General features: G+C 41.3%; 1 non-coding gene and 1 pseudogene across 1 annotated transcript; both read left to right on the top strand.

Moving 5' to 3' along the window:
• Window positions 1–20,536: 20,536 nt before the first annotated feature.
• On the top strand, window positions 20,537–20,654 carry LOC124723405 (annotated as a pseudogene).
• Window positions 20,655–29,116: 8,462 nt separating this feature from the next.
• Window positions 29,117–29,190, top strand: Trnat-ugu. The gene has a single exon. It is a non-coding gene; the product is annotated as a tRNA-Thr (tRNA).
• Window positions 29,191–66,988: the final 37,798 nt, after the last annotated feature.

Genomic DNA, 66,988 nt, shown 5'->3' with positions numbered 1-66,988 from the left:
AAACTGTAGAGCACTTACATTTGGTTTAACACTTGACAGAGCATAACATCATTCATTTAAAGCGTAAAAGCAGTTTACTTATCTGGAGGTTAGGGACAGGGAGCGAGCAATGTATTTTAAGCAATATTACAAAAATATTGTGAAATTGTGCCCATTAAGAAGTGGATTTTTGATTCTTAGTACTTTGAAGAAACTGTACAGCACTTGCATTTGATTTCACACAAAACACATTTCATCTATGAGTAAAACATTTTGTGTTGGGGACTTCAGGAGTTCATTAGGAGGTAGCAATTAAATAGAGATTAAAGATATTAAATTTAAAAAAAAGTTTATTTCAAATTGTGGCATAGTGTTAGAAGTTTCCTCTTCTTAGAACTTTGGAGAGACTGCACAGAAGTTTCATCATTTTTCTTTTTACAAAAATTGTTTAGAACCTACTTTGTCCCCATATTGGCATACGGAAGTGAGACATGGGTAATGCACAAAAGCGACAAAAGTAGACTACAGGCTAGTGAAATGAAGTTCCAGAGGAGCAGGTTGGGTGTAACAAGACGAGACAGATTGCGAAATGTGTATGTGAGGGAAAGACTAAAGGAGGAACCAGTACAGGACAGGATAGAAAAATCAAGACTGCAGTGGTATGGACACATGAAGAGAATGGATGAGGGAAGAATTCCAAAGAGGATGTTTGATCTGCAGCTGGAGGGGAAGAGGCCCAGAGGAAGACCAAGAGATAGATGGGTGAAGGGAGTGAAGGAATGTGTGATGAGAAGAGGAGAGAACTGGACGAAGGTGGAAGAGGGGGAATGGTGGAAAGACAGAACACGATGGAGAGGCTTGTGTTCCCGACAGACCCAGCCAGTGGCTGGAAACTGCCCAAGATGATGATGACTATATTTACAGAGGTCCATATAATTTTCTTACACATTTCTGATACAGTGTGCTGAGGACAAGAACTTTCACACAACAGATCAGCAGCCATAATTATTTTCCAAATTAGTTCAGCTGCTACTACTTTTTGATTCAGCAGCTTGAGGAATGATGATGTTGCCAACAACTTTTGTAGAGTCAGGTAACTGTACACGGCTACTGTCATAGGAAATTCATGTAGGAATTTCAAACTTCCTCTGTCCAATTGTCTAATTAAATTAAACTGTTTCTCAGTTGTCATTGACCTATCCAGTATCAAAAAATCTGTGCAGTCACTGCACTGAAGTTTCCTAATCAATGAGTGGCAACAGAAACCACCAATGTAAGTTAAAACTGGGAGTTCAGATTCAACATTTTTTAATCATCTTCACTGATATTGACATTAAAGGTATATTCACAATCATTCACACTGCTCTCAGTACTTTCATCAGAACTATGCATCTCTACAATTCTCAGCTTCTCTTGTGGGTGAACATTGAGTTCTAAAACAGTCATGAGTCTTAACTTCTTTTCAGTTTCTAACAACTGACTGAGTGAGATGTGATACTGACATCCTGATAACTGTCTATATAGACCAAACCTTGCTTCCAGAGAATCAGTCTGGAACTTACCTGGCAGAATATACGACATGTTTAGTTCCTTGCAACAGCATTCAGTTACTTGCATTAAGCCATATATTGTGAGCCGAAGTGCTGTGTGTGTTTCCACAGACAATTTACCATTCCCTGACTCTAATCTTCTCCATTTATTTAACCAAGTAAGAAATTTGTCAAGAAAACTGTAACGTATGTCTCCTGCTTTATTGGTCAGAGGTTTCTGCATTTCTTCCTTATGGTGAAGTCCCTTCAGAGGTGCTTTAACACTGACAATCCCCCACCAAGTCCTAATAAGATTTATAAATTTAGCAGTACCTTCCCAGTTTTCGACATTATGAACTGGCCCCAACTCAACCATGCTACTTTCTACATAATCACTGAATATTTGAGTCACGAGATTAACATTTTGCCTTTCTAAAGATGAAGGCCACAGGTCTTTCACATACAACCCATAACCATATTTTAAGTTTTTGGCTTTCTAAGTCATGTACTTCTCTAACTGCAGCAAAAGATTCATGCCTAACATTATCAGAATTATCAAAATCTTGATAACAAAATGTTTGCCTGTGGTTCTTCAGATTTATTCAGTTGTTCCTTATGCACTTAAAAGTATGGACAGCGTCATGCAGAAAAAACATAGGTCTTTTACCATCTGTAGGAGACAGGTATACAAAACTGGCTTGTGGTGGATTTGCAAAGTATGTAACTCATTTTCTGTTAATGGCATTATTATCTGTAACAAGTGAAACAACCTGAAAGCCAGCTCTACCTAATACTAAAGTTCTTACTACATTAAACAAGGTCTCTGCATTCAGTTTTTTCACAGGCAATACATGTACAACAGTTTTGAAAGGAGAAAGAATACTCTGAATCATGAATACATGTGCACTGGTTGCTATTTCAGTAGTATCCAAAGTCATTCCAGTAATATCCCCCCCCCCCCTTATAATCTACATATGGTTTTATGTGGATCTCATCAGCATAAGGTAACAAACAGTTCATGTGGCTCCAAACATAAAATTTCATCTTTCAAATGACTTAAATTATTTGGATTACTTGGGCTCACGTTTATATTGCAACTAAGCTTCCTTAGTGTGTTTGGCTGTGGTAGAATGACAAAACCAGATGATCGCAAAAACTTGTAAACATGTGGAGAAATTGTAAACAACACTGGAAAAATAATCAAAACCTCTGGATCAAATTTATGGTGTGCCTTGGATTGAAGACATAATGCACATTGTGACCTCAAGAATGAAACAACCTTCCTCTTACCTTCTTCCACTGGTAATGGTTCAAGAAGGGAGTGAATAACTGACATGTGTAAATCACTTTCCCTGCCACTAATATAGTCTGTACACAGCTTAATCACATTTTCTACTTCAGTTACACTGCAAACTTTCTGTGGAAGTGTGCTGGCAACAATCTCAACACCATTTACATACAATTTAACACTGAGATTTCTACAAACTGTTAAACACACAATATCATGTGGAGTTTTCTCAAAGTTAAGGTGGAGGAACAATATACAGTCTTCTTTCACAACTTTACTCTGCTGTCGATTTAACGTAACATTCTCACTTTTTCTCAAAAATTCACTATAATCTTAAAACTGTCATTTTCCCTTTGTGCAGAAACTGTTTCTATACTTTCAGATACAGCTTTACTTAAGGCATCTGCTTCTAGCCATTGCCTTCTTTAACTTGGGGGCTCTTGTTGAACTTCTTGTCTTGAGCTTAAATAACTGGGACAGTTTGGCAGGAAACATGGCACAGAATTTTCTTTCAGTCTTGGTTTTTCTAGAGGCAACGTAGAAGTTCGCCCTGTTTTCCAGTCAACTGCTGTGCTTTGAAGAATCAGGTCACTTTGACTGAAGTGTTCTTGACAAACCTGGAAAGGAAATGAAAAGAAAATTGTTCCATAATAATTTCAAAATTAATTAATTGTACTTAAGATATAAAGATTTCACATTAGTAAAAGTATGCTGCACATCTTTGACACAATGTCAGATAAGTACTTAACACTACCTTAAAATGTTTTGTTGTTGTTGTTGTTGTTGTGGTCTTCAGTCCTGAGACTGGTTTGATGCAGCTCTCCATGCTACTCTATCCTGTGCAAGCTTCTTCATCTCCCAGTACCTACTGCAACCTACATCCTTCTGAATCTGCTTAGCCTATTGATCTCATGGTCTCCCTCTACGATTTTTACCCTCCACGCTGCCCACCAATGCAAAATTTGTGATCCCTTGATGCCTCAAAACATGTCCTACCAACCGATCCCTTCTTCTAGTCAAGTTGTGCCACAAACTTCTCTTCTCCCCAATCCTATTCAATACCTCCTCATTAGTTACGTGATCTACCCACCTTATCTTCAGCATTCTTCTGTAGCACCACATTTCGAAAGCTTCTATTCTCTTCTTGTCCAAACTGGTTATCGTCCATGTTTCACTTCCATACATGGCTACACTCCATACAAATACTTTCAGAAACGACTTCCTGAGACTTAAATCTATACTCGATGCTAACAAATTTCTCTTCTTCAGAAACGATTTCCTTGCCATTGCCAGTCTACATTTTATATCCTCTCTACTTCGACCATCATCAGTTATTTTACTCCCTAAATAGCAAAACTCCTTTACTACTTTAAGTGTCTCATTTCCTAATCTAATCCCCTCAGCATCACCCGATTTAATTTGACGACATTCCATTATCCTCGTTTTGCTTTTGTTGATGTTCATCTTATATCCTCCTTTCAAGACACTGTCCATTCCGTTCAACTGCTCTTCCAAGTCCTTTGCTGTCTCTGACAGAATTACAATGTCATCGGCGAACCTCAAAGTTTTTACTTCTTCTCCATGAATTTTAATACCTACTCCGAATTTTTCTTTTGTTTCCTTTACTGCTTGCTCAATATACAGATTGAATATCATCGGGGAGAGGCTGCAACCCTGTCTCACTCCTTTCCCAACCACTGCTTCCCTTTCATGCCCCTCGACTCTTATAACTGCCATCTGGTTTCTGTACAAATTGTAAATAGCCTTTCGCTCCCTATATTTTACCCCTGCCACCTTCAGAATTCGAAGGAGAGTATTCCAGTTAACGTTGTCAAAAGCTTTCTCTAAGTCTACAAATGCTAGAAACGTAGGTTTGCCTTTTCTTAATCTTTCTTCTAAGATAAGTCGTAAGGTTAGTATTGCCTCACGTGTTCAAACATTTCTACGGAATCCAAACTGATCTTCCCCGAGGTCCGCTTCTACCAGTTTTTCCATTCGTCTGTAAAGAATTCGCGTTAGTATTTTGCAGCTGTGACTTATTAAACTGATAGTTCGGTAATTTTCACATCTGTCAACACCTGCTTTCTTTGGGATTGGAGTTATTATATTCTTCTTGAAGTCTGTGGGTATTTCGCCTGTCTCATACATCTTGCTCACCAGATGGTAGAGTTTTGTCATGACTGGCTCTCCCAAGGCCATCAGTAGTTCTAATGGAATGTTGTCTACTCCCGGGGCCTTGTTTCGACTCAGGTCTTTCAGTGCTCTGTCAAACTCTTCACGCAGTATCTTATCTCCCATTTCATCTTCATCTACATCCTCCTCCATTTCCATAATATTGTTCTCAAGTACATCGCCCTTGTATAAACCCTCTATATACCCCTTCCACCTTTCTGCCTTCCCTTCTTTGCTTAGAACTGGGTTGCCATCTGAGCTCTTGATATTCATACAAGTGGTTATCTTCTCTCCAAAGGTCTCTTTAATTTTCCTGTAGGCAGTATCTATCTTACCCCTAGTGAGACAAGCCTCTACATCCTTACATTTGTCCTCTAGCCATCCCTGCTTAGCCATTTTGCACTTCCTGTCGATCTCATTTTTGAGACGTTTGTATTCCTTTTTGCCTGCTTCATTTACTGCATTTTTATATTTTCTCCTTTCATCAATTAAATTCAATATTTCTTCTGTTACCCAAGGATTTCTATTAGCCCTCGTCTTTTTACCTACTTGATCCTCTGCTGCCTTCACTACTTCATCCCTCAGAGCTACCCAGTCTTCTTCCACTGTATTTCTTTCCCCAATTCCTGTCAATTGTTCCCTTATGCTCTCCCTGAAACGCTCTACAACCTCTGGTTCTTTCAGTTTATCCAGGTCCCATCTCTTTAAATTCCCGCCTTTTTGCAGTTTCTTCAGTTTCAATCTGCAGTTCATAACCAATAGATTGTGGTCTGAATCCACATCTGCCCCTGGAAATGTCTTACAATGTAAAACCTGGTTCCTAAATCTCTGTTTTACCATTATGTAATCTATCTGATACCTATTAGTATCTCCAGGATTCTTCCAGGTATACAACCTTCTTTCGTGATTCTTGAACCAAGTGTTAGCTATGATTAAGTTATGCTCTGTGCAAAATTCTACAAGGCGGCTTCCTCTTTCATTTCTTCCCCCGAATCCATATTCACCTACTATGTTTCCTTCTCTCCCTTTTCCTACTGACGAATTCCAGTCACCCATGACTTTTAAATTTTCGTCTCCCTTCACTACCTGAATAATTTCTTTTATCTCGTCATACATTTCATCAATTTCTTCATCATCTGCAGAGCTAATTGGCATATAAACTTGTACTACTGTAGTAAGCATGGGCTTTGTGTCTATCTTGGCCACAATAATGCGTTCACTATGCTGTTTGTAGTAGCTAACCCGCACTCCTATTTTTTTATTCATTATTGAACCTACTCCTGCGTTACCTCTATTTGATTTTGTATTTATAACCCTGTAATCACCTGACCAAAAGTCTTGTTCCTCCTGCCACCGAACTTCACTAATTCCCACTATATCTAACTTTAACCTATCCATTTCCCTTTTTAAATTTTCTAACCTACCTGCCCGATTAAGGGATCTGACATTCCACGCTCTGATCCGTAGAATGCCAGTTTTCTTTCTCCTGATAACGACGTCCTCTTGAGTAGTCCCCGCCCAGAGATCCGAATGGGGGACTATTTTACCTCTGGAATATTTTACCCAAGAGGACGCCATCATCATTTAATCATACAGTAAAGCTGCATGTCCTCGGGAAAAATTACGGCTGTAGTTTCCCCTTGCTTTCAGCCATTCGCAGTACCAGCACAGCAAGGCCATTTTGGTTAATGTTACAAGGCCAGATCAGTCAATCATCCAGACTGTTGCCCCTGCAACTACTGAAAAGGCTGCTGCCCCTCTTCAGGAACCACATGTTTGTCTGGCCTCTCAACAGATACCCCTCCGTTGTGGTTGCACCTACGGTACGGCCATCTGTATCGCTGAGGCACGCAAGCCTCCCCACCAACGGCAAGGTCCATGGTTCATGGGGGGGGGTTTGTTGTTAGTAATGCAAAAATGCTACTCATCAAACGAAAGAACTTTAGGGCCAGGGCATTTGGTAGCCTGACTTGCATTCGTAACTGCTAGCCTAAATCAAATATATTGCTTACATTGTTATCTGTAGTTTTACGTTAAATTACTCACTTTACAGTTAATACATACTGAAACATTCTAAATCGGAACAATAAAAATCGTTGAAACAATACTTTGAATGAAAGTAAACAGTGGAGTCTTTGTAGTTAAAATTTATTTTTACGAAATTAGCTTCGTTTTTTTGGTTGATAATGCAACTTGTTACTACTTACCACTGAATGTTCAGAGGGAGTGAAGTTCTGCAGTCGAATATCATGTGTCCACTTCTTCCTCGGTTCAGAATCCTTTGGAAATCTGAACACAGGTATCTTTTTCCCAGTCCGGTAGTTGCCAGTGCAGCCCGGTACACAGTAGTTATTCACCATAGTGTAACAGACAAGTACTTTGCGGTGGTGAGAGAGATGTATCAAAATAACAACAGTTTCAGCAACTCACAGCTCGACACTCGAAAGCAAAGCACTCACAGCAATATACTATCGCCATATTGGGCCGCTTGTCGTGACGTCACGGTGACGTAGGAACCCCTGTTGGTTGGCTTTGTTTTCTCGAAGATGTCGCTACAATACACAGCTACAGAACGGATCGTGTGTTTGACCTAGTGCAAGATTGTTGAAGTGTTTTAAACTCTGACAAACAGTGTATGCAATACGCTCGACTGTACTCCGTGTCAGTCACATCGATTTGGTACCACCAGACTGATAACTTACGGAACAGCTGCTGTGTAGTGTTTATCAACGTTCTGCAGTTTGTCCTCTGGCGTAATAAGAATACCCAAAAATTGACTGGTGGACAAATAAATCTCGCAGACGCTCTCGACAAAAAAAAAAAAAGCTTATAAAATATGTTCTCTCTGCATTCAGTTTTAATTGCCTGCCTGTCTACGGATAGTTATATTGCATCTAAGTGTGCTGGACTAGATGTTGTGCACATGTCAACAGAACGACGTTTCCAGAGCTTAAAGCCAACGAAATAATAACATTTAATGACCAATTATTTTCAAGAGTTGTAAACATAAATTTCTATACTGAAATTCCACAAGAATGTGCAGCAGAAGAGCTGGGAGCGAACAACCAGGAGGATGCGGGTGTTATAACAACAGTTTTATGGAAGAAATAAGAGGTTAGATTAAAGGCACGAAATGCTCTCATCTAGAAGAAGTGCTGGAAGGAATAGAGCTAGCTGTTAAAGCCTTAAAGACATAGTTCAAAGAAACAAAATTAGATATATATTCGAATTCGAGAACATATCTTCTCTGTACCTGTCAAATTACTGGATTGAGGAAATAATTAGAAGATTCCAACGTAGATTTAAACAATAAGTTAAAAATCAAGCTGGATGTTATTAAAACTACATGAAACAGACAGAAAGAGGGGACTGTATTCTGTGTGTAGATGTATAACTAGAAATTAATAAAGTGTTTGTAGGAGAATATTTGCTTGCCTAATTCGCTAACCTAAGAAAAATACTAAGAATTTCTCTATTTACAATGATCTACGTGCATGTGTACCAGATGCGTGTAGTGGGTTAGTTCCATGTCCTTAGAAAGTAGCCAAAAGTAGGTAACCGAAGGCAAGGCAATTCCCTAAGGCCTGCCTCAACGTAAGGAAATTCACAAATCTTACACCAGATGCCACTAATTAGTGTTTCCCTCCAGCACGGTTAAGAAAATTAAGCTGCCAATTTTACTTACTATCGGAAAAGCTATATATGTGATGATACTGTTACAAAGTTCCATTCTTCATCTGCTGAGCTTGTGCTCCATCCGTAATGAACTCGTCATCAACGAGGTGTTAAACCCTTATTTTCCTTCCTTAATACCACCAACAGCGTGCTTATTTTTAACTGACAAAGGTTAGTGCTTTCTTGAAATTGATGACATCGTGATGTAGAATGGCCTCGAAAGACTTATATGCAGCGACTACATCTTGATTTTGGGGTATTGGCTGCCCCAAACGGAGGAGGTGCTCAACTATTTGCGTTATTTGAGGATAAGCTGATGCTACAGTGTTCGTGTAAGGCAGGCTAACAGCCCTGTAGAAGTTATCATTATATCATCCAAGTGCAAACTTCGTGTATTTCTCAGATTCATTTTCCTATATATACAGAAGGAGAGGTAAAATATGGCAGCTTGAAGTACTAGTCAGATTTTTATCAAACTTTCTCGAGATGTTCATCACACTTTTATTGTATTCCCTTAGGAATTCACATGCACATAGCTGCATTTGGCGCTTTGCTGTACACCATAGAGTTTGAGTTTGACACAATACCTGGAGAGGACATCATTTTGACCTTGAAAGTTCACACATTTTTCCTCTATTCTGTCACAAAATATAGAGTTGTAATTTTTATGCTGATTTACGTAACTCCCAGGGTTAAGGATATAAATATACACACCAGCAGCACAGCAGTGTAGTGTTCTTGAGAGAGCACCACAGCAACTGTGTCGTGTAAAGCTGAAAATTTATTCAGCAAGCCATCATGGGACTTCTTCGTCCACAGAAAACTGTGAGCTACTGTAGTGATTCCGTTGTGAAACAAAGGCGAGGGTCATCCTTATGGGTGTTTGGGGACGGATGACGGGCGCGGGCACTCCTCCCATATTTGTTTTGTTCTGGGAATTGGCGTCGGAATGCACGCACAATTCGGTAAGAGCTGTATAAGGAAGTGACAGAGCAAGGATTAAGGAAATTATTTGTTTACAGCTCTGTACAGTCTCGCTTCCATTTTGACTATAGAACAGTGCCGAAATCGCCGCTGCATCTAGGAATCGGCATAATTTCTCGAGAACAGTACGACAATCCGAAAAAGCCTTATATATATATATATATATATATATATATATATGTATATATATATATATATATATATATATATATATATATATAAAATCACAGTATTTACCGTTGAGCTCAGCCGTGTTAAGACTGTAGTTAAGTCAGTCGCTGATTATGACTTACAGAAATGTGTTTCAATAGTGTTATGAATGAGAAGCCTACACCCATATTCCCTTTGCCTCCCCTTGCGGACGCCTATGGTCCCAGATGACGCTGACTGTGCAAACGTGCAAGCCTCAGATTAACACCAGGATTTTGTACCATTAATGTAACTAGTGCTGTATTGTTACTGTCTGTTCATAAATGTATATATTTTTCAATATTTGATGTAACGAAGAATATGTTTAATGTGTGATTTGCGCGTGAACAAATGTTGGTCCAATTACTGATTTATGCATTGGGATCGATAGCTAGAAACATTTAGTTAGCGAAGGAAAAGCTGGAGGACAGTCCCTCTATATACAGGTGGTGGTTAACGCGCCAAAATAAAAGGCATGGGGCACGCCAACAGAAAAAGCACCCATAAATCAGCGCTAGTCTTTAGAGCTTAGATTGTCAACACCTTGGAGTGAAAGCGAGACCAGATTATCTGCAGTTTTGCTGGAAATAAGCCTCGAACGGAAATATAAACATCTTACTGCTGCATGACATATTTTGACGATGGTTTTTGGAATCTGAAAGTGGAAGGAAGGTTTATTTTAGAGAAATTTGTTTGCTGATCCACGCTTGCGCAATACTGGTCAGTGCCCTCACCGTCACAGCTGAAACGCCTCGTCGCCACAAGACAATGTTCTGTTTCATTGGATTTGTAAAAGAGCATGAATTAGTGTCTCCTTTTCTGTGATCTAATACATTTGTGGAACTTAATCTTGGCTCGTTCCAAGACAGTTATTAACCTTAGCCAAGTAACCTGCGTAGGATCCTGTTCCTAATCCCAAAAATTATCTGAGTGACAATTTCATTGAATATATTTATAAAATAAAATTTTAAACTGAATGTTTCAGTGACGTCTTTCGAAAATTATCTGAGCGTGCGTTCTCCCCGTGGCGTGCGTGTCTGAGAATGTGGCATCAGCATCAGGCCACCCCTTCCGGTATTCTTCGGAAAAAAAAAACCAGCTACAGACGTCTGTAGGCAGCCCATATGAGGGGTGAGAAAGAAGTCATGTGGTTGTTACTGACCACGTCTTGGGTAGCAGAGCGCAGCTGAGTTGCTCTCTTAGTTTCCAGCCTCCAGAAAGAGCAGACGGCTTCCAGCCGTCTACATCTGCCTTTGCAGTTCAAGAACGGCCACCAGCAGAACTCGACGTGAATCACCTTCTCTCTCTCCTCCCATCCCTTGTTTCCCGCCGCGCCAAGAGTGCTAATCGTCCCTGTTGCAGCGTCAGGCGAGCCCATTCGTAACTCAAATAAGTGAATTCGTATAACAAGATTCAGCTTATTTCTTTCCTTCATTTCGAAACAGCTCCCTTTTGACTGAAGAAAGGCTGTAAATGTTAAAGAAAGGCTGTACTTCTTGGACCTCAAAATCTAAACATAAAATTTGCTTTTCGAAGAAAATAAGTTGTATCCTATTTCATTTTTACCTTACTTACACTACAAATAAGGCGAAATAATGCTGCATATGTTGTATGTATATTACTTACGACAAAAATAAATCGAACTAATGCTCAGTAAATTGTTTGTATTAATGTTTTCATAAAAGACATGAAAAGGAAAGACAAAGGATAATTTGGGATTGCAAAGATGTCTCCAGAAAGGGGCTGTAAGGCGTACATGAGAACTTCGTATATGAAATTAGATACTTTTGTTAAGAAACTTCCTGGCAGATTAAAACTGTGTGCCGGACCGAGACTCGAACTCGGGACCTTTGCCTTTCGTGGGCAAGTGCTCTACCAACTGAGCTCCCCAAGTACGACTCACGCCCTGTCCTCACAGCTTTACTTCTGCCAGTACCTCGTCTCCTACCTTCCAAACTTTACAGAAGCTCTCCTGCGAAACAAGCAGGACTAGCACTCCTGAAAGAAAGCATATTGCGGAGACATGGCTTAGCCACAGCCAGGGGGACGTTTCCAGAATGAGATACTTTTGTTATTTTACAACTGATGGCTTACACAAGTTGGGATGATATTCATCGTTAAAACAGAAGAAGCGATAATTTTTTAAGCGTCTTGCATACGTTGCAAGGGGCGCATTTTTACAATTACTTGGTTGTTTTGAAGTTTCTATAGAAATACAGACTTGCTTTAAATTCATGAAAGGTTCTCTCTCATCGCACAGTTCGGCAGCAAACCACACCTGAAGCATCATTTCGCTAGATATTGACAAAGATAGCTGGCAACGTACATGGAATGTATTTTGATGCGGTCTACTCAGGATGTGATTTCTTTTTCTCTCTAGATGAGGTAAGAGCAGTATTGAAGCTTTTTTATGTAATTCTTTACTTGACGATAAAAATACGCATCGCTAGGTTGCACTTGCGGACCGCATTGGAGGGGAAATGCTTTAGTATTGCACGATGGCAGTCCGTCTTCATACTGAAAAATATCGTCGTATAATCGTAGATTCTTTTGTTCCCCTCACGAGTGAATTAACAGAAGGAATTAGTTTTCCTGCACGCAGGGCTCTATCCTGTTAGTCAAAAAATTCCTTCGCATGTCTCTTATCGAAATTTTAATAAATGCTGTATATTGAACACTATTTCGGTTTGTTTGCAATGTTAGTAACGTAAAGCTGAAAACTAAAAAAATGAAAAATTGTTTCCGCTTAGAAAATCGACCCCACGATCCTCGGATTCCTATTCTGTACTTTACTGCTGACCACCTGTTATCGGGAAACGATGTTAGCGTACCTACAAATCGCACGTGGCTCTCCTGACCCGCGCCAAATATGCTGTCTCTTCTAAACTCTTGGATATCTGGAGCTCCCACTTCTGTCACTTTCATTTCTGTCTAAGCTCTGCCGATTCCAGAAATGTGGACGAAATCGGTGATGACGAGCGCCCGCAACTCTCTTGTGAGAGAGAAAAGACTGGAGTGTTATGTACCTATACAGATGATACATACACAGGGAATTATCCACAACGTCGATATGGATATTAATGTTGGGTATACAGGGTGATTCACGAAGATATGCAAATATTTTAAATGTTATTCTATAAGTAAAACTAAAGAAAACAGTTCATATAAATATAGGTCTGCAAAGTTTTAGTTACGGCTAGTAAAAGATTTTGCCTGAAACTTAGCAACTTCGCTAATATGAAGCCATCGCAAAACTGTATGAGATTAAAGCGAAACACAATTTCCATTTATTTTGTGGTTATTTATCTGGTGAATTTAATAAAACATGTCCCAGACATGTATCCGCAGTAGTTTTCCAGGACATCCAGAGAAGCAAAGACGTAATTTCGTAAAATTTTTAATTTATTAACTACTTGGACTAATCTGTCTTTTAAATTCCAGACAATTGCACAAAGTTTTCAACGGAAGTTGTAGAGAATTTAATTTTGGAAAAGTTATGGTGATAACGTTAACTGAAACTGTATGAATGTGTCAGATAATCTGCTTTGATTAATACCATAGCACACGTGAATTCATGTCGAACCGGAAAAAACAAAGCTCAGTGTTAAGGAAGTTGTATAGTGTACATATAATTTCGCAATACAATCACAATAAATGTTCAAAGATGTCTTCACCGAGTTCAATGCATTTAGCTGCAGGTGTATAACAGATTTTGTTGCTAGTTTCAGTTTCACAGGGTTGTTCTTAATTTCGCCTATTGCATTCAAGTAATTCCTCATGTGTATTGACTTTGTCCTCATGACCTATGTCTTTCATTCATCCCCATACACAAAAATCCAATGGTATTCCATCGGGCGATCTGGGTGGCCACAGAGGTGTAACACCCCGACCAATCCATTTCTGGGTAAAACTGTTCGTTTAAAGGTGTAGTGTGGTGAAATGTGGAGGCGCGCCGTCACGTTGAAAATACATTTGCAGTCGCGTGGCAAGTGGAACATCTTTGAGCAAGGGGGACAGTTCTTCTTGAAGAAACTGTAAGTACGTCTCGCCAGTTATACGTCCTGGGAAAATAATTATACCACACCACACATCGCTGCTAGAAACTGCGTTGTACTGTTGCTTGTGGGTTTACTTCAGACCATACGTGCTCGTTATGTAAACTGTTTATACAATCTCGAATAAACTGTGCTTCCTAAGTAAATAAAATGTATTTGTGTAACTGCCGATTAGTATTTAACCAGTTACACAACTCCAAGCGGAGGGCAGGATCTCCCGGATGTAAGCGATACACTTTCTGTTTATGGTAAGGATACAGATTTTTGTACTCCAGTGTAGGCCATACCTTACATTGTGAAATGCCTAATTGTTGATAGATACGTCGTGTACTGAAACCCGAGCTACGATTTACGGTGAACAGCATCCATACTATTCTCATCATCGTATTCACGTATCGAGCGCTCGTACTCATTATGAAAGCTAGGTACAGACCCTGTCTCCCGTAACATTCGAAATACTCCGCTAATGGTTCGTGCATTCGGAATCCTCCGAGTTGGATAACGTACGCGATATTCGTTAACTGCAGCAGTAGCATTACCATCAAATTTGCCTTAAATAAACACCATATCGGCATATTCTTCTGTCATAAATTTGAATGACATCCCTATTTCATAAATAATCTACAAACTACAACAGTTACTGTGTGGTTTCACTTAAATACACTGATGTTATTACGTTCGTTCACTGAACAATACAGAAAACTAACTCGTCTCAAGGTTAGGAAACGACCGAAAGAACTCACTGACGGTTGCCAACAATGAGATAAAGGTTTCTACAGTCTTAATGGAAAGTAAACAAATTTGCTTGTATAATAATCTTTGCTTCTCAGGATGTTCTGTAAAACTACTGCAGATACACGTCTGGGACATGTTTTATTAGATTCACCAGACCAATAACAACAAAATAAATGGAAATCGTGCTTTACTTTAACATCGTACAGTTTTGCGATGGCTTCATATTAGCGAAGTTGCTAAATTTCAAGCAAAATCTTTTATTAACCGTAACTCTGTAACTAAATGTTTGCGGACCTAAGTTTATATGAACTTTTTTCTTTAGTTTTACTTGTAGAATAACATATTGAAATATTTGCATATCTTCGTTGATCACTCTGAAAAAAGATACTCCAAAAAAAGCGTGTAGTCAGTGGTGAAGCCATCTACCAATCCACCTAGCTGAGGTGATATTTAGGTTTCAGTGACTTCCAGAACGTGTCTCCTCACACAGCATGAGACATGGGGTTCAACCTTAGAGACCGCCAGTAGGACAGTGTTGTAACTGCCTTCGGTTCTATCACATACAGCTTCTGCAGCAGAGGTTTCTTCAAACCACTTTCAGACTATTTCTCTACCTCTCACTCTCTACAAGGAAGTGGGAAAAATGAACACTTAATTCTTTCTGTACGAGTTGTAATTGTTCTTATTTTATTTCGATGATCATTTTTCTACGTAAGCTGGCGACAGTAAAATATTTTCACATCCAGAGGAGAACGCTGGTGATTGAAATTTCGTGAAAAGATTCCGCCGCAATGAAAAATGCCTTTATTTTAATGATTTCCACGCCAACCCGTTTATCATATCCGCGACTTACTCACCCCTATTTCACGATAATGCAAAAAGTGCTGCTCTTCTTTGCACTTTTTCCATGTCAGTAGTTTAGCAAATGACGAAAAAGCGTACTGTAGACAGTCCATGTAGTAGACCTGTTGCATTTTCCAAGTGTTCTTCCAATAAAGTGCTGTATTTGGTTTGCCATATCCATAACATTATCGGTTTAACTGAAATGGTTCGAAATTGTAATTCATAGATATTTAGGTGAACTGACTGTCTGTAAATTTGTGTGATTTATCGTGTACAGAAATTAAATAGATTTCTTCTCGTACTCATGTGAATGATCTCTCGTATGTCCTTATTCAGAGGCAACTCCCACTTTTCGCACCAGAGAGGTAGCGTCTCTAAGTCATTTAGCAATAGGTTTTGACCTCCTGATGATTTTACTGGGCGATAAATGACAAAATCAAATACAAATATTGAAAGACGGCAGTTCATATTGTATAGGTTTACAATTGCTTGGAATTTCCCATGACCATTCTAACACCGCACAGCAACTTCAGCACGAACTTTGTAACTGGCTTGTTGTGTCTGCAAGTTTGACGCTTAGGCGAATATGATCAACATACAGCGTACTGTAATTTGATTTTTCATAAATTATTATTGATTACCACTATATAATCGGGAAAACGGCCAGTGCGAGTATAATCACCATGCTAGTAAAATTTACTTGAAACGGGGGCTATTAACCTGTAAACAATTCAAATATAGCGTTCGCTATAGTGGAATTTTGCATCATATCACGTTTCGTATTATACATTATGTCCACAATTAAAGTTCCAGTTTCAAAACGCTGTACAAAGTGAACCACTGCTCAGAATGACCTCAAATTTGAACAGATGTTATTGATGCAGGGGAAAACATCATGGAAAAAAATTACCCACATTTTACCAATAGATGGCGCTGTAAGCGTCTTAACGTAAGCGCCATCGACTACAAATGACAGATGAATCGCAATATGTCTATGTTCTGCGTTACACAATTCGTACTGTTCAATATGCATGACTGCACAAGTTCGGCAATCAACAGTTCATCCAGCACTGCGAGGTCGTGCCACGTCGGATGGTAAAAGTCGGTTTTTGAGTGTCCTGAGGCCAAAAACGGCATAAAAAGCAAAATGACATCAGTTTTTGATTGTTCTGGGGTTAGAAACAGTACAAAAAGCAAAATGACGTCGATTTCTAAATGTCGTGAGACTAGGACAAGACATGTTCAATATGCTGTCCACCGTTTCATGCCACCAGTTGAAATCGAGGAACAGCATGTTCTACAACAGATCGGAGAGCCTCGGGGGCTACGATCGGAATGCAATGCGCAATGGTTACCTTCATTTTAGCTAGTTCGTAACTGGAGCACTAAACACATCTCTCAGGTAACCCCCAAGCCAGAAATACCACGGATTAAGATCAGATGACCTGGACGGCCAGGCTGTAGGGAAATGACGTCTCATAATTCCAGAAATTCCGAAATGCCTCTGTAGCAGCCGCTTCAGTGGTTGTTCAATCTACTGAAGAGCGACATCTTGTATAAAAACTATTCTAATCATATATCCACGCTGGTAAAATGTTGGAGTGACGTTGGTGCCAAAAGACTCTTAGCGTTTATCAGTGACGGTGCAGGTAACAGGACCTGTAGAATTTATGTCTTCGAAAAAAATACAGGCCTACGATAAACAATGCCGTCCACTCGTACCGCACAGCCACCTTTACGGAATGAAGTGATACTGGTAGATGCGCGTGCTGATTTTCCACTGCCTGTATTCTGCAGTTCTGCGTATTGACATGTCCTTGGAGATGGAACTGGGTTTCGTCTGCCTACAGATTGTTCCATGACCATTAATTGTCCACTTCCATGCGAGCAAGAAATACCAGGGCGAACGTTTGTCTTGCTAGCAGGTTAGCAGGAAGCAACTCCTGAACATAGGTGATTTTGTGTGGACAGCAATGCAGAGTGTTTTGTAAGATTTTGTGCACCGTGCTCGCAGGCATGTTCAACGTTCGGGCAATTCCCTGTGCACTATATGTTTGCGCACTACCTTTCGACCCCTCTAGCAATGCTGTGGCTACTTCTTGGACAGACATTAGATAAACTGCTCTCCCCTCTCTGCAACACTGCACTTTAGAAGAACCTGTCTTTTCGAATTTTGTTATCATTTTCTCGAGACCCTTAGCAGACCTCGGACCAAAGCATTTTTTCTTAACCTTGAGTGCCGGCCATGGTGGCCGAGCGGTTCTAGGCTCTACAGTCTGGAACCGCGCGACCGCTACGGTCACAGGTTCGCATCCTGCCTCGGGCATGGATGTGTGTGATGTCCTTAGGTTAGTTAGGTTTAAGTAGTGCTAAGTTCTATGAGACTGATGACCTCAGATGTTAAGTCCCATAGTGCTCAGAGCCATAACCTTGAGTGTCCGGAGCTTCTGCAAGGTTACTGGGGCACAGTCACCACTCTTGTAAAACATCTTTACCAGCAGTGGGATATCCTTCATCGAGATAGTCATGTTGAGCGTCTCGGATGCAAACTACGGAACAGAGGCGTGCAGCACATCTGTTGATGTGCATAATCTGCCTCTTACAGTGCCATGTAATACATCCGATTGCTCAAACTTTCGATAAGCTTTTCTTGTTCCGTGAGGTTTCCGCCTGTGTCAATCCTACGCTGTTCAACATTAACGTCATTATGAGTAATGGTTCTCTGTCTACAGCGTTTTGAAGCTGGAACTTTAATTATGGCACCCTGTGCGATAAAAATTTTGAGGATGGATGAAAGCGTGTCATAAACTTTGAGGATATTACACTGATGATTTTGCAAACTAATCAGTTTTCTTCAAAACATTTCAAAAGCTGTTTCGATGTTTTAATCTCGACTTGATGCGAATTCATGCTCTTTTTATGAAGCAGGACACCTTTATCCGTAAGTACGTAGTTGATCCAAATAGGCATTTTATTAAAATAATCAGTGGTAAACATATGATAACATATTGTGACCTAATACAGTACTAATACATCCGATTATTTTGAAAGGACAATTGCTAGAACCGTGTTTTGCTAGAAAGGTACGTTTAATTATTCACTCCCACAAGTTGATGCAACATCGGTCAACAAGCACAAATCTTGATGATTCGTGTTCTGTCTGTATCACGTTTTTGTTGCGTTTCCATCTACTGCTCACAATTATTTGACCATCAAAAAGAAAAATGCATATTAATTGTAATAGTAATAACGGATCACGAGACAAAAGGGAAATTCCTATGGTAATAATAATTCGTGTGGCTCAATGGCCTGATGTAAGCCTTTCAAATGGACGCCACATATGCGACTTGCTTGTCCCCAATCAACTCCAATTACCCACCCGAGGAAGAGGGACCTACAGTCTAAGTGAAATCTGAAACACGCGTTATTTCTGGCATCTCCCCACATCGTAGAGAGGTGAAGGATAGGGTGACACAAAAACTTAAGAAATCATGAGTCGACTGAGTTCGATCTCGTGATCTCTTAATTTTCAGGCTAGGCCCGACAAATTGTCGTGGTCATTAAAGTTATTTTTCTGGATTCTAAGGAAAGAAACATAGAACTGTGTGGCATATAATGAATTTCGCGAAGCCATCTGTTCACAAACGGATGATGATTTTTAAAATATCTTATGTTTCAATAATGTCACTCAAACTAAACTGCATGTGTAGGAGTTTTCATACGCTTTGACATCGGGCTCTCTGATGGTCTAATGTAAACCAACATCAGCCCAATTAGTAGTGTAAGACATCGTTATTTTAGTGGGTTTCGGAACAACAGTCAAGCCCAATGTACTTCACTTAGCTTTGCTAGAAGTATTAAACGTTTTTTAGTGGGTGTTAAAATAGGTGGCTCTGGTGAGACTCAATCAGTTGACTTTCAGGTCACGTGCAAGGACAAGTCTAGCAAACGCCTCGAAGCCACAAATATTATATTCATGATCACATATTTGCCCACGATCGACTTACATTGAAGTTAGTCGAGAGTTCTTACCCACTGCTTCTTCTATTGTTTAAACCACATTTCGACTGCGAAAGCTGTCACTCCAAAACCCGTTCCAAGTAAGAGCTCGCTGCTGCCAGTCCTGATCAGAACCATAGCTAGTCCAGAATTTCCTTTCGATGCAGTAACGACGGCCATCAGCCACCAGCGTCTGACGTCAGCCACCATTCGCCGGATCATCGCAACGCGTTGCGCCTAGCGCGTGTGATGAGCAACCCTCGTTGCAGCATTCGGATTAACACTCATAAAATCATTTACTGTTGTGGTATTACTTAAAGCGCTAAATATCTTCAACAAACCGAGTGAACCCAGTGTAGTAACAACAGAGGCGCGTGTAATCTATCACTGCCGAAATATTTTTTCCAAAAAAAAAAAAAAAAGAAGGAGGATGATGTATACGTTGTTGGTGCGTGTTGTCACTCAGATTCCTGTAAGTTTAGTTACTAACTGTCATTTTTCTGTGAGGTTGTAGTATTATTCTTATGGTGACATACTGTAAGGTGCACAGTTGATGGTTATGAAGCGTGTTGTTTAGACGCTAGTAATTTGTGAGCCAGTTGCCCATCTGTGACACACTGTTGATAAGGGATAGGGTTAGTCAGTGAGAGCAGATCATTAAATTTGTGCTGTTTGAGGGAGGTTCGTTTTTATCTGAATTTTTCGTCATATCCAATGGACAAGTCTCAGAAGTCAAGGTAAAATGGAAGGTGTGAAGATTAGGATTTAATGTCGCAGCGACTAGGAGGTCATTAGAAATGGGGGAGGCAAAGATGGGGAAGTAAACTGACCATGTCTTTTCGTTGAAAGAATCCCACATTTGCCTTAAACAGTGAAGGGAAATCATCGTAAATCTACATCAGGAGGACCAGATGGTGATTTGAATCTCCAGAGTTCCACAAGTAAGGTTCTCAGCGTACAGCATGCTCTCTTTCAAACCAATGGGAAGACATAAAACTGAAGGTAAAAAATAGCAACACCAGAAAATAATTAATGTAGAGTAACGATACTTGTGGAATACATTTGTCTAGGTATCATATTTAAGTAGGGGCAACGGCCTTGCCGCAGTGGATACACCGGTTCCCGTGAGATCACCGAAGTTACGCGCTGTCGGGCGTGGTCGGCACTTGGATGGGTGACCATCCAGGCAGCCATGCGCTATTGCCATTTTTCGGGGTGCACTCAGCCTCGTGATGCCAATTGAGGATCTATTCGACCGAACAGTAGCGGCTTAGGTCAAGAATACCATCATAACGACCGGGAGAGCGGTGTGCTGACCCCACGCCCCTCCTATCCGCGCCGGCCGGTGTGGCCGTGCGGTTAAAGGCGCTTCAGTCTGGAACCGCGTGACCGCTCCGGTCGCAGGTTCGAATCCTGCCTCGGGCATGGATGTGTGTGATGTCCTTAGGTTAGTTAGGTTTAAGTAGTTCTAAGTTCAAGGGGACTGATGACCACAAATGTTAAGTCCCATAGGGCTCAGAGCCATTTGAACCTCCTATCCGCATCCTCCCCTGAGGATGACACGACGGTCAGATAGTCCGTGGCCTGAAGACGGAGTGCTTTTTTCTTAAACATGTTTAAGTGATTAACATTGTAAGATCGCAGATTAGTGTAAACTCGAAGTAAGTCATTGCAAAAGTGAAATACAGGTACAATAATGACCGGTGTAACTGCCAAAATGTTGAATGCAAGTATACAAATGTGCATGCATTGTGTTGTACAAGTGCCGGATGTCAGTTTGTGGGATGGAATTTCATGCTTGTTGCACTTGGTAGGTCAATACAGGGACGATTAATGCTGTTTGTGGGTGACGCTGGAGTTGTTGTCTAATGATGTCCAGTATGCGATTAATTAATGGAGCAGGCCAAGGAAAAATGTCGAAACTCTGTAGAGCATGCTGGGTTACAACAGCGATATGTGGACAGGCGGTACCCTATTGGAAAACATCCCTTGGGATGTTGTTCAAAATGTTCTAATGTGTGTGAAATCTTATGGGACTTAACTGCTAAGGTCATCAGTCCTAAGCTTACACACCACTTAACCTAAATTATCCTAAGGACAAACACCCACACCCATGCCCGAGGGAGGACTCGAACCTCCGCCGGGACCAGCCGCACAGAACATGACTGCATCGCCTTAGACTGCTCGGCTAATCCCGCGCGACGATGCTGTTCTTGAATGGCAGCACAACCGGTCGAATCGCCAGACTGACGTAGCAATGTGCAGTCAGGGTGCGTCATACGAAATCGCACGCCAGACTATAGCTCCAGCTGTAGACCCAGTGTCTCTGTCACGCAGAGGCTGGTTGTAGACGCACAGCTGGCCTTCTAGTAACCAATATACGACCATCATTGCCATCGAGGCAAAACCAGATTTAATCAGGAAAGGCAAGAGGCCTTCGTCGGCCCTCCAATGAGCTCTCGCTTTACACCACTGAAGTAGCAAATGGTGGTGGCTTGGAATCCATGGAATACATGCTTCACGACATCTGGCACGGAGCAGTTCTTGAAGTAACCGATTCGAGTAGTTCGATGAGTCTCTTGGCACCAACTTTGCTCAAAGTGCTGCTGCAGCTGCAGTACGATGCCCCAGAGCCACACCCCTAACATGATGGTCTTCCCTCTCGGTAGTGCCATGTGGCAGTCCGGAGCCCTTGCGGCCGCATATTCTCGTGAGCATCGCTGCCAGCTGTCATGCACAGTGACTACATTCCTGCCAAACCTTTCTGCAGTATCTCAGAAGAAACATCCAGCTTCTAGTAACCCTCTTACACGACCTCGTTAAAAGTCAATGAAATGCTTGTAATGGCGTCTTTGTCGTCCCAAAGGCATTTTTGACTAACATGAGCTCACCAAATCCAGTCTCAAAGGTAACTAACCCTCACAACTGTTGCGGCGTATTTTATAAGACAAACCTGATTTGCATCCTCACAGTGGCACTACTAGTGCCACTCTTATGGGAATGGCGTGAAATTTGAATAGACTCCACCAATCACACGTAGAAACACGCTTACCAGCATTCGTTTATGTCTCACAACTCCTTCCTTTCCCGTTAGTGTATGCATGTCTATTCAGTTTTATCAGATGTCTCATCGGGTCACCGAGCGAGATGGCGCAGTGGTTCAATGGTTCAAATGGCTCTGAGCACTATGTGACTTAACAGCTGAGGTCATCAGTCCCCTAGAACTTAGAACTACTTAAACCTAACTAACGTAAGGACAGCACACACATCCATGCCCGAGGCAGGATTCGAACCTGCGACCGTAGCGGTCGTGCGGTTCCAGACTGAAGCGCCTAGAACCGCCCGGGCGCAGTGGTTAGCACATTGTACTCGCATTCGGGAGGACGGCGGTTCAATCCCGCGTCCGGCCATCCTGATTTCGGTTTTCCGCGATTTCCCTAAAGCTCCAGGCAAATGCCGGGATGTTTCCTTTGAAAGGGCACGGCCGACTTCCTTCCCCATCCTTTCCTAATCCGATGAGACCGATGACCTCGCTGTCTGGTCTCTTCTCCCAATCCACCCAATCCAACTCTCACCGAGCTTACTTATGGAACGTCTTTACTGATGATAAGACATGGTTCATTTATATTAACCGCATTTAAAGAAACTTTTGGTTTAGTCCCAACAAAAACATCAAACCAAACCGCGTGTCCACAACAGTTATGACATGGATCGCGTGGCGCAAAGAAAGTGTTGTGTACTACGAACTGTACCAGAGATATGTCCAGTGCAATTCGTATTAGTTGACAACAACTGAGATGTTTTGCTGTTGCAGTACACCTATTCACTCTTCACAGCGCTCTGTACCACCGCATTTCAAAAGCTCCCATTTTGTTCTTGCCTGAACTGAGTGTTCCAATTCTGTACGATGCAACACTCCTGACAAATTCCAACAGAAAAGAGCACCTAACACTTAAGTTTATATTAAATATTAACAAAGCACTTTTTTCACAACTGATTTCCGTGTTATAGTCAGTCTACGTTTTATATAATCTTTATCCTTCTACCGTTAATTACTCGTATTTTGCTGCCCATTAGCGAAACGTATTCGCTGCTTTTAGTTTATCTCTTCCTAATCTAATTTCCAAGGCATCGTTTGGTTTACTTAGACTAAATTCTCCATTACCCTTGTTCTACCTTTGCTGATATTCATTTTATAACCTCTATTCATGACACTATCCATTCCGTTCAACTGCTTTTGCAAATCTTTTGCTGTTACAGAGAGAATTACAATATCACCAGCAAACGTCTCTTTTCTGGATTTTAATTTTCATTCAAACTACTCCTTCGTATTCTTTACTGCTTACTCGATGTACAGATTGAGTAACATAGGGGGTAAGGCTACAAAATTCTCTCACTTCTTTCTCGACAACTTCTAGCCTTCATGTATTTCGACTACACATTGGTTTCTACACCCATCAAAAAGGTTTTGCATCACTCGGTTCCAAGAGGTCCGGAACCTGTACAGAAAATTGGAATAGAGATCAACGTAAACATGATTTTCGCCCTTTTAGTGCTTATGAAAACCATACACTGCATGTTGTGCTACCACACTGCAAGATCTTCAGAGGTGGTGGTCCGGATTGCTGTACACACCGGTACCTCTAATACCTAGTAGCACGTCCTCTTGCATTGATGCATGCCTGTATTAGTATCCTAAAGGAAGTCATTCACAAGGTGTGCACGACGGTGGGGGGGGGGGGGGGGACGAATGGACGAATTATGCGTTTATGAAGACGAATTCCTTGCCAATATGCTTTCTATATAGTTCCACTGTCGGTAGGGGGATGGCACTTACATATCGTACAGCCGTTACGGCGCCTTCCATGACCACCAGCGGTGTACGTCGTCCCCACGTAATCCCATCCCTAAATAGCAGGTAACCTCGACCATGCTGCACTCGCTGGACAGTGTGTCAACGGCGTTCAGCCTGACCGGGTTGCCTCCAAACACGTATGCGACGATTGACTGATTGAAGGCATATGCGACACTCGTCGGTGAAGAAAACGTGATGCCAAGCCTGAGCAGTCCATTCGGCATGTTGTTGGGCTCATCTGTACCGCTCTGCATGGTGTCGTGGTTGCAAAGATGGACCTAGCCATGAACGTCGGGAGTGAAGTTGCGCATCATGCAGCCTATTGTTCACTGTTTGAGACGTAACACGACGGCCTTTGGCTGCACGAAAAGCATTATTCAACATCGTGGCATTGTTGTCAGGGTTCCTCTGAGCCATAATCCGCAGGTAGCGGTCATCCACTGCAGTAGCAGCCCTTGGGTTACCTGAGCGAGGCACGTCGTGCATGTCCTCCATGTCGGAACAACATCGTTTTGGTTAACTCCGAGCTGCCTGGACACTTCCTTTGTTGAGAGCCCTTCTTGGCAAAAAGTAACAACGCGGGCGCGATCGCACCGCGGTATTGATCATCTAGGCATGGTTGAACTGCAGGCAACACGAGCCGTGTACGTCCTTCCTGGTGGAATGACTGGAACTGATCGGTTGTCGGACCCCCTCCGTCTAACAAGCGCTGCTCATGCATGAATGTTTACATCTTTGGGCGGGTTTAGTGACATCTCTGAACAGTCAAAGGGACTGTGTCTGTGATACAATATCCACAGTCACCGTCTATCTTCAGGAGTTCTGGGAACTAGGGTGATGCAAAACTTTTTTTATGTGTGTATATAGGGGACTGATGACCTCAGATGTTAAGTCCCATAGTGGTCAGAGCCATTTGTGTGTATATAAGGTGTTAATAAACTGTGGTCCACTGTATTTTATCCCTGTTATCGGTGTGTCTCTTAGTTAACGGTGTTGACTGTTTTTTCAATACACGCAGGCCAGGGTGACCGAGCGGTTCTAGGCGCTACAGACTGGAACCGCTCGACCGCTACGGTCGCAGGTTCGAATCCTGCCTCGGGCATGGATATGTGTGATGTCCTTAGGTTAGTTAGGTTTAAGTACTTCTAGGGGACTGATGACCTCAGAAGTTAAGTCCCATATTACTCAGAGCCATTTCTCAATACAGACAAACAGTACTGTATATACGTAAGTTAGCCTTTCTTCAGTCCATCTTATAGTACAGGTACAATACTACCGCCTGTGTCCCTAAAATTTTCTGGAATTCAAAGTGATCTTACCTGAGCTGGGCTTCTACCCGTTTTTACATTCTTCTGTAAGTGATTCGTGTCAGTACTTTTCATCCATCTCTTACCAGACCCATAGTTCGGTAATATTATTATCTGTCAGCAAGCGTCAGCTTATAAATCGGAAGTATTCCGTTCTTCTTGACATATGGTTGTATATCGTCTGTATGATATATCTAGCATGCCAGGTGGAATAGTTTTGTGGTGTATTTTCTCTCAAGAATACTTGCAGAATACTTGCAGAAAATGTCGTCTACTCCAAATGCCTTGTTTCGACTTATTTGGTTCAGTGCTATATCAGATTCTTCTCACAACATAATTTCTTCCATCTCATCATAATTTACTTCCTCTTCCCTTAGTATAATATTATTATCTTCAGGTTCATTTCCCTAGTGTATCACATCTGCATATTCCTTACACCCTTCAGTTTTCCCTACTTTGCCTAGTACACATTAGTTTGCTGTCTGAGCTCTTGATATTTATACAACTGCTTCCATTTTCTTCAAAGGTCGCCTTAATTTTACTATAACTGGCTTATTCCCCACAGTCTAATATGCTTCTTCATCCTTGATCCACTCTGTTCAGCCTATTTATATTTTCTGTCAGTCCCATTATTGTCGAATATATTATTATTTTAAGCTGTATTTGATGTATTTTTGTATTTTCTCCTTTCACAAATGAAATTCAATGTCTAATGTGCTATCCAAGGAATTTGTTTATCTATCACGAAAGCTGCTATCACTGTTAAGCCACTCTACAACAGTTCCAATAAAAAACGATTTACTTCCTACAGGAATTTACATTCATATAAGAGAACACTAGATACATAAACAATATATCTACGATCTAAGATGGGACACCTGCGTAGTGCGTGGGATTCAGAGCTGTCGAAGCATATATTAGAGAAACTCCATCCCAGTCAAAGGTTAAGCGTGGGCTATAATGAAACATTGAATGGCTACTGATGAACTATGTCTGGTGAATGAGGTTTTCAGTTAGTAACACGCCTAACACAGAGATCAAAAAATAATTACAAATGCTACTCAACAGTACTGCTGTGCAATTAATTCCATTTGATCTTCATTTGTAGTGTTCAGTTTATATTTGGCGAGTCTGAAAATTATTTATAACTATGCTTTATATCAAAATCCTCGTTGCAGAAATGCGAGTAATACTCATTAGCCTATTTGTTTGGCCAACTCGGCGGCCTTCGGCACCACATCTCTGAAACGCCAAGTAAGGGACACTCCAGAAAGAGTTCAGCTGTGGAAATACTATTTATCCCGTCGCCAGCTTGATACGTGGCAACATTCCAGAATATCTTTGACCAAGGAGTAAGGAAGTCTTCAGAAAACGTCTTGCCCAATACGTTTTCTCACTTCCTTGACTCAATACCATGTAGATCTAAAGGTGATATTCTGGCAGATTTGCACACTTGTTAATGCCTCCTTTTTCTGCTTCTGCTGAAATGATTTTTAGTTTCTTGTGAATACACTTTTGTAGTGCCTTAATAGTGCCTCTGAATAATTTGTTAACTGCATTTTGTTATGTGCCTACTCCTGTTGCTCCGTTTTCGTTGTTTCATGATAGTTCTGTAACACTGTCTCACTATGATTGCGGCCTGCAGGTAGACATAGGCCGTTTAGGGAAAAAAAGTGCGTATTATCTTGCTATTTCGTCACAAAATGGGCACGCTTTTGTTCGGGTTACTTTGTTTTATTCAAAAAGACTTTCTTCGTAAGGATGTCATGATAGGTTGTAATTCATTTGAATTAATACAGTGCCTACTTTACAACGTTTCCATGTTTATTTGTTGAAACAAAATGAAAATGAGATCTAAAATTATCCTTAGCAATACATTCTCCCGTACTGTTTAAATCCGTCTGACAGTACTTCGATAGTACTTCGACAGTACTTCGATAGTACTCTAGTGAGTAATTAATTTGGCGGTCAGGATTTCATAGAGCCAAGTTTAAAATCATTCTGACTTAGATTTACCATGATTTCCTTAAAATGCTTAAGGAAAATGCTGGCGTTATTCGCATGAAATGACGTGGCCAATTCATTTCTCCACCCTTCCTGCCTCACCTCCAATGACGTCATTGTCGATCAGACATTAAATAATCAGACCATCCGTTTCTCTTTGACTTTTGAAACGTGTCCATGGAAAATGACGAATAAAAATTCAAACCAAAAGAATTCTTCTTGAAGCAGCACAACTGTCACGAGCTGCATCCACTGCTAATCCCCTCTACCCCATGCTTAGTCAGTATCCTAAGCGAACAAATTGTTACAAATGTTAAAAGACTTTTTCTATTTGCTGGCCGGTTTTCTAACACTTGAAAAATATTCTTCTTAAACACCAAATTTGCAAGATTCAGCATGTCACCGCAAGTAAATTGCTAGAACTGCGAGAAAGAAGACAGGTAATAAATACACTCATACCTACGTGACAACGCGGCGAACGAAAAGGTCACGAACGTATCCACCAACCTATTTCTTTTCTTTTTTTGCAGGCGATCGCAGCTTGGGCTTCTCTCTGTTTTTGAAAGATATTTAATGTGGAAAGTCAAACCACAATAATAAATAGTTTTATGATAGTGAATTCGAATGCTGCAACGTGCCCTGTAGATCATAGGCGTTACGTGCGAAGCGTTGCGATGATTCGGACGCATGCTGGCTGGTGTTAGGAGGCTTGTGGCTGCTGACTGTCGTCTGTTGCATCTAGAGGAAACTCTTGACCAGCAATGGTTTTGATCAGCACAGGCAGCCGCGAGTTCTTACGTGGAACGGGTTTTGGAATATTGTTTTCTAGTAAGGGTTTCAACCTAATAGTTTTAGCTGTCGTAATGCGGTTTAAGCACTAGAGGAAGTAGTGGGCAAGAACTCTCGACTAATTTCGGTATATGAAGTTACAATGAAATCCAGAGCACTAGCTGCTTACAGGTGTCGATAAATATCAACGGGGACAGATGAAAACGTGTGCCCCGACTTGGAATCGAGCCCAGGATCTCATGCTTATATGGCAGACGCTCTATCCGTCAGCCTTCGAGGACACAGAGGAGAGTGAGACTGCAGGAACTTATCTCTGGCACGCTCCCCGTGAGACCCACATTTCCAACTTACTGTCCACACATTTTTAGTGCCCCTGCCCACTTAACTCATTACTCGCGGCAGTCAACCTACCGACTGTAATTGTAATTTCATTCTTCGAGAGCTGCAAGATCACCAATGGTATCTGTTCTTTCGGACATGTCCGGAAGAACAGATACCATCATATAAATAAGGCTTACTGGCCAATGATCGTCTTCAGTGCGGATGCACTCACATTGCTCAAACTCTACGGGAATCGGTAGATTGACTGTCGCGAGTAATGATTCAAGTGGGCTGGGGCATTACTAATGTAGTGTGTGGACAATAAGTTGGAAATGTGGGTCTCACGGAGAGCGTGCACGAGATAAGTTCCTGTAGTCGCACTGTCCTCTGTGTCCTCGATGGCTCAGTCGGGTAGAACGTCTGCCATGTAAGCAGAAGATCCCGGGTTCGAGTCCTGGTTGGGGCACACGTTTTCAATTGGCCCCCTTGATACTTATCAACGCCTGTAAGCAGCTAATCGTCTGAATTTCATTCTTCGAGAGCTACGAGATCACCAATTTCAATGTAAGTCGGTCGTGGACAAGTCTATGCTCGTGAACATATTTATTGTGGGTTCGGACGGTCTGGTGGACTGGTTCTTGCTCATTACCTGAAGCTCTGTTGATCGATTCTCACCAGAGCTACAAAGTTTAACACCCACCAAAAGAGGTTCATCAGTTCTGGTAAAGCCAAGTGAAGTACACAATGACTGACTGTTCTTTCGAAACCCATTGAAATAACGATGTATCCCGCTAGTATTATTATGGGTGGAGGTTACACTAAACAACCGAACTAGGTTAATAATTGGCTCCTTTTACCGACCTCCCGACTCAGCAGCATTAGTGGCAGAACAACTGAGAGAAAATTTGGAATACATTTCACATAAATTTTCTCAGCATGTTATAGTCTTAGGTGGAGATTTCAATTTACCAGATATAGACTGGGATACTCAGATGTTTAGGACGGGTGGTAGGGACAGAGAATCGAGTGACATTATACTGAGTGCACTATCCGAAAATTACCTCGAGCAATTAAACAGAGAACCGACTCGTGGAGATAACATATTGGACCTACTGATAACAAACAGACCCGAACTTTTCGAATCTGTATGTACAGAACAGGGAATCAGTGATCATAAGGCCGTTGCAGCATCCCTGAATATGGAAGTTAATAGGAATATAAAAAAAAGGGAGGAAGGTTTATCTGTTTAGCAAGAGTAATAGAAGGCAGATTTCAGACTACCTAACAGATCAAAACGAAAATTTCTGTTCCGACACTGACAATGTTGAGTGTTTATGGAAAAAGTTCAAGGCAATCGTAAAATGCGTTTTAGACAGGTACGTGCCGAGTAAAACTGTGAGGGACGGGAAAAACCCACCGTGGTACAACAACAATGTTAGGAAACTACTGCGAAAGCAAAGAGAGCTCCACTCCAAGTTTAAACGCAGCCAAAACCTCTCAGACAAACAGAAGCTAAACGATGTCAAAGTTAGCGTAAGGAGGGCTATGCGTGAAGCGTTCATTGAATTCGAAAGTAAAATTCTATGTACCGACTTGACAGAAAATCCTAGGAAGTTCTGGTCTTACGTTAAATCGGTAAGTGGCTCGAAACAGCATATCCAGACACTACGGGATGATGATGGCATTGAAACAGAGGATGACACGCGTAAATCTGAAATACTAAACACCTTTTTCCAAAGCTGTTTCACAGAGGAAGACCGCACTGCAGTTCCTTCTCTGAATCCTCGCACAAACGAAAAAATGGCTGACATCGAAATAAGTGTCCAAGGAATAGAAAAGCAACTGGAATCACTCAATAGAGGAAAGTCCACTGGACCTGACGGGATACCAATTCGATTCTACACAGAGTACGCGAAAGAACTTGCCCCCCTTCTAACAGCCGTGTACCGCAAGTCTCTAGAGGAACGGAGGGTTCCAAATGATTGGAAAAGAGCACAGATAGTCCCAGTCTTCAAGAAGGGTCGTCGAGCAGATGCGCAAAACTATAGACCTATATCTCTTACGTCGATCTCTTGTAGAATTTTAGAACATGTTTTTTGCTCGCGTATCACGTCATTTCTGGAAACCCAGAATCTACTATGTAGGAATCAACATGGATTCCGGAAACAGCGATCGTGTGAGACCCAACTCGCCTTATTTGTTCATGAGACCCAGAAAATATTAGATACAGGCTCCCAGGTAGATGCTATTTTTCTTGACTTCCGGAAGGCGTTCGATACAGTTCCGCACTGTCGCCTGATAAACAAAGTAAGAGCCTACGGAATATCAGACCAGCTGTGTGGCTGGATTGAAGAGTTTTTAGCAAACAGAACACAGCATGTTGTTATCAATGGAGAGACGTCTACAGACGTTAAAGTAACCTCTGGCGTGCCACAGGGGAGTGTTATGGGACCATTGCTTTTCACAATATATATAAATGACTTAGTAGATAGTGTCGGAAGTTCCATGCGGCTTTTCGCGGATGATGCTGTAGTATACAGAGAAGTTGCTGCATTAGAAAATTGTAGCGAAATACAGGAAGATCTGCAGCGGATAGGCACTTGGTGCAGGGAGTGGCAACTGACCCTTAACATAGACAAATGTAATGTATTGCGAATACATAGAAAGAAGGATCCTTTATTGTATGATTATATGATAGCGGAACAAACACTGGTAGCAGTTACTTCTGTAAAATATCTGGGAGTATGCGTACGGGACGATTTGAAGTGGAATGATCATATAAAACTAATTGTTGGTAAGGCGGGTACCAGGTTGAGATTCATTGGGAGAGTGCTTAGAAAATGTAGTCCATCAACAAAGGAGGTGGCTTACAAAACACTCGTTCGACCTATACTTGAGTATTGCTCATCAGTGTGGGATCCGTACCAGGTCGGGTTGACGGAGGAGATAGAGAAGATCCAAAGAAGAGCGGCGCGTTTCGTCACTGGGTTATTTGGTAACCGTGATAGCGTTACGGAGATGTTTAATAAACTCAAGTGGCAGACTCTGCAAGAGAGGCGCTCTGCATCGCGGTGTAGCTTGCTCGCCAGGTTTCGAGAGGGTGCGTTTCTGGATGAGGTATCGAATATATTGCTTCCCCCTACTTATACTTCCCGTGGAGATCACGAATGTAAAATTAGAGAGATTAGAGCGCGCACGGAGGCTTTCAGACAGTCGTTCTTCCCGCGAACCATACGCGACTGGAACAGGAAAGGGAGGTAATGACAGTGGCACGTAAAGTGCCCTCCGCCACACACCGTTGGGTGGCTTGCGGAGTATCAATGTAGATGTAGATGTAGATGTAGTAACTGTGTTGATGCCAGTTTACATTAGACCATGACACATGTGGATGCCACAGAAAATGAAACCTCCTGCACCCGAAATTAATTTTTTGTGAGATTATTCAAATGTAAGATATTTTAAAAGTCATTTTCCGTTTCCGAACAGATGGCTTCGCGAAATACATTTGGTGCTACACGGTTTGTATTTTTCTTTCGCTTGGTTACTTTCAAGGTTACAGAACGATACCGTGAATGACTAGAACAATACACTGGGTTTGGTGGTCTAGGCATACAGCGTGTGCCTGGAAACTGAGAGATGTCAGGGTCGAATCGCTGTTGGATCTCTGATTTTTTTTAGTAATCGCTTTAACCTATCCTTCACCTCTCAACGATGTGAGAAAGTCGCGAGAAACGACATGTGGTTCGGATTCCATGTTGAACTGTCAGTCCCCTTTCCCTGGTTGGATAGTTGGGGTGGGTTCGGATACGCAATTAGCTGATGTGGTGTCCAGTCGTAAGAGGTGATCCATACGAAATTAATACTATTATAGCATAGGAATTTCCTCGTAGGCATTGTGATTCATCAGTAAAATTACATATGCGTTTTTTTGTGAAGGCCAAATCATATTGAACGGCATATGGAAATGCAACGAAAACGTTATAAAATGGATGGGGACCATTTGAATTTGTGTTTGTTGACTACTGTTACGTCAGCTGGTCAGAGTTAATAAGTAAGCTTATGTTTCTAGCAGAACTCAGTGTTTTCAGTTGTCGTTTCAAATAATCGTGTGTCAGTACTGTGTTAGGTCCAAATATGATATTGCTTATCGTTAAATACTATAATGGAATGCCAAATTTGTATCGACAGGTGCTGCTACGAAGGTTCAAAATCGATTATCAACATTTTTAGTTTGGGGGAATTAATCACAATTAGCTGGCTGTAGTTTGCCACTCTGACTTCAGAAATTAGAAAATTCGTCTCTCAATTATTTGCGATTTCTAGACGCATTGCTGATAAAACTAATAACGACTGTTAACTGCGACTCATAGATTCAGTTTTCTTTGGGTTACCTTAAACTGTTATTTCCAGATTAATCCACGATGTCCGATAGGTCACTGTGGTAGTAATGCATCTGTAAAAAATGCTAATTAGTCTCATCACAGCTAGGTTGTATCTTTTTGACATTTAAATTAAAAATTTAAATTAAAATTTTACTTACTACTACTGCTGTAAGTGTTGAAACCTGATTCAGAGTAAGAACGAAATAGTTGTCGCAGTCCTGCCGCCTGAGGGTGGAAACTGTTATGTTGCCTGGCCGAAATTTGGTCGGAATTTGTGGCCTATATTGATTTGTAACACAGGGTGTAAAGCAGGATCACTCTTGTCCGTAACACCACCGAATAGTGGCCGTTATGTTGGTAAAGCAGTTCAAAGGCTTTGGTTTAGTTATACGTTTGCTTATTAAGAACAACAGCAAAAATTTGCCTGGATCGTACTATGACTATGAGGACTACCTTTAGACATAACTTTATTCGCATATAGACATAAAATCATGTTAATAGCGATAAAGAAACATGCTTACGGTTTTTGTCTGATCCTTCTCCAAAGTAATCATTATTGGCAGTTTTGGGATGCACCGAACGTCCATATGCTCATTCAGGTGCGATGAAGGTGACAGAAACTACAAGCAATAGTTACTGTCAATTGTTCGCTACCCGTCGCCTAATTCACGGAATTACATCTGGTGTTTACAACGGTTTATTCCAGTTTGTGGAAGATGTCAAGTAATGTGCGATGTACAAAAGCATGTGTCGGTCGTGGAGAGTTTATAACACTGTGGAGAGAATATAATAGTAGCTCAGTTAGTAAGTCCGTTTACGAGGTTTACATTATGTCATATAGAAAGCTCTCTTCAAGTAAAACGTCGGTATTACTGCCTGTGATACTGGTAAATGACATGTCTTCCCACCACATTTTATAGTTGAATAAAACGACCTTTCTGTAAAATTGATTTTGTTTCAGATTCTTTTTTTTTGTTAACTTCCAAGTTAGATCCAGTTGGCATATTATTTTAGTTTACTGTAAGATACAATAGGGACACATATGAGTCAACAGGATGCTTGTAGCAATGCGTCTCGTTGTATGTTACGCAATATAACAGGCAGTTGAGGTTCGCGGTTCAGCATAACGAAAAGGCGAGGACTTGTTAAATCTGTCACCCAGTAAACGTTGGCGGAAGTGGAATGGTTCTGCTGTCGGCGGCAAATGGCGTTTCTCTACATTTCCCCAATACTGTTCTGCGGAACCAACGCTGTCATCTCTCCAGGGATTCCCATTTGAGTTCACGGAGCATCTCCGTAATACTCATATGCTGATCGAACCTACCGGTAAGGAATCCAGCAGCACCCTTCTCAATTTTTCGATGTCTTACATTAATCCGATCTAGTGGGAATCCGAAACACTCTAGGAGCACTCACGAATTGCTCGTGCCAGTGTTATACACGCTATGTCCTTTATAGAAGAGCTACATGTTTCAAGAATTCTCCCAATAAACAGGAGTAAACCAATCGCCTTCCATACTACCGTAATTACGACCTTGTGCAGTTTCATATCACTTCGCAGTGTTGCTGGTAGATATCTAATCGACATGACTATGGCAACTAGCGCATTATTTATTCCACATTCGAACGTTATGGGATTGTTTTTCCGACTCATCTGCATGAACTTAAATTTTTTAAAGATATAGAACAAGCTGTCATTCATCATACGAAATAAATATTCTATCTAAGTCATCCTGCATCGTCCTGTAGTCAACGACAACAGTTTCAGTCACAGATTGATGTTCACCTTGTCCATCAGATCGTTTATATGTATAGGCTAGAGAGTAAGGGCGGTCCTATTACAGCTCCCTGGGGCACCCTTAACAATACCCTTGTGTCTGATGAACACTCACCATCCAGCACTCCGAACTGGTTCTATTACTTAAGGAGTTTTCGAGCCACTCATATATCTGAGAATCTATTCAGTTTACTCCGAACTTCGTTAACAGTCGGCAGTGCAGCACCATGTGAAACGCTTTCCGGAAATCTAGGAACATGGAATCTGCCTGTAGCCCGTTCATCCATGCATCGCAGGATATCGTGGGATGAAAGTTCATACCGAATTTCGCCCGAGCGATGCTTTCAGAATCCGTGTCGATTTGTGGACATACTCTTTTCTGTCTGAAGGAAATTTGTTACATTCGAAGTGAGAACGCAAGTGGATTTAATTTAATTCTTTGGGAACAGGGAATTAGTTGTGTTTTGTTCTCGGAAAGCACTCATCGTTTCCTGAGAAGCTCTCTGAATCTAGAAATTTCTAAGAAACCCCTCCCTTCTCCCTCTCACTTAAGGCTGTACTTTGCTTTGGTCGCGTGAATCTGTCAGCCAGTCAAAAAAGCCATTTCCCATGTAGCCCTTCCTACCCTAAGACTGAGAGTGACGCACATGAAATTCCATCCTGCTCTTGTCACGTGATTCCGCCAGCCAATCAGTGAAGTCTTAACATTTGACTAAACTCTGGGAGTGTCCCTTGGAGAGCACTTGGTGTCAGTGCGTGTCAGTAAACCCGAGCGTTAAGGTGCTTTGTTAAAATCTTAGTTCTTGTAACTAGTGTTGGCTGTTACAACTTCACTGTCATTACCAGTAGTTATTCTACTTTTGAGCTGCATTAGAAGTGGTTTTTTCAATTCTCTTTTCATTGTCGATGAATGACCTCAATTTGACGATCAACGGAAGCGGTCGACTACAGTTGGGTAAGTAACAATGAGCTATGCGCCGCAATTGAAGATAGCTGGAAAAATTTTCTCCTTTCGGCTGTATTATAACGAAGGCAGCACCAAGTAAAACATTAGTCTGTTTAGAGAATACTGATTCTCGTTAAATAGAATTCGCGGTAGGTGATCATTTGCATCACTGTTCATATATTTCAGATATAAGAAGTGTTCCGTGTTAATCGTTCTGCCGTTCACGGTACAGCATAATTAAGGTGTGTAATAAAGTAAAGTGGTGGAATAAACACTTATTTCGCTTGTGACGTAACTGCAGCGAAAGATGTGTTTGAACACAAGCTTGAAGTTAGTAAAAAGGTCTGATGATCATCGAGTCTGAGATGACAGTGGAAGTTCTGTTTTAGTGCTTAACTGCTCGAGAAAGCTAGCTTTCCAATATCTGGGCAGAACGTCCCTGTTGGTGCTACATGGCAGACTGTTACTGGTGGTAAACCACGCTGCATTTCTTAAGGACGTCTTTTTAGTTTTAATTTTCAATTATACTACATTTTGAAGTTGTCTTTTAAGAAACTGTCTTGTTTGTTATTTTTGAAAACACTTGCAAACTTTCAGTCGAAAGCTTCAACAGTCATTAAATTCCAATTTCTTTTACTTGAAGATCAGTGTCAGAATGAATGAAAAGATTGTTGATAGTGTTAATGGGTCACTGGATGTTTCACTGTATCTGTTTACTTCACTATGCAAAACCGAAAATAAATCAGGAGCTTCCATTAGTGAGCAATAAAAAAAATCTGTGAATGGGTCTTGCTGCAGGGTTTTACATCTGATATGAGATGGACGACAAGTTCTCATAAGAACTAAACCGCTACATAAAATGTTCTGACATAACGCAACCTAGCAATTTAGAAACTTTTTGTCTAGCGTTTACATAAGTCTTTCCAAGAAAAACGGTCTAGTAAGTGTTACCTTGTTCCTATTATTAGCAAGATGAAGAGAAAGTAATATAGAATTTTCTGTAACACTGCTTGTTTTACAAGGCAACCATGACATTTGCTTTGCTTTTCTAGTTATATGAAGGTTACTTAAGCAAGTATTTTCGTGTTTTGCGCAAATCGGTTTGGTTGGTTGAAAAGTGTGGTTAAGGCGTCGAAAACTAAAAGCGGATCCTTCTACTCCATAGCACATCATTATCTGAGGAAGCTATGACCTTTGGCAACGAATTTACTTCTTTAAGTGCAGGACGATTTTTAACCTTTTTGTTTCTGAAAATATAAGAAATACTTTAAATAAAACAGCGATTTAATTACATGCAGTATTTCTAAAAGCGTTGTGCAGTGTTGGTTACAAAATAAGATCACAGCACATAAAATAAAATTGGCCAAAAACCGGTAATACTACTTTAGAATTTTGAAACTGTGGTAGCACTGCATTATCGCACAGACTGTAGTAGACAAATAGTTTCAAAAAAATTAGAAAATCATAGCTGCGAAACTGAATATTCTCTTAAGAGTTGTTTCCAAGCGTATTCAGAAGATACTATCGTTTACACAACGTATACTCAAAAGGAAGATTCGGCATAACTGAGAATTAGAGAATATCGAATTTTGAGAATGGCTGTGCTGCAAAAAGATGGATACTAACTCCATTAAGACTTGGGTCTACAGGTCTACAGTGTATATTATGGTTCAAATGGTTCAAATGGCTCTGAGCACTATGGGACTTAACTTCTGTGGTCATCAGTCCCCTAGAACTTAGAACTACTTAAACCTAACTAACCTAAGGACATCACACACATCCATGCCCGAAGCAGGATTCGAACCTGCGACCGTAGCGGTCACGCGGTTCCAGACTGAAGCGCCTTTAACCGCACGGCCACACCGGCCGGCAGTGTATATTATAAAAGTAAATTTGGAAGCTACTGTGGATTGCCTGAAACATGACACAACATTTTAGATACCAGTCTTCAAAATATTCGTATTTCGTTTAACTGATATACAATAAAAACAATCCATAAATGTTGACGTAAGCAACTCTGAAATGAGAGTTTAATCATTTTTTCTCAATTCGAGAAACGAAATAAGTGGATTATATTAATATACGAAAAATTACTATACGTGACAAATGATGTTAGTTAAATGCACCATTGTACATAAGCAGCTGACGACGTAGACTACCTCAGTTTACACTGAATCAGAAAGTGGGGTAGAGGTTTCCTGTCACCATGCGTACTATCACAGTAAAAGTTTTTAGGAACATGGTAGATTTAGTACTGATTGAAATATTAACTGAAATTTTATTGCTAAATGTACCTACTTTTATTGTTGTTTGTTTCTCTTTGTGTGGTTTACGATTGGTATCACACATTTTATTTCCCAATGTTACTGGTATCATTAGTGTACAACAACAAAAACAATGGAAACATCAGAGAATCCACATCTTTAGCTTACACGTGATAGTTTAGAATGGGAGCTTCCTGTCTGAAACAAACTAATGGAATACAGTTTTTTTTTTTTTTTTTGTTCTTCAGCTGTTGTTGGTGGAAGTTTTTCTATTTATTTCATATTGTGCCGTCCAGTTAGTAGTTTTATGTCATGATTTATTTCTCCTTGTATGTTTTACAATTTCTATCACACATTTTATTTTCCAGTGCTACTGGTGTCATTAGTATACATTACAGGTACGGCCGAAAACGCGGCACGCGTGCATGCACCCGTGCCGAGGTTTGACACGCGTGCGGATCGCTCCCTTCTGACGTCACACGTCCCCCACTACCACACCAGCTAACTGCGCGCTTATGCGCGGAACTACGAACACGCCGCACGCGACAGTGCATTCGCGTAAGGAACACTGCCCTGCTAGCATGTGGCTTAGTTTCATATTACGACATTTGATAATATTAAGCTCTGTACAACACATCATGTTGAGCAATACTGAATCTTTGTCGGCAGTTCGTACACCTACAGAAAAATATCAATAACGCTGGGTTTGAAACTGCATTACACCAACAATATCGTGCTTCTCACATCGTCACTCGTAAAATTTTTACAACATTTAAGCTGAGATATAGAAACAGACTTGAAAGTAGTCTACAGCATGCAGTATGATGTGGAATAAGTGATTCCAACTACATGTGAAACAAGCAAATTTTATATTCTGGAACTACTGTACAAAATTTGCAATAATTACAATTCTCAACAAAACATGAAAAATACAACAAAATTATCACCATTAATTTAATTATTTTTGGTTCACTGTAGACATAATAAAGTACATATCCGGCACAAACTGACGGTACACGGACAAACGTAGACAGTTTCTCATATTTTCGTCACTCAGATTGCATGTAATCCTGACTTATTTAGTTTCATAATCGAAATAAACGTTTCGCACACGTATGTCGATCCAAACACTGATATAACTTTTGCAGCCTCATTGTGGAGACGGGGAAACTCTTCCCGAGGAAAACCTTCGTAAAATTCCTTGACAGTTTTTACGTAAAAAAATTTTGTCCTTTAACGGGAATTACACTGCAGATCGATCAATTACATTTGCAAATGCACTGGAATACTTTCAAGTGAAACGGCAAAGGGTCTAGAAAATAGTTCAAAAATAGATGTCAGACTGGCAGTGTCCTGAAAACGTTTAGAAAATTGTGCCTGTAGTTCCTCCAACACAGAAACGAATTCGTCAGAAGTTGCGTTCTCTCTGACTTTAGAGAGCGTAGGGCAATGGGTGGTATTCATTTTCATGAGTTGTTCCTTCCACAATGCGAGTTTCTTATTAAATGCGTCCACTTTTTTCATCAGATCAGAAATAAGCTGCTACTCACCTTGCAAAGTCTTATTGAGAGCGTACAAGTGTGCAGTCAGATCAACTAAAAAGACGAGGTCTGCAATCCATTTTGGATCTTCTAATTTTGGCTCTGCCTTTCCTTTTTCTTTCAGGAACTCAACAATAGTGAGTCTTAAATTGAAAAATCTTTCGAGGCATGATCCTCGACTTAACCAACGTATTTCCCAGTGGTAAATAACATCTCCGTACTCTTCGTCCAGTTCCATGAGGAATTGTTGAAACTGACGGTGTACTAAGCCATGCGACTTCAAAAAATGTACTATGGTGACTACCAACTTCATCACGTGCTCCAAATTTGCATACTTAGCACAAAGAGCTTCTTGGTGTACAAAACAATGAATTCCGTACAAATCTTCTGTCGATCGTCATAGTTTTTTACGCAGCAATGCTACAAGCCCATTTTGAGCACCTCGAATTGCTGGCGCTCCATCCGTGGTGACTGAAACTAACATTTTCCAATTCAGGCCAACGGCTTCAACTGCCTCTTCAACTGCTTTTAGCAAGTCGGTACCCCTCGTTGTGTGTTTCATTGGTACTAAATCTAACAATTCTTCCGTCACGTGCAAATTTGTGTCGACTCCACCAACATAAATCGCTAGTTGTGCTGTGTCCGAAATGTCGGTCGACTCGTCCAAAGGAATCGAGAATGCTATAAACTTGCAGGCACTATCAATTAACTGCCTGTAGACATCCGCTGCCGTACCAGCTATGCGGCGAGCTATTGTCTGTCTGGAAAGACTAATTTCACTAAACGTCTTTACTTCCAGTGGCGTCATGAGTTCCGCCGCCTCAACAATACACTCCTTGATGAAATCACCATCACTGAAAGGCTTATTCGCTCTTGCAATTTTGAGCGCTACTTCGTAGCTTGATCTTAAAGACAGGTTGCAGGCTAAAAAAAGGAAACAAAAATTGAGTGAACTCTAAATTCGAATTCTAACGACAAATATGTACAAATACAAACATCAGAAACACAAAGATTTGTAAGTGGTACTCGCGTTCGGTCCGTCTCGCTGCATAACACTACGTCTTCTTAATTCCGCCAACTTGTTTGATCTATCAACCCAACTAAATCATTAAGTCCTTTGTGTGTGGTGTTATAATGCCGTTTTATTGCAAATTTGCGGTGCCCGGCGAGTATGCGACTGCATAATAGACACAACGAATTTTCGTCCTTCTCTTCGAAAAAATATTGCAATTCTCATTCAGCTCTGAAGGCTCATGACGTTGCGTCACTACCCCGCCTCTTTGTGAGCGTGTGTTCCATTGCAACAACCACTGTACTGTACTTATAAACTTATAAACTTCCTACGAATCACTAACAAATAGCGAGGAATAAACATGGCTGCCACTACGAATCAACTAATGCACCCTATGCCAGATGAAAAGATGTCGCATCGCACAGCTAGTCTAATGTCGCGCTGTGCCGAGGAAAGCCGAGTATTGGCGAGGCGGACTGAGTCCTGGACGGCACACATGCAGCACATCTGTACACGTATGCAATTTGGCATACTGCGGCCGTCCCTGGTATACAACAACAAAAGCAATGGAAAGATTAGAGAAACCATCAGCTGAAAATGATGTTGGTATGAGTGTATTTCTGTGATGAAGTTGATGTGGTGCACATAGTAGTAAGGGGCAAGACAAATTCTGAGCCATCTCATGGGTTACCTACATCAGCAGCAGGTATGCACTCAGGGGCAAACCTTTTGTTCTCCTTTGATTGACAGGTACTTAACCTATTGTTCTCCTATGATTGACAGGTCCTTAGCTTATTGTTCTGTATAATGGTTTTCCATCTCGCTGCACTTAACCTATTATCCCCACCCCCACCCCCTCCCACTCCCCACCCCATTCAGGAATGGGGTGCTGGGACATTTTGTTAGTGTGGGTTGCCTACATCAGGGGCAGGTATGCACTCAGGGGCGAACCTATTGTTCTCCTTTGATTGACAGGTACTTAACCTATTGTTCCCCTTTGATTGACAGGTCCTTAGCCTATTGTTCTGTATAATGGTTTTCCATCTCGCTGCACTTAACCTATTATCCCCACCCCCACCCCCTCCCACTCCCCACCCCATTCAGGAATGGGGTGCTGGGACGTTTTGTTAGTGTCGGTTGAATACATCAGGGGCAGGTATGCACTCAGGGACAAACCTATTGTTCTCCTTTGATTGACAGGTAATTAACCTGTTGTTCTGCTAAGTGCTTTTCTGTGTCACTGTACTTAAGCTATTGTCCCCCAACCCTTCCCACTCCCATCCCACCTGAGGAAACTCCCCACCCATCGCTGCTACAGGTACACTTTCAAGTCTGAGTAAACCTATTGTTCTGTTAAGTGCTTTTCCATGTCACAACCATTTCCTTTTGATTGACAGGCACTTAACCTATTGTCCCCCCCTTCCCCCCCCCCCCCCCCAACCGCCTCAGCCCTCGCTGCTAAAGGTACACATTCAGGTCTGAGTTATTGGAACAGGTACCCCTCTCACTCTTATCAGCTTGATTGACTACTTAATTCAATTGATCAATTAGTTAACCTATCTGGTGTCAAAGTGCAACACCCCCCTGCCACACCCCCCTGGCGACAAGTTCAAATTCCATGAGGACAATGCAACCTCTACTAACCTAAGAAAATGGTGAGAAGATAATTTCGATCACATTGACTACTTAATTAAATTGATCAATGAATTAACCTCTCTGGTGGGAAAGTGCCAAGCCCCCTGGTGGGAAGTTCAAATTCCATCAGGACAATGCAACCTCTACTAACCTAAGAAAATGGTGGGAAAAAAGGGCACCTCCACTAACCTAAGTCATCCGACTGCCACCTCTTCCTAGGAATTGGCAGGAAAAAGACTCAGTTGATCAATCATTTGGAGGGTATTCGATTGTAGTGTATGAAATATTGTTTAAACAATTTAGACATTATGTAGAATATGGTTTATTTAAACAATTTAGGGGATTGAAGGCATTGTATGGAATATAAGGAAAGGTGGACAGAAAGGATCTCATATCAGGAAATTCAAGGGTATATTATTTATTTATTAAAAAAATCAGTTTCTCAGGGCTGGATTTCTCTTGCTCATCATTCCCTGCTGTCTGGAAACACATAGGTCTTGTAAGAAGTAATTACATGGAGCAAACATTATGCATAACCTAATGTTCGGCACAGTACTCTGTGTGTCTTCACCTAATGTTTGGGACTTTGTCGCCACTTAACCTATTGTTCTGTTAAGCGGTTTTCCATGTCACCCTCATTTTCCTTAAAATATTCTACCGCCACTGATAGCAAATTAAGTAATTAGCTATGTCCTCCCATCATTTTCTGGTACACTTTTCCAATTTCACATGCTTTTGAACGCCATTTCTGGCGCATTCTTCTTTGCCACACATTCTCTTAAACTTCTGTACTGTATTTTACATAAAAATTATGCAAATTAACCTAGTGTTCTGCACGTATGGTGCTATCCTGCTCCATGTCACCCGGTCACGCAGTCCCTCCCATTAACTACTGTACCGCTAACACCACATTGATATAAAAAGTATATAAAATTAATTAAATCTGTATTCTTCACATGTACGGGGTATTTTTTCTTAATTCGCAGCGTCCTATTGGTCGGCGAAATCGATGGAATATAGTTTAAACAAAAGATTGCTAATAAAAAACACATCCCGCCTCTCGATGTCCGACGCCTCCGCCGCTCCCGCAACAGCCGCCGACGCCGCCGCCCTGAGCCACTGCCGGATGGAAGCCAGCACGAGCCATTGCTCTCACACCGCTGCAGGTGAAAGTTGGGTGTATTTTCATGTATACAGTTAGTGTTATAGCGACGTCACAGAACTCCAATGCGCGCTCACACTTATCCCATATGCGATTACGCATAGCTGTTGTATGGCCTAGCATCGAGAGAGATATTCCAATGCTTCCCAGAATAACACAGGGTTCATTGTTCCTCGCGCAACATGAGAGATGCGTCTAACCGTGCTACCCAACGTGACTGACGGAACACCACAAAGTGCTTGCATGTAGCTACAAACCCTCGCAAGCTCATCTGACAACGTTTTCAATCGTATACTGATGTCACATGACAATGTAGAAATAAGAATCGAGTCGACCTCACGGAAATTGTATAGTGTCTCAGAAATAGTTAATGCTCGCTTTTTTTTATGTCTGAGCTTGTATGCACGAAAATTCTTGCCCTAACAGAACCTTTTTTATGAAAATAACGCAGAATAACTTCGAATGTAGTCTTCTTCGCGTACCTACTGTGGTACCCAGTACATCACGTGTTACCTTTAATGCTTTCAACACACATAAACGCTCCCACCACTGTGTAGAGGGTCCTATATCCCAGCACAAAAGATGTGAATGAATCGAGCACTATGACTGCCTCTTATCGAATTTACCCGCCGAATTACTATTGCCACTGGTGTCAAAGTGCTGTCTGCCTTTTCTCCTTCTGCAGGCGAGACTTTCAGCGAATATTTTACACAGCTCGCCATATTGCACTGGCAATTAAATCTTGAAAGCTACCATACATATCGTCAAATACAGAAAGACTCATACTCATTTACGGTGCTCTCCCACCGAGGGCAGGGGCTTGAATATTAGAATGTGAAACCGACATGTGATCCATCAGTACATCCTCTCAGGACTAGATATTTTCACGCAGCCAACGATCACAAGTCATCCAACCCCAATGAGCGACGAGAGCACCCTCAGCGGACCGAAGTCGCTCTCAGAACTGTTCTACAAATTCGGGATCGTTTCCCCTCGGCACAAACGCGTTACTGTTTCTGCTCCAAACCTGCTTCCTTGCTTGCTCGCTTTTCTTCTCATATCTCCAGACTTGGGGATTACAAGAACACATGTATTTTCGCATGGTTCACCCTAATATTATACCATTTTCGCTGTACTTCTTGATATCAAGCACTAGGCAGCATCCTACCGATCGCTAGCGCAACATAATTCCCAAGATATAGACTGGAAATTATTTCTCTACAAACCCCAAACTTTATCGAGGTGCAGCATGCTGTAAACCACTGAGTAACTAAAAACAAATAGAGGAAAATGATATTACCACTCTCGAATACTGATGTCAGTGATGTAACAGATTCCAAATCATCCCTATAATTTACAAGCCAACTAAGGTCTTTCCCATGTCTAGAGAACAGGCTAACGTGTCTTCCACATGCTAGATGCCCACACCACAATCTATGTTCTCTCAACTAAATGAAGGCGCGAAATGTGCAGAAGCAGTCAACAAAACAATTTACATGGGAGGGAATAACGGTCCAGCGCAAACGCACCTCCATACACAATCTTCTCAAATTGTTCGCTATTTGTACGTCTCGACGACGGCAAATGTAACTCAGATATATTCCTACACTCCAACAGGCCTCTGCATTGGGACGGTTGCTGCCGTTAACGGGAAACGTGAATCATTCCCACCAGAGGCCATGCATACACGGAATCATTCCAGAAAACCAGTCACATATATATTTTATCCCTGTACTTACAACTAAATGTGACGATTGCTATCTCAGTTGAACAACAGTCGATAATGAGCGAAGTATCAGAAATACATTCTGTTCACGGCTGTGGCTCTGGAAATAGAAATATCAGTACCATTCTTATGACTTGACATACTCTTCCCTGTGCTATCACAGTACTCCACGTCAAATCCATACCTGTTTTACGACTGGAGATAGTCATTTCCTTTACACAAACACATACATTATAAGCCTGATGCTCAAATGCGAACATATCACACACACCCTACTACCACTAAGTATAATACTTGGCCAATAAATGATTCCACACGATCTAAAATGATACTGACTGAAAATCAATTACTTGTGGGCATGTCTCTTAGGTTTATCTTGCGAGTGCTACCACTGCGTCTTTGAAAGAGATACGTAGTCGGCCAGATGTTTAAAAAAACCCGATCGCAATAACTGCTGTATGTTACTGTCACAAGCGGTCTTGGTTCTACAGATGCACACAAGAATCCATGTTAAAAGCTATACCTGCCTTACAAATCGAGGTAAGACTATACTTCTGAATGAGGTGGTTTTTTTCCGGTCGAATACTGTGATGGTGATCGTAGGAATGTGTATTATCAGACCAACACGTAGCCCACAATACAACCTCGTGATAAAATCACTGCATTTTGAAAGTGATTTGGCTAAGGTACATGGTATGCAAGCGCTATTTGCAACTCCCTCACACAGCCCCAGCTAGATAATACTATAGTATTTGTAGCGCATTTTGTCTCTGTACCATATCAGAGGTTCCACGATATATCCACCGAGTTATAGGTATAGGTGATGACTGGTTGAGAAGGAACAGAAACAGTAGTAGTAGATGATGTGCTGATTGAGGCCATAAAATATTGTAAACTATCTTCTCAGATCTTTAGTGTTACGCTATCCGCTAGAAATGATGTCCATGATTCGGAATCAGGTCTTTCCACTCAAGCCCATACCTGCACTGGATCCTATTGACCACTCCTATAATGATTACAACCACTACTCAGTCATATTTCTGGCACTCTCATATCTCGCAGTGAGTCACCTTCCTTGATCCTGTATGCTACAGAGAAATTACAACCTGGGTTTAGTCAGTCCCTATGCATCTTGCAACTGATCCCATTTCTACAGCTTTGCACATGTGATCGTTCCATTTTAAGTCGGAACTGAGCACAAGTCGGAGAAATGCCTTCAATCCCCTAAATTGTTTAAATAAACCCTATTCCACACAATGTCTAAATTGTTTAAACAATATTCCATACACTACAATCGAATACCCTCCAAATGATCGATCAACTGATTCTTTTTCTCGCCAATTCCTAGGAAGAGGTGGCAGTCAGACGACTTAGGTTAGTGGAGGAGCCCTTTCTTTCCCACCATTTTCTTCGGTTAGTAGAGGTTGCATTGTCCTGATGGAATTTGAACTTCCTGCCAGGGGGGCGTGGCAGAGGGGTATGGCATTTTGTCACCAAAGAGGTTAACTAATTGATCAATTTAATGTAGTAGTCAATCAAGTAGATAAGAGTGAGAGGGGTGTCTATTCAAATAACTCAGACCTGAAAGTGTACCGTAAGCAGCGACGGCTGAGTCGGTTGGGGGGGGGGGGGGGGGAGAAGGGGGGGGGACAATAGGTTAAGTGCCTGTCAAACAAAAGGAAATGGGGGTGACATGGAAAAGCACTTAATACAACAATAGGCTAAGGACCTGTCAATCAAAAGAGAACAATAGGTTTGCCCATGAGTGCATACCTGCACCTGATGTAGGCAACCCACAAGATGGCTCTGAATCTTTCTTGCCCCCCTACTCATAGTCCTGTCTGCTACAGTCGCAGGTTCGAATCCTGCCTTGGGCAGGTGTGTGATGTCTGTAGGTTAGTTAGGTTTAAGTAGTTCTAAGTGCTAGGGGACTGATGACCTCAACAGTTAAGTCCCATAGTGCTCAGAGCCATTTCAACCATAGTTCTGTAATGCAGTGAGTTTTTGGAGATCTTATCTTAAAACAGATGTTCATGGCCTGATTTAGAGCTAAGAAATCGAAAAGATGTAAATCGATTTCAGATGTGCTGCGGTGTGATAGTTGGCTTTCATGTTAACTAATAGGTTTGTGTATGTGTCTGCTGACAATGGTCATTTGAACGAAACCATGTTATTTGTTAGAGTCCCTTAATCTACAGTACACTGAAGACAGAAGAATAAACAATGAATGGTAAATAACTTCTCTCGCGAAATGTGGCCACGGAAACAAACACATTAAATGAGTCTTTGAGAAGAAAATGTTTGTGCGGGATTCCACGTCTGTATTACATTGCGTGCATCTATCAGTTAATCGTCACAAGATTTTTAGCGTTTGACGCAAACGTAATAAAATGATACATCATTAAAGTACGAAGAGGTCGGAACCTTAGTTCACAGCCTTTCCTCGACTTCTCGGCATTGGTTGTGCAGATCTTCTGCCACCTGGAGACGCGGGCCGGGTGCGGCAAGGTCGCGTATCGGCGACAGTCCACAGCCTGATATAGCACGTTCCCGCTTCACTGGTGGCTCAGCTCGCCAACAATAGCAGTTGCAGTGTGGTGAGGTAGATAGCTTCTTCTTTCCCATTACGTGAGAAACACTGACGGATATGTCTTGAACGTCTACGGTCCAGTCTTTGCTTCACGACGGAAACTGTCGACTCCATGTAATAACAAATGAAATTCGGTGAAATGTAAGAAGCGATCGAAAAGTTTCCGTTTGAGAGCGCTTCTGCAGCGTATATACAACTTAGGGTGATTGTGATGTGGGTATGTAAGGACCGACAAATAGGCAAGGGATTAGAGGGCCGTTCGTGTCTTTCCGGGGTGCGGGCGGTAAATGCGGAAACGTGGACTACGGCTACCTTACTAGCATATACGTCGGAACAGAACCAACGTGCCACTATAATATTCTTGGTTGCCGACGGTAGAACACCGGTAGCCATCCATCGAGGAATGAAGAACGTGTATGGGGCAGCATGTCTGTCGAAACCAGCGTTGTGGAATCGCGCGACAAAGGGTGCTGCTGCTTCATGATAACGCACTTTCCATATCGCAAATGTCGCCAGGCTGAAGTTACTCCAACTCAAGTGGGTGACATTCGAGCATTGGCCCTATGGTCCTGATCTCTCCCCAAGCGATTATCACGCTTTCAGTCACATCAGAGTCCACGATTTCTGTCCAACAAGGATGTGCAGCAACCAATGACGGACTTCTTTACACAGCAGAACACAATGTTTTACCAAGCTCGTATCTGCAACCTGGTTTGCCAGTGAGGTGATTGCCTCAATGCTCACGGCGATTTTTCCTGATTGGCATACCGATCCTAGACTTTACGGCCTTCGACGGAAACTTTTTGATTGTCGCTTATACTAAGACAGAACGATGTTCAGACCTCTCACCTCCCTTCATTTTTATTCCCACTACCGCTCATCCCATTTTCTCAGCTCCCTAATATTTAGTGGGCTTAGTTTGTTGACTGTTCCAAGCACAACCGAAGATGTGCAATTCTGTCTTCAGCTGCTCTTCTCCCTTATGCTCCCATTGCCAGCTTATGAGAGAAACAACTATCACAATGAGTTCTCAAATGAAATGGTTTCTGAAACACGAGCTCAGTGTCCTACCAGTGGATCCAGTATTACGTGCTTGAGTCTACTTCAGGCTGGTAGTGGCCGGGATATGAAGTAGTGTCCAAGGGGGGAGAGGGAGCTTGGCGAGGGTTGAGGGCGTCGGTGAACACGTAATTTGGTTTACGGTCTTCGTAAAATTTCGCACTGGACCCCCGTACTTAGAGCTTTTTTAAAACTAGTTTGTAAAGTCTTTATTTTTATTTTGTAGCTATCTCTTAAGAATTTACCAATTAAAAAATTGCACAGTATTGTGCGAGGAGTGATTGGAATGCGTTTTTCTGGAGTGAGCAAGTGCGTATCGAAAGACGGGAGTGTGTAGGAGGCGGAACGCATCTCTGAGAGCAAAGGAAAGTTTTATTTTTTATGGAAGTTAGATTTCACAAAAACCCAAAATTATTTTGATTTCTATGTGCTCACGCCTCATAAAAATCAACGTAAGAAATGGTATTTGGTGTTCTGAGATATACTGGTTACTGCAACATGAACCTTCTGCCAGGCACTTTATTGTGAGTAGCAGAGTAATCCCGCGCGGGATTAGCCGAGCGGTCTTAGTGCTGCAGTCATGGACTGTGCGGTTGATCCCGGTGGAGGTTCGAGTCCTCCCTTGGGCATGGGTGTGTGTGTTTGTCCTTAGGATAATTTAGGTTAAGTAGTGTGTAAGCTTAGGGACTGATCACCTTAGCAGTCAAGTCCCATAAGATTTCACACGCATTTGAACATTTGAACAAGCAGAGTAATCATGTAGATGTAGACATACACACTATACGAAAGAAGTTGAAAAGACGTAAGTTGCTCCACGAAGAAATTTGAATTAAGATTAACGTTGTGGGTCACTCCCAAGAGTGCCAATACCTGTGGCCACCCCTATCCCCCCACCCCCTCCCCCTCCACTCTCAAGGAGAGGAAAAAGTATAGTATAGTCAGGTGTTCTTCTTTCATGAAAACGATTTAAAGACAGTATTACAAAGGTTTATAAAAGGGTCGGGTTTGAAAATTTTTCAGGCTATTTAAAAATTGCTATTCGTCTCCTAAATATTAAAAATACACCATTGCCCCCAGGTCTACTCCTCCTCTCCCCCCTCTCCTTCATCCTCATACAAACGATCGTATGTGCGCCATTGGTCACAACGCATTACAAGCTCATTTGTGAACGTGCACAAATAGGTATGAAACAAGAACTGGGAAGAGAATCGACAGTATTCGTTTCAAAGAGAGATTGAGAGCCATGGCAGTGGAAGAGCTCATTTCAGTTGATGAAAATATTGTCTCTATTGACATCTAAATTGAGTGTGACAGTTATCTGGTCGCTTGTAACAGGTCTAGGTGAAACCAATTTAATTGTTGTATGTTTTTCACGGTCGCCCAATAGCGCTATGACTGTTCTAGAGTCATTCAAACAAACTCAATAATCAGTAGTGTGTAAATACACAGATCATGCAACACTAGTTCAAGACGAGTTTAACCTACTGAGAAGAGAGTGGAACGTCTATAGGTTCATTGCAGGGGTACAGACAGACAGACTTGTGAAGTGTTTTTGAACACTTTTTCCGAAAATTGTCTTCAGAAGCTAGTTCGGCAGCTCACATGAGCACTAGAACAAAGTATGTTTCAGTGCACTTTGTTAGTGCTGCTTGCCTACATCTGGGGCAGCCATGCATTCAAAGGTAAACCTATTGTTCTTCTTTGACTGACAGGTCATTAACCTATTGTTCTCCATTTATTGACAGGCCCTTAACCTATTGTTCTGCTAAAAGGATATTTTCTTTTGATTGACAGGTCCTAAACCTATCGTTTGCCAGCCCCCTCTGCCTCCCCCCTTCAGCAAATCTCCTCCCCCGTCACTGCTACAGGTACACTTTCAGGTCTGAGTTATTGGAATAGCCCCTCTCACTCTTATCAATCTTATTGACTACTTAGTTAAAATTATCAATTAAATAACCTCTCCCCCTCTGGTAAACCCCTCCCCTCCCACTCTCACTTCCAAAAATAGGCGGATAAAGACTCAGTTGATTGGCCATTTGGAGGGAATCCGATTGTAGTGTATGGAATATTGTTTAAACAATTTAGACAATGTGTGGAATATCGTTTATTTAAAAAATTTAGAGGATTCAAGGCACTGTATGGAACACAGTTTATCTATTACTTTAAAGAATTTTTCACGAAACTGATCACCACCCCCACCACAAAATCCCCACCCCACTCGCCCTCTCACCTACCTGGAAATTGGCGGAAGGAGCTGATGAAGGGAAATTCAAGGGTATATTACTTTTTTATTTTAAAACATCAGTTTGCGGGGCTTGGATTTCACTTGCTCATCTTTCTCTGCTGTTTGGAAAGATGTAGGTCTTGTGAGAAGTAATGCCCTAATGCCACAGTGGCGGATGAGTGACGGCATCCCCTCCAGAGATGGATGGTCTGCTTCAACTTGTCTTTGAACATTTGCTTTCTCAGAACTTTCCGTAGATACCTTGCCTCCATCTTTTCGAATCAGTTCGGTGTAAGTACAATTAAATATTGTCCACAGTTCATGGTCTCATGGCAGCGTTCTCAGAGATTTTTACCTGCCCCTAGAAGACTGGGTGTTGCTGTGTCATCTTCATCATCATCATTCGTCGCCATGGCGGTCGGACGAAGGCAACAGCAAACCACCTCAATTAGGACCTTGCCTAGTACGGCAGTGCGGCTATATCACATCATTCCCCTGTACTCTGTCAAGAAGCATGGGAATTGGACTTCATTTCCAATTAAACATAAGGATTGCTGCCGCTGTCTGACACCGAACAGTGTACCGGATATGTATTATCTTCACAACCGTGTTTCTGGAACGAAACTCAGCATCTACAGCAGACATAATTTTCCACCTAAAAAGAAATCTTTCATTCCCCTTATGACTAACGACGTGCGCATCTATACCTCCATAACGATAGGACACACAGTCATTTTCTCCAGGAAATTATTTGACATTGAAATTTTCCAATCAGCGCTTCCGAAAGTTGCTGCATCCTGTCAAGACTCTCTCAAACAAGTGTTATAAAGCACAGGCATCCTGCGCTATGTGATAATCAACAACGCCCCCGCAGTTGAAATGGGGCAAGACCTTCAGGTTGTGGCTTGCACCGAAATAGTGATCGCGTACATGACTGCAATATGGGGAATCAGTCGAAATGGAATGCAGAGCCATCAGCTATTCCGTCATTGTGACAGATGTGTTTAAATTTAGTGGTCGTCAATCACCATCGAACAATAGTTTGGAAACTCTCCACAATGCCGCCAACCTCTCCCAGTTTCCTTATGTTGTAACCATCTTTTATTTAAAATCATCCAGTGTGTGTGGTGTGTTATGGTAGCTGTGGTAATAACATGACTTTTACTGTGCGTCGTCTAGTTTTCTGTGAGAGGCAATAGCTCAGAACGAGTTAATATCAGTCTAGGACCTGACACAGACCTCGAAGTAGTGGCAGAAAAACAAAATGTATGGCAGTGTACAAAGTGTGTTACAGCAGAAATAAAAACAATGTTTTAAACAACGACACAGGGTCACAGGGTGGGTCTCTTCGACTTATATTAAAGCTTGTGGGATGCGGTAATCCTCCTACAGTACAGGAGACGCAACATTACACTGGTCCGTGCAACGGATCAATAGCTTTGTATTTAATAGGATCGTCTCATGTGCTCGATGCGGAAACACATACATTGCTCCATTGTGGCATCAGTATGATTAAATCAAGCATGAATGTCTGCCTGTTGTGCTCCTCATTTGTATTTCAATGGCAGGAACGGAAGAAAATACTTTGGATTATAAATTGTGAGAGAAAATTAATTTCTCACAAGTTGAGGACGTAACAACAAAAACTAAGTTCGAAGGAGCATAATGAGAGGTATCTATAGTAGTGGAACCATCCTGCGTGCATTATGGTGCGTCATAGTCTCACAAGTGAGGTGATGCAATACCTTGGTTCAATAGCAAAATGAACAAAAACAAAAGGTGCTCCTCATCAGGTGGCAGAAAAGGCCGCTGTTATTTCCATAAACATACAGCCGTTTGTCAAATGGATACTAATGACAACAGCTACTCACTGGTTGGGTAAATGCAGGCTGTAATTTAACAAATAATACGTAGTAGATAACGCGGTGTAGATCTGTTAAGTCGGAATAAAACTATGCTGATTAGTTTATTTAGGACATCGTACCAAGGATATCAACAAATTGTCAGGCAGCTACATTTCTTCTATTTAAGAGTGATGACACAATGAGAAATGAAATTATTGTCTTTCGTACTGAGCCATTTTCTGTGCGTTTCTCCAAGGTGAGGTCAGACACCATAACATTTTCAATTAGGCTGATATTTGCAGATCTGGTTTGCTTCTTGTAAATATTGTTAGTCGAAATAAATTCCACTCAAAACTTTTTAGGTGCATGTCAAACTGTCATTTGCGTATTTCGGCTACTTTTTTGTTAGATGCAACATTTAACTGCAGAGACTCGTAATGTTATCTTCTGATTGAAACCAGCTCCACCTTCTCCTCAAGTTAAATCACAAGAAGATTTTACCAAAAACAGGAAAATGCTCATTTTTTGGTACGGGAAACGTAATTCTGTATTAGCTTTAGTATTAAGAAGCTACACAATTTTGATATTTTACTTCTTGGCTCTAATGGAGCTGATAAACCTGTATATGGAGAAATACAAGTTATATGTGAAGTGGTATATAGCGGTAGATGTAGGTGTCTCTGTGAACGTGGAAGTAATTTACTTCTACACCCCCCTGCATCAAGTCGCTGACCATTACGCTGTCGGGCGAGATCCATCGCCACATGCGCCGTCCGAACCAACAGCGTTTCATATTTGTACAAAATACATCAGAAGCAGTTAATACTTAACAGTTGTTGGAATTGTGACGTTAATTTAAAATATGTTACTAATTTTAGTCTTTGTAATTACGAAATAGCGCGCTATCCTTACAGATTTGCAGCCATGTATAGGACGTAGTAATCTCAGCTGTTATTAATACTCTCTGTGATTTTCGTCATCTTACAAAACTATTTTTTCGAAGCCAGCTGAAGAAAGTTCTATCCAATGAGAGGCTGGTTCCAATCTATATATGAGAGTGTCGTCATTGCTTTGTGTATCCATCTATTTTCACCCTCAGCAGTGTTACTACTATCAATAATAACTCACGCTCAAGTTGTTGTGGTGTGCAGTTAGCCGAATGGTTTTAGTCAAGTTTCACCATAAATCGTTCTCCCTCCCAGATGCAATTCCGTATTATCTCCTATCTACCAGTCTGCCTTCTACGATCTACTGTAGCACTTCACTTAAAACCAAACATTCCTTCCCGTTTGAACAGTTAGTCGTTCAAGTTTCACTTCCGAACAAGGTTACACTCCAGAATAGAGGTCAAATACGTCTCAAAAGAATTATGGAATTTGTAGCACTACAATGTTTTCCAGGCAGATTGATAATTGACGGTCAAGGAATAAAGGTTGTGGTATAGTATTTGATCAAGGACAGTTGCTTTAGAGATTGCTGTATGTGATTTGCTATGCTATTGTTAATTGCATTATTTACTTTGAAGCCTACTCCACTACTTAAAGTTTCATATTTGTTGTATATAATGATAATACACAATATCGTGCCTTATTTTTTAGATTCATAATGGCTTTGATATGGCTAGCTAATGATGATATTATCATTATAATGGAAACAGCTACTCTGTTGTTTGTTTAACACGATTTAAGGAACTATCTGGATCTATAAGTAATTATTAACTTAATCCATTCGAGGATCCCCTCACAGTGATATAGTAGTGGCCACAGTAAGATAAAAAAATCAATAGAACACAATATACACATACTAAAAATTTGGGAATATGGTTTATAAGGATATGAGATATGGCGGGCGTGGTACTGATCAAGGAACCATCCGAGCATTCACCTGAACTGATTTAGGGAAACTGATAAATCACAAATCAGGACTGTCGGACAATGGCAAGACCATGCACTGCGTCACTCACTCAGTGCCTATTATACAGTGTTCTTTGATTCACATTCATACATCTTCTGATAATTAATAACATCAAAACATAGTTTTGCTCTTCCTCTCATACACTGAAAGACCCACCAATGCCTTCTGGTTCATGAAGATGCTATTATGCTCCTTGCATTAACCCCAGACTGTACAGAATACCAATTCTTGGGCCAGCAACATTCAAGTTTCCTATAAGTTTCCTTCTTGCACTCACCTCTGTTCGCCTAGAAAAATAAGACATTACTGCTTTGCATTTTAGATCCTGACACATGAATGACTTGCAAATGCACTATATAGAATTCACGCATTGTCTTTCTTCAGGGATCCATTATATTATACTCGTATTTACGTGTGGGGAGATTGGGCTTGTATGGAGAATGTGGAAGGACTTCCCAGCGAAACCTCTGCAGCATAGTCGAAACGACCTTGGCAACATAAGGGTTCACCCACGTTCGTAGCCATCGTTTAGTTCGACGAAGAAAGGCATGCATGTTTACAATCGTTGCACCACAGTCCCTTTTATCATCCACATTAGATCCTGACCGTACCTATGTTACAAAAGCAAAAAATCGTTATCGTGTAATGTATTGAGAAATGGTGTTGTGGTTATTATCTTTTATTGTTAGTTACTACTCTGAATCCTCAAAGTATATATTTTAATAACGTCTTTGCTTCGTTTGGACAATTTATTACACAGATTTTCAGTATATAAAAATATTGTTTTGAGTATATTTTTCATACGTCTTATACAGTCTGGAATGTCGTTGGTATAAATTAAGAACATTAAGAACCTACTTTGACAAAATCCACTATCCTAAGGAGCACCTATGTCTGTATGTCACTTGTCTTCTAACTATATTACTAAAACATATCATCAACAGCTGTCTGGACAAGATTGCCTTCTGCACATTGTTTTCGAGGTAAGGCTGGAACCTCTTGATCACTAACTACTCATGTTTCTAGTTTAGTCCTATTTTATAGTGAACAGTGTCATAAGATCTGGAATAGTCAAACAGAATATCTGGATGGCAGTCACATTTTTCAACAGCTGTAAGTGGCAATTTCGTAAACTCCGAAATGGACGATATTGCACTTTTCCCCCTACAGAAACCAAACTGTGCTTCGATGAATGGGTTGTATTTAATGAAGTAACAAAACGAAAAAGAAAAATCGGTGTGCACTTCATTAAGTTGTGCGAAAGTCGCCAACAAAGAGTGAGTCATCATTATTTGTTTTATTTCAGTGGCAAGACACCTGCGAAGCGAAATTGGTGTCACTTGTACTGAAAAGACGATGTTAGTCATCAGCCTCCGTCGGTTCGTCCAATAAGAAGTCAAACGCCGTCTCAACGGTTTTAGGCTTATATTTGCAACTCTGTTTTGAAATGTCTAAAGAGTGTCAGCAGCAAAAAATATCACTTAAAACTTGTTGCGTGAGAGTCCAAATGTCATTTACATATATCGGCCAGTTTTATGTTACATACATTTCTTTTCACAGTAACATTAGGTGAAAATCGGATTAAACCGTCAGATACTTTTCACAAAGATAATGCGATTCTATTGTCGTCTGTAGCAAACAGTTATGTCCCTTAACCCAAACAGGAAATGAAGTTTTATTTGTTAAGGTACTGTAATGCATGAGTACCAGTGTTACACCTGTATTGAAAACGATATTGTCTGTCTCACTCCAGTTAAACTAGTGACTCTGCATTCGGAGATATGACACTTGTATGTGAAGTGGTGGATAGCGATAGATCGAACTGTGTCAGTCAACGTGGAAATAAGTTCCTTGACGACACCTCTCCATGTAGCCGGTGTCCACTCTGCTGCCGGTCGTGTTCCAAAGCCACATCAGTCGTCGGAACCAACCTAGTATTGTAATAAAAAAAATCATAATCGGTATTACTAAAGAGGTATTGCAAATGTTAGTGGTATTTTGAAAATGCGATGTTACTTTAAAATGTATTCTTATATGCAGAGATGCGGGTATGTTAAAAATTCGTTGGGGCTGCGGAACAAGTTATTCAGTACTAGTACTAATATTACAGCGCGTTGTCTATACCAGTACGCAGCTATCTATAACGTTACAAGTGTTTGCTACTGTTATGTATATTTTTCGTGCATTATGTCATCTTACAACAGTTGTGTCCTATTTCTTCGAGGTTGTTAGTAATAATACAGTTAATTAGAAAACTGAGAATAGTAATACTTTATTAATTTGCAACAGAATTTATCTTGTATCGAGAGGTTCTGCTGTAGCCTTCAAGCAGCAGACGAGGAGTTGCGTTCCTGAACGCTCTAAATGAGCTACGATTACTGAGTGGCGAACTGATGCAAGTTTAGATTGGTATTGTGGCTTCACTAGAACCACTTTAGAACACAAGATCGTAGGCTGTTGTTCATACACATCTCCTACAACTCGTTCCATGTCAAATAGCCTAATTTTGAAACATTTTCGTGCTCGATCATGACGGATTTCGAAGAAACTTTTTGTGAACATTCACGCATGCCCCAGATGAACGTTGATAAAATTTGACGTTAGTTAAAGCAGTATAGTCCGAGATATTGTCATTTCGTTGGCTCCATGCACGACTTTGTGCAGAGCATGAGTGGATTTCTGGCCACTTTGAGCTGTTATATCTCGGCCAATAATTTGTGAAAAGAAATGAAGTTTGGCCATCTGGTACAACTTTACTCGTTGTTTTAAGAATAATAATGAAAAGAATTTTACGAGCCAAGTTCAGCAAGAAAATGTTAGACAAAATCACATGAAAAAATCGGCGACCGAAAAATTGCACTGAACATGTGACTTTCTACACAATAGCTCTGTAGCACAAGAATGTGGACTACGAAACTTCATTTACGTAATATTTTCCAGTAACCTCTTTTTACTAACTGAGGTTTTGCCACACAAAAATCATTCACGTACTGCCTTTAAATTCCTACAAAATCTGTTCAAATTTTGTCTTCTTAATTTAAGTTCATTGTAGAGCATTGGTGTATAGTGACATTGTCACCACCGAAACAAGATTATGAACCGGCAACCCCATCTCCATAGCTGTGCAATATCAGGCATGAGTGGGTTTGTTTATTGAGGTCCCCTAGAATGTACTTTGGTTCCTTAATTTAACTTCCAAAGCCTAGTCGTGATGCTCCTCTCCTTACAGAGTTATTTGCTAAGTAGCTTACCTCCGATTCTTAAATCTATAATAATGTCTCACACAGTTTGCAAGCAAAAATTAATACCAATTTTGATTTTAAATTTCTCAACATTGCTGTTCACATTTTTCGAAATATTTTAGCCACATTCTTCCGTTCATTTTCTGTAAACTGATACTGTAAGCTAGATGATGACACTGAAGAAACAGAGGGCATAGAAATGAGGTGTTGTTCTGGTTCTCAGAATCCTGTCTTTCGAGTAAACAAAATGAATCAATATGGCCTTAAGGATGCTTGATTGTCTATCTGTCTAGTTTTACTACGACTGTTAAGACCCATTTTTGTTAGAACCGGGTAGAGGTATCACGTTCAAATTTATGGCACATACTGAGGTCTACGGCCCCGTGGCGGCGTGAAAAACTGAAACTTCTAAGATAACGAAATCGAAAGATACGGCTGTCTGTAAAGATCTCGTTTTCTGAGGAAGGAGTACAGACATCTAACAGCAATATGTGTTAAATACTAAAGTCTACAGCCCATTGGGATGTAAATAGTTGTAGCTTCAGTGCTTTCAAAAGTTCTCGGACATGAATGTCACATATACTGATGCTCTGAAATTCAACCATCAAAAGCTATAAATGAAATGTAGATATACATGTCGGGCCTGAGTGTTTAGCGGTAAAGTGCATACGTAGAAAGCAAGAGGTCGCGAATCGTATCTCGGTCGAACCACTGATATTTCAAGGTTTTTTTTTATTTTTATTTTTTTTATTTTATTTTTTTTTAATCGATGCGGGGAGGCAGAAACAACACGTAGTCTGGTTTCCACAATAAACTGTAGGTCTCATTTCCGCAGATGGGTAACTGGTGTATGGTACGGACATGCAAGTCGCCGCAAAGGGATCGAAGAGGGTGATTTGCACTAGTCCACGGAGACATACGAAATTCGCGTTGTCTATACACAATTAAGTTGGCATAGAACCCTCACTGCAAGTTGCACGTAACCAGTTTAATTCTTATTTAGACGGTAGAAAACAGGCCAATAATTGACATTAGTTGATATGTGAGGAGACTAAGGAGTTACAGACGCATCAAGGGAAAGTGTACTAATCAGCATCATGCTGTGGAAAAGTATTTAAAAGAGTGGGATATCGTTCGATGTTGTGTGAGATGGAGGAGCCAGGAGGAGCTATATAAAAGAAATTAGTCAAAGCTGAAGTAATGCTGTGAAACACACATAATTTTGCCTCAAGGAGTATAGGGCCAAGCGCTTACTTTGAAAGCAAGCAGTGGGATATAGTGTTGTCTTTGCAACACTTTTCAGATTTTCTCTTCTAGGGAGTCATGTAACAGATGTGTATGTATTTTCTCATTCTATTTTTCAAATGATAGCATTCATGATACGTGCTGCACTTCTGTTTTTGGAGTTTCAGTTATTACTCCAGAAAGGTAAAGTTTTTCAAAAAGTGAAGAACTGTTCCCAGGTACAATGTGATCCTTCACCTAAAAGCAAAATCCTGTTCAAACTGAATAAGTGATGTAAACTGGAAAATTTGGTAAATGTTGTATTTAATAGCATATGTGTTACATTATAAGTCAACTGCGCATATTGTAGGAAGTCAGTTCATTTGCATACATCACTTTATCAATGATAGTAGACATTTAGTTTCAAGGTACAAGATGGTGTATATCTGATGAAATATTGCTTTACCTTGGACACGTTATGTGACTAGTTTTAAAAATATACACAGTTTTACTCACGATTAATTCTGTAACCGATGAATTACCAGTATCCTCCGAACAGCTGTAATATACATTCTAAGAAAGGAAAAAAAAAGAAAAAAGGAACGACTCATCACGAAGAAGTTATGCAGATTTGTCACATATTGATATTGATATTCTTCCCGAATTTCATTCCGTGTTCGTGTACGTTATGTACAGTAACTATACTTCGGAGAGAGGTGCGTCAATAATACAAGCACATGTCATTATTTTAGAGACTACTTGTAGTTGTGCTCAAAGAAGTCGGTTGGAATAATCGGTGAATCCCTCGACGTCAAATAGGTACGATGCCACTGTTCGATGATGTTGGTAAAATGGATGAACCATGGTCGAACACATGGTCTAGAAGAAAGCAGTTGACCTAGAGATACGACAGGACCTGAGGGCGAAACAATAGTCACAGAGCACTCAGAGCCCCGTATTCATCGCTATCTTCATTCCGACGTGCAACTGGTGTTTCTGTGATCGCAAGGACCATTAACGTGTGACTCATGGAATGAGCACATGGTGCCGCTTATGCAGATTATGATTCATCACTGTTCACTAAGAAGCCTATTTGAAGTGGCGTCGGGTGCATTCGAACTGGAATCTCATTAACTGGAACATATTTGCATTCGGTGATGCATCTCATTTCGAAAAGAGACCTGATAACCAGCAAATGCGTGTCTCGAGATGCCCCGACAGTGGTGGGATACCTACCAGAATGTCGCCCACCATACAACGCGGCAATCAAGAGTGGTGGTCTGGGGTGCCATTCCGTTGGATAGCAGGATCCCTGTGACTGTCATCAGCGGTACAACTCAACGGTACGTAGACGATTTTCTTTGCCCTGATTCGTTGCCTTTAGTGGCAGCCGTCCTGGCTTACATTTCAACAAGATAATGTTCTCTCACACGTGATGGGAGTTTCTACTACTTATCTTCCTTATCTTCGTACTTGCCAAACCAAACATTGGTCAGCAAGTTCCCCGGGTCTCTCCCAACTAAGAAACTTTGCTGCAGTTAGGCGGACGCCTCCAACCACATCGAGATTTTGTCTATCTAAAGCGCCAGTTGGACATAATTTAGCAAGATAAAACTCAGAATGGCATGCAATAACTCTGTCAATCAGTCAGTGAAGAATGACTGATTGCATAAGGGCCAGAGGTGGACCGAAGCGTTATTGACTTACTCAATTCGTGAATCTCTTTGTCTCTAATAAATCATCTAGTTCCTCTTAAGCTGCAATAATTTGCATATCTGTATATGTACATCATATATACCGTTTTTCGTCCCATTCAGATAATTCCTTCGTGGGGCGACGATAGTTTTTATCTTAGAGTGTATTGTGGAGGACTATTAGATGATGAATTCGTAATAATACTGACCAGGTAACAACTTGTGTTCCTGGGTACACAATACTTCGGGTGCAATACTCTCTCCTAATGCCCAAAATTAATAATTGATTTCTATAGTAATGTTAACCCTAAAATAAATGATTTGCACTGTATCCCAGATTTCCTATAATAGAAAACAATATCCTATCATGCTGCGTTTGCAATACGAAGACACCATGAGCAGCGTAACTAGTGTCTTTCGGACTGCAAGTATATATGACACCGCTCTTATTTGTCGATATACACGGTGATTATATTTAAAGTTAAACTTTCAAACGGCTGTAGAAATAACACCACTGGTCAGAATGACGTCAAATTGCAACGGAATAGCACCGGAGAACGGGGTAAACGTACGTTGTTGTTGCTGTGGTCTTCAGTCCTGAGACTGGTTTGATGCAGCTCTCCATGCTACGCTATCCTGTGCAAGCTTCTTCATCTCCCAGTACTTACTGCAACCTACATCCTTCTGAATCTGTTTAGTGTATTCATCTCTTGGTCACCCTCTACGATTTTTACTCTCCACGCTGCCCTCCAATTCTAAATTGGTGATCCCTTGATGCCTCAGAACATGTCCTACCAACCGATCCCTTCTTCTAGTCAAGTTGTGCCACAAACTTCTCTTCTCCCCAACCCTATTCATTACCTCCTCATTAGGTATATGATCTACCCATCTAATCTTCAGCATTATTCTGTAGCACCACATTTCGAAAGCTTCTATTCACTTCTTGTCCAAACTAGTTATCGTCCATGTTTCACTTCCATACATGGCTACACTCCATACAAATAGTTCCAGAAACTACTTGCTGACACTTAAATCTATACTCCATGTTAACAAATTTTTCTTCTTCAGAAATGCTTTCCTTGCCATTGCCAGTCTACATTTTATATCCTCTCTACTTCGACCATCATGAGTTATTTTGCTCCCCAAATAGCAAAACTCCTTTACTGCTTTAAGTGTCTCATTTCCTAATCTAATTCCCTCAGCATCACCCGACTTAACTCGACTACATTCCATTATCCTCGTTTTGCTTTTGTTGATGTTCATCTTATATCCTCCTTTCAAGACACTATCCATTCCGTTCAACTGCTCTTCCAAGTCCTTTGCTGTCTCTGACAGAATTGCAATGTCATCGGCGAACTTTAAATTGTTTATTTCTTCTCCATGGATTTTAATACCTCCTCCGAATTTTTCCTTTGGTTTTCTTCACTGCTTGCTCAATATACGGATTGAATAACACCGGGGATAGGCTACAACCCTGTCTCACTCCCTTCCCAACCCCTCGACTCTTATAACTGCCATCTGGTTTCTGTACAAATTGTAAATAGCCTTTCGCTCCCTGTATTTTACCCCTGCCACCCTCAGAATTTGAAAGAGAGTATTCCAGTCAACATTGTCAAAAGCTTTCTCTAAGTCTACAAATGCTAGAAACGTAGGTTTGCTTTCCTTAATCTTGCTTCAAATGTAAGTCGTAGGGTCAGTATTGCCTCTCGGGTTCCGATATTTCTACGGAATCCAAACTGATCTTCCCCGAGGTCGGCTTCTACCAGTTTTTCCATTCGTCTGTTAAGAATTCACGTTATTGTTTTGCATCCGTGACTTATTAAACTGATAGTTCGGTAATTTTCACATCTGTCAGCGCCTGCTTTCTTTTGAATAACGTAAACGTATAGCAGAAGAAAAATAAATAGTTACAAAATGTAGCAATAGACGGCACTGTAAGCACCATAATCTAATAGTGGTCGACTACAAATTACAAATGAATCATACAACAATGCCTAAGGTGTACGTTTTAAGTGAAACAAACTGTACTACTCAGTGTGCATGGGTGTAGAGATGTGATACTGTTAGTTTCCGAAACCCATCCACCACGGCAAGGTCATACCACATCGCATGGGAAAAATCGGTTTTTAATGGTCCTGAGGACAAAAAGCGCATAAAAAGCATCATTCACAAAGGTTTTTAATTGTCCTGAGGCCAAAAACCGCATAAAAAGCATCAACCACATCGGTTTTTAATTGTCCTGTGGGCAAAAACCGCATAAAAAGAATCAGTCACATCGGTTTTTAATCGTCCTAAGTCCAAACACCGCATAAAAAGCACCAATCAAAATCTAATCGGGCCATTAATTTCCGTGTGACTGGGGAAAAACATGTTCAGTATATCGTCCACCGTTTTCTGCAACAAGTTGAAATCGAGAAACAGCATGTTCCACAACTGATCGAAGTGTTTCCGGGCTCACGTTCAGAATGTGTTGCGCAATGTGTGCCTTCAATGCAGCTAAGTTTGCAGTCGAGACACTGAACATAACATCTTTCAGATAGCCCCACAGCCAGAAGATACACGGATTAAGATCAAGTGATCGGGACGGCCAGCCTGTGGGGAAATGGCGGCTGATAATCTTAGCATTTTCGAAACGGCGCTTCAGCAGCTGCTTAACCGGATTTGCAATGTACAGAGGTGCGCCATATTGCATAAAAATCCCATCTACATATCCACGCTGTTTGAGAGCTGGAGTGGCGTGGTTGCTCGAAAGATACTCATAGCGCTTACCACTGACGGTACAGTTAACATGAACCGCAAGCAACGGTCTCTTCGAAAAAATACGACCCTATGATAAATGATGCTGTAAACCAACACCATACAGTGACCTTTTCAGAATAAAGTGTACTGATTGATTTGCGTGTGGATTTTCCGCTGACCGTATTCGACAATTCTGTATATTGACATATCCTCTCAGATGGAAGTGAAGGTCGTCTATCCACAAAATCTTCCACTGCCAATCATTGTCCACTTCCATGCGAGCAAGAAATTCTAAAGCACAAGTCTCTCTTGCTGGCAGATCTACAGGGATTTTGAATGCATAGCAAAGAAGGATGTTTCGTCGGATTTTATGTACCGTGTTAACGGTTATGTCCATGTTCGGCCAATTCTCCGTGCACTACACGGTTGCACATCACCCCTCATCTCCTCCTGCATTGCTGTGGCCACTGCTTCTACTGACGTCGAATCAATTCGTTTCCTCCCTCTACCAGGTTGCACACGAAAAGAAGCTGTCTTTTCTTATTTCCGAATCATTTTCTCCAGACCCACGGCAGTCGTCGGACCAACGCCTTTTTTCAAACCCTTAAGTGTCGGGAACCTCTGCAGAGCCACGTGTGCACAGACATCATTAATGTAAACCAGCTTTAGATGTAGAGCGCGATCCTGCATTGAGACAGTCACGGTGAATGTCACGGACGCGAAGGGAGGAAAAGCCGTGTACACGGCGTGTTTATACCAACTTCAATGAGTCTTGTGCGTGACAGGGGTTTCATGTACGTACTCTGACACATACATCGCCAGTTATTAATCAATTTTCACACTATTTTTTTTCTTCTGACACGTTTGCCCCTTCTCCGATAATATTCCGTCGCTATTTGACGTAATTCTTACCAATGATGTTATTTCTTCAGCGTTTAACTTTAATTATAGTCACCCTGTACGCCGTGTCTCTCTTAATAGTCGTCAGATGCTGTTTCCGAAGAATTTTAGGTATTTTCCTTTTATAATGTGTACATAGAGTAATTGTAAGTCATTTTTCCACATCACATGTAAAAGGGCCAAGAATGAAGTGCAGACTTTGTTTATTTATTTTTACATACAACATATATCCACACATCAAAAGAAGTTTTGCATCACCCAGGTTCCCAAAACTCCTGAAGACAGACATAGTCTGTGGATATTGTATCGTAGACAGAGTCCCTTTGACTGTTCAGAGATGTCACTAACCTGCCCAAAGATGTAATAACCATGCATGAGCAGCGTCTGTTAGACGGAGGGTGTCTGACAGCTGATCAGTTCCAGTCATCTCACAGAAAGGAGGTACACAGCTCGTGTTGTTTGTAGTTCAAACATGCCTAGACGGTCAGTATTGCCTGTAAGCGTATTGTCATATCGCTGGCTTAGTTGTGGAGTATCTTTGCGGGCAGCCGCGTCTGTCGTGTCGAGATATGTTGTGTTGTTGGTAGCTCTGCATGTAAGGAGCATTGTTGTTATGGAAGTTAAAGTGTTTCTGCAAGTGCTATTACAGTAAAGTGATGGAATATGGAAGTGATTCAGAGGAAAGTGCGTCAAAACGTAATAAAAAATGAGCTGTGCCGCTGATAACGTACTTGTGCATCCTCTCGTTGCGTGTCGTACAGCATCAATCATCCGCGGCGTGTTCGGTCTCCCAGAATGAACTGATGTGACTCAGTAGAAATTAGTTACCATAAAAGAGTTCAGTCAAGTGTCAGTGTCTTGTAGCGATCGTGAGAACGTGCGTTCGATCATCGCGTTACCACATTATCAAAATGGTTCAAATGGCTCTGGGCACTATGGGACTTAACATCTATGGTCATCAGTCCCCTAGAACTTAGAACTACTTAAACCTAACTAACCTAAGGACATCACACAACACCCAGTCATCACGAGGCAGAGAAAATCGCTGGCCCCGCCGGGAATCGAACACGGGAACCCGGGCACCGGAAGCGACAACGCTACCGCACGACCACGAGCTGCGGACTACCACATTATCAACAATCAGCCGCGCCGCGACGATTACGCTCACGCTCGTGGAAGTGAGAACTGAAAAATTAACTTTACAGACAGTGTTATATCATTACTAGTGCCAGCGACGACTGGTACCAAAAGAAATCTGTGTATGCGTGGCGAGCACAAGATCTTCCGTTCGATTATTCGGCTTTCTCACCATCAACAATCACCCGCGTCGTGTCGGTTACGCGTACGCTCGTCTGAGTGATATTGTGGACTGGTAATCATCCATTAATTGGGATAAGCACTTAGGAATTAGAATGTAAACAGTGCAACCTGCGATTTCCTTTTATGATCTCAGAATATAGTTGTCCATGCCAGACGTCGAACAGTGTTGTGTTTTAACGTTGAATGGCTCCCCTAAAGCCGATTGCATATTTCGATAGATAATTTCAGGCAAGCCAGTGGCAGTGTGGAGGAGAATAGTACGACCGCCGCGGTATTACCAGCTACATGGTGTGGACAGCGCGTACGGTCAACCAATGGTCCAGAACCGATAACCAATTTAAGGGTCCCCACCCCCTTTTTTTTCCCGGGCGTGTTATATGGCGACCGTGACTGACGTTGTTCAATTTCGGATAAGAAGTGCGGTATAATTTATTAGAACAGTGAAACATTTATGTATAAACTGTGATAGTTAGTTTATATTATTGAGTGGCGTCACGTGAGCTGTGGGATGTGTATGTCAAAGAACTTGTGACACAGTGTATATACTCGTCCTATCCGTGACAGTGCATAGAACTAGTGCTACGAAGTAAACCTACTTCACGGTGGTGCGCTTTCGACGACGCTAGCGGCATCTATGTGCGAAAGGGAACAGTTATCTGGCAGCCATTACAGAAGTCGACGCTAGTGGCACCTATGGGCAAAAGTGGAAACTTTTTGGCAGCCATCACCGTGTACGACGTGAGCGGTGCCTAGGAGCGACGCAGCAAATATTACCATGCTTTGCAGAGAGGGTGCAGTGTTGACAGCCGGACAGCCTCAACTGAGTCGGTGCTACGCAACAGGCGCGACTACGGAGCCAGCAGACAACGCAAAGTAAATCGCGCATTGCAACGGTACTTCACGCAACTGAAGCAACGAGAGTAATTAACCGGCAGTGCAGATTGCGTTCTGTAATTATGTACTTACAAACAGTAACAGTTGAAATACTTTCGTTCATAAAATTACGAGCCATAATTACTTTGCCGATCGTACAGTAAAGTAAATGTCACTGTCAAATTCTGCTTACTTA

The sequence above is a fragment of the Schistocerca piceifrons genome, chromosome X, assembly GCF_021461385.2.
Source record: "Schistocerca piceifrons isolate TAMUIC-IGC-003096 chromosome X, iqSchPice1.1, whole genome shotgun sequence".
Lineage (NCBI taxonomy): Eukaryota > Metazoa > Arthropoda > Insecta > Orthoptera > Acrididae > Schistocerca > Schistocerca piceifrons.
This window is presented reverse-complemented; position numbering and strand designations above follow the sequence as displayed.